The 64,088-nt window shown below is 37.4% G+C and overlaps 3 protein-coding genes across 4 annotated transcripts in view; 1 reads left to right on the top strand and 2 right to left on the bottom strand.

Annotated features, from left to right (window-relative positions):
- Positions 1 to 3,606: 3,606 nt before the first annotated feature.
- LOC117325110 (uridine-cytidine kinase-like 1) lies at positions 3,607 to 44,005 on the top strand. Of its 2 annotated transcripts, XM_033881058.1 has the most exons (15): positions 3,607 to 3,724; positions 7,007 to 7,260; positions 9,222 to 9,328; positions 10,011 to 10,181; positions 10,569 to 10,640; positions 12,267 to 12,456; positions 24,582 to 24,643; positions 24,893 to 25,011; positions 25,579 to 25,672; positions 25,929 to 25,991; positions 30,309 to 30,353; positions 39,960 to 40,082; positions 40,916 to 41,081; positions 41,554 to 41,652; positions 41,898 to 44,005. In XM_033881058.1, the coding sequence occupies exons 1-15, from the start codon at positions 3,675 to 3,677 to the stop codon at positions 41,945 to 41,947; spliced, it is 1,665 nt and encodes a 554-aa protein (XP_033736949.1). In that variant the 5' UTR covers positions 3,607 to 3,674; the 3' UTR covers positions 41,948 to 44,005. The 2 variants fall into 2 exon arrangements, with proteins under 2 accessions (XP_033736949.1, XP_033736950.1); XM_033881059.1 differs by lacking the exon at positions 30,309 to 30,353 and having other exon boundaries at positions 3,609 to 3,724.
- On the bottom strand, positions 12,833 to 23,106 carry LOC117325109. The gene is made up of 2 exons (XM_033881057.1): positions 21,988 to 23,106; positions 12,833 to 15,921 (listed from the first exon to the last, which is right to left on the bottom strand). Exons 1-2 carry the CDS (start codon positions 22,661 to 22,663, stop codon positions 14,882 to 14,884), a joined length of 1,716 nt encoding a protein of 571 aa, XP_033736948.1. The 5' UTR covers positions 22,664 to 23,106; the 3' UTR covers positions 12,833 to 14,881.
- Positions 44,006 to 54,116: 10,111 nt separating the features above from the next.
- Positions 54,117 to 64,088, bottom strand: part of LOC117325108 (xylose isomerase-like) — a 14,835-nt gene continuing 4,863 nt past the window's right edge. The window contains exons 6-15 of the mRNA XM_033881056.1: positions 63,485 to 63,594; positions 62,804 to 62,899; positions 59,603 to 59,686; positions 59,383 to 59,438; positions 58,953 to 59,023; positions 56,483 to 56,588; positions 55,744 to 55,846; positions 55,058 to 55,137; positions 54,777 to 54,851; positions 54,117 to 54,468 (exon numbers count right to left, since the gene is read on the bottom strand). Coding sequence (XP_033736947.1) covers positions 54,364 to 54,468; positions 54,777 to 54,851; positions 55,058 to 55,137; positions 55,744 to 55,846; positions 56,483 to 56,588; positions 58,953 to 59,023; positions 59,383 to 59,438; positions 59,603 to 59,686; positions 62,804 to 62,899; positions 63,485 to 63,594 — 886 coding nt within the window. The 3' untranslated portion in view covers positions 54,117 to 54,363. The remainder of the gene's footprint in view (positions 54,469 to 54,776; positions 54,852 to 55,057; positions 55,138 to 55,743; positions 55,847 to 56,482; positions 56,589 to 58,952; positions 59,024 to 59,382; positions 59,439 to 59,602; positions 59,687 to 62,803; positions 62,900 to 63,484; positions 63,595 to 64,088) is intronic.

Here is a 64,088-nt window from a genome sequence, read left to right as displayed (position 1 = left end):
TGTTCTTTTTTGGGTGTTTTGGTTTTGTGTCTTTTTGGTTTTTTGGGGGTGCGTTGGGCTTTTTTTGTGTGCTTTTTGTTTGTTTGTGCTGTTTTTTCTGTTGTTGGTTTGGTTTGGTTTTTTTGTGTGTGTTTGGTTTCGTTTTTTGTTTTGTTGTATTTTTTTGTTTAGTTCTGTGTGTCTTTTGTTTTGTTTGTTCGTTTTTGTGGGTTGTGTGTTTGTGTTTGTGTGTCGTTGTTTTGTTTTTTTGTGTGTGTTTTTTTTGTTTTTGTGGGGGTTTTTGTGTTGTTGTGTGTGTCGTGTTTGTCTGTCGTTTTTTTTTGTTCCGGTTTTTGTTGGTCCGGTGTGGTGGTTGGTTTTGTTTGTATGTTTTCCGTGGTGTGTTTTTTGTGTTTTGGTTTTTGTTTTTTTGAGTTTCTTTTTGGGTCTTCGTTTTTTTTTGGGTTTCGTTCTCCCCATTGTTTTTGGTTCTTGGGGGGCTTTAGATTTATGGGGGTGGGAGTTTTTGATAGTGTTTTTTGTTTTAATTGGTCCCCTTGTGAGTCGTTGGAAGAGGAATTGGGGGGTTAGAGGAAGTGGATTTTATTTGCTATATGGAAGGTAAATTTAAATTTTGGGAAAAAATTGCTTTAAAAAGCCCCCACTATATTTTAAAATTTAAAATTCTAATTTTCCTGTGAAATTTAAAGGGGGTTTAAAAATTTGGTTAACCCCCAAAATTTTTTAGGAATTTTTGGTTATGTAAATTTTTGTAAAGAGGAAAAATGTGTTTTTTGGAATTTTCAGGTTTGTTTTAATATTTTAAAAAAATTTTATTTTCCCCCATGTCTTTCAAAAAGACGTTGAAAATTAAAACCTAGTAATTTCCCTTTAATTCAATTTAAAATTGGTTTTCCCGCAATATGAAAAAGGTATATTTCGGAAATACATTTGTACCTTTATGGTATCCAAACATCATTTTTTTTTGGAATCGGGTAAAAGGAAAGGGTTTTAAACAATTTTTTGGAAAATATTCTCAAGAGTAAGTTATTGAATTTTAAAAACCGGTTTTTTTAAAAAAAATTTTTGGGCCCCAAAAAAAAAATGGCCCAAAACTTTTTGATTTTTTTGGGAAATTTGTAGTGTAGTATTTAGTGGGGTTAGTTGTGAGTTAGTGGGGTTAGTGGTAGTGGTGGTGGTGGTGGTGGTGGTGGTGGTGGTAGTGGTAGTAGTAGTAGTAGCAGTGGTAGTAGTAGTAGTTGTGGTAGTAGTAGTAGTTGTGGTAGTAGTTGTTGTTGTTTTGAGAAGATTATTCAAACTTCGGAGGATGACTGAAAATCGATTAAATGAGAGAGAGAAAAATGAATAAAATAGTTGATCGACGACATACGCCATTAAAATCTTGGTGTGACAATGAATGGGGGAAGAGAGAACAGTTAGCTTTACTGTGGTGTGGGAAAGCTTAATTGGCATTAAAAAAGTCTTGTCTACCCATGTTTTCAATTTTGTCCACATTGCTGAGTCTGTTTGACACATACGTAGGAAGTGTGGCGGGTTACAGTAGTGAAGTATGGAGTTTTCATACAGCCCCTGATATTGAGAAGGTCAAATTAGATTTTTGTAAAAATATTCTTGCAGTTAAACGATCGACACCGAATGCTATGATATACTTTAAATTAAAAAGGTCTCTAATGTTACTCCTGTGTAAATTAAGAATATTTAAATACTGGTGTAAATCAACCACCACAAAGAATTGTTTATTAAAGGCATATGTTACGAGTATATGTACAATCCTAATTGTAAAAACTGGATGGCTAAAGTCTAACAAGAGCTTGTCTCATTGGGTATGATGGACATTCGGACATTTCCGCTAATTATCAAAAACTATTATTAGACTACGTTTATCTCCCCATTGTCTTCTCATCAAATCAGACGTCATCGAGGATTAATATCACTTCATTTTTTAATGTCCCTGGCCTTGTACAGTGAGTTGAGAATCAAATATTTGGGCCTTTCTACGGCCAATCAGTGTGATAGGGCTAATATTTTGCAGGAAGATACTTAAGATCAACTGTAGGCCTATATGGTATGCTATTCAAAACATCAGTTTTTTTCTGGCTCATAAGAAATTCCATGGGTCAAAGGTCACAGGGTGTATAATGCAAGTTTCATTGTTCAGGCTGATACAAATTCAATATTGGAGTTTTTTTTCTGCTAAATAGGTGCCAAGTTTAGAACCAGAAGTTGCCAAATTAAAAAAAAATATGATCCCGTGCAGACCCCCAAAAAAAATCATCACTAAATTACTGGACCCCCACCCACCTCCACCCCCTTCCCCCTTTCGAAAATCCTGGATCCGCGCCTGGGAAAGATGGTTTTTTTTCATATTTCTTAAGGATATCTCTACGGCTGTCTAAACAAGAATACAAATTGAAAATGGATGCTGTTCATATCTTAATTTCACAGAAAGTAATGAAATTAATTTTCTCTAATGTCTTGCGATGATCCCATGTTGTGATTGTCATTTGTGGATAGATCTAAAAACATATATATATTTGGGAAATGGCTTCATATAAGTTTGAAAACCTTTGCCCAATCCTTTGGTATATATCGATGCAAATAAAACATGTTTTAAACAAATCGAAAAATAATATGGCCGAAAGTTTAAGCTTAATATATATAAACGGTCGAGCACGCGTAACATACTGCGATCTCCGATTTCTGATCCGTTAGCGAAAACAAATGTTTTAAAAGTCTTTTATTTTTGTTTTAGTCCATGTTGACTCTATAAATATGGTGTATTAACGAAAAGTCAACAACTTTCTCTACACGAACAAGTTACAAACTTTCGATATTATTCTCGCACATGAAAGTCACGTCAGATATAACTTTAAATGCATCGATTACAACTTACTCTCTAGAAAACGATCCCGAATGATTGCAAATTTGCTATATTCATTTTCCGCTGGGGGCGGCCCCAGACCCCTCGCAAAAAAAAAAAAAAAAAAATCGGCTCGCGCTTACGGCGCTCGCATTATCACTAAATTACTGGACCCCCTTTCGAAAATCCGGGATCCGCGCCTGTTTTGGCGATACTCGGTAGCAATAATCAACAATTGGTGGGATTATAATCTATACTCAGCAGAATGATCATTATGCGTACAAACAATGCAAGATTAATTATAAATCATTTAATAGTTTATTGGATTGTCATATAGTTCCGACACTGCATATATGCATCAGAGAATAACTGTTAACATTATATGAATTCTGCTAAACACTTCACCCGTCTTTTCTGATGCAAGAAGTACGTAGATCATGATATTTAAGTAATATTATGAAATGCAAGTTATCATTTGCCAGGCATATCAAATATATTTTGGCTCGGTACGTTTAATGGAAAATCTCGGCATGAAATATATTCAGTGTACAATATTATGGAACAGTTAAATTACATAGTTAATCTGAATTGATATTAATATACATATATGTAGTTAATATGATAATATCCAAGTTTACTAAGAAATCAGCACCAACTACCACAGACTGCAGCTTGATAAGTGTTTGTATTTTGAGATGGCCCCCAGGCACCATAATAGTACAACAAGCGTTTTTGTGATCAAGTCGCTTTAAATTAGTAACAGGAAGTATCCTCTGTTCATGTACCGTGTTTATTTTTAGGACTTTGATCAACAATGGCGTTTATTTTTGATAGACCAGGCTCGGCTAGCTCAGCCTCTGACAGGTAGGCCATGTAAAGCTATATTTTACTGCTGAAAACTAAAATTTCCAACGTGTTGTCTTAATCCTAAAGTGATAACCGGTGCAATGCGACGGGTAAAAACACACAGGCTGTTACACTTTCCGCGACATTTTTTTTTTGATGAACCGAGCCACATGTGCTTCTTACTTCGATATTATTAAACAGCGAACAGAAAAATAAGTACGTTATTTCATTATTATTGCATTTAAAACATTCGATTTATTAAAAGAGTGGCGGACCCCAAGTGGACGACTGACGGCGTAAATTCTGTCCACGTGCAACTGCATGCGTGTAATTAATCCCGGACGAGTTGTGCGCCGGATGCACGCGCACGTGTGCAAATGCTCACACTGCACTTTCTAGGCCTAATGTTTACAGATTCAATGTTAATAGTTATACGAAACAAAACAGATAAAACTTTCAGATATCTATGAAGTGCATTAAATATTGATGAATTATGATAACAATGATGACAATCCACATGTCTACAACAAAACAATTTGGAGCTGTTCCAATTTTTGTTTCTTATATTTGTGTATTAATTTCCTAACGTGGTAACCTTTCACAAAATCTGAAAATACTGAACGTGTTAATAATCTGAAGAATTGTGTGATAATCAGGTGCCTACTAAATCTTTAAGATCATATTATTCATTCTTATATATAATTATAATCGCTAATTCTCTCCCCTGCCTGGTCAACGATATTTACAACATAACAACTGTATGCCCGTAACAATTTATTGTATAACACATTAGAAGGCGTCAGCCAGTTAGGGTGCCATGCTCCACTTTACTTAAATGTCTCTGGTATGCAAATGGCATAAGCAAGGCAACCCCAAAAGGAAATACACCTCTAGCACTACATGCAAGCTTGTTATCGAACACACAGCTTTAAGCATCTACATGATCAAACTCAAATAAATGAAGATCAATTTAAACAAAGCTCAATTAAACAAAACTCAAATTAAACATAGCTCAAATTAAACATAGCTCAAATCAAACAAAGCTCAAATTAAGCAAATTAATAATACTTATGAATAAGCATGTTAATAAGCAAACATATTAAACACAAATACAAGCAGTTTGAGGGGCCGCCAAGCCTCCGGCCACCAAGCCCGAAAAAACTGCGGGAGGCTGATAACTTGGTTAATGATGCAATGCTAAAATTGCATCTCTCATGTTTCTGCAAACCTGAAGCCTATCCTCTAAGGAAAAACTGATATACGTTTTGTAGGCGTCGCTGGCCCAATCCCCCTGCACCTGAATTAACTCCCCTGGAATCCCCAAAGAAAAGGCCCAAGTGGCCCCTCCCCTGCGAAAACTATGCGAAGAGAACGAGGCAGCATCTAGGCCTACACTATGAATAAGTTCCCGTAGCCTCTGCTGAAATTGTGGGTAACAAAAGGGGACAATTTTCTTTCCTGTAGTCTTAAGGAAGGCTGGGGCCCTGGGACGTGCAGGGTTTAGATCAGTCATGCGAACAAAGGCATGTAAAGGACAAAGTGGGGACCCAGGAATGGCCACCAGAGGGGAACGCACGATCCGATGTCCGAATTGATTGGTCTTAGACCACTTTACGACAACCAAGAGGACCCCATCCTCTACTAAAATATCCTGTCGTAAAAGATGTTTACTAGGGTCAAATTTGTGACTACTATTAGGCATTAAATTAGACTTCCGCAGCATGAGATAGAAACTGAATAAAAACATACACCACAGAGTGGTGTCCTCTGGATCATCATGATCTAGTCGCTGATGTATCTTACCGAGAATCTGAGGGGTGATAGGTTTCGCTTGAGAGGGACAATGTGGGTTCAACCTCGACAAACCTTTCAAAACTAAGTTCAGTTCATATTGTCTAATGTCATACTTTAAGTTTAGCAACATGTGAAGAGTTTTGACTCCCGCTATATAGTTGACACGCAAGCCAAAGTATCTCGAATGAATAAAACTTCTGTGATTCAAACCTAAACCGGGACCTAGGGGACCCTGGGTAAATCGGGGATTGGACGGAGGCCGTGAGTACCAGCTTACTTCACTGACCAATCATTGACCCACAGGGACACACCCCTCACAGGCCCAGGCAAACGGGAAAACAATTAGCCATTTTACATTAAAATTTTACCATTTTTCATTATTAAGAGGAGACTCCCAATTGTTGATAAAACTTTTTGTATTACAAAATTAAAGAAAAATAATTTAATGTCTACAGTAACAGAGAGAGAAGTGAAAAAAGTATTGTTTTAGTTTTCATAGTACTTTCATGAGACTTTGATAGCTTAATAAAATAAGAATGCATGTCAGCGCATTTGTCAGAGAGGAGACTCCCAATTATTGATAAAACTTTTTGTATTACAAAATTAAAGAAAAAATCATTTAATGTCTAACAGAGGGAAGTGAAAAAGTATTGTTTTAATTTTCATTGTACTTTCATGAGACTTTGATAGCTTAATAAAATAATATGCATGTCCTGCGCCTTTCTCAGAGTCTGAAAAATTTTCATGTTTGTCAATTGTAAAAATGTAGGCTACACATCTGTCATGAATTAAGTAAGTTTGAATGTATTAAACATGATCTATAAGTACCAAACATGGAAGTTTTTCATTTCTTGCTTTTTGTGAAAATTTTTAAATGATTTATCTCCCTTTAGTTCTGTATTGTCTTTTCTGCTTATTAAATTTATAAGAAATTGGATACATTTCAAAGATTTCTGCCTGATAAGATCCTATAGTATTCCAGACTTGAAAGCATCAGGGGTGGATTGGTGGTAGATTAAGAATAATATGCTCTAGATAGATATCACCATATGTTCAGGCATAATTGTATAACACGCGTTCAGGCATAATTGTATTAAACAAATATATCCTAACATTTTTTTGAATTCAATATTTTATCCATTGTGCATTAATTCAAAATGAAAGTTTACATGTTACATAATTTTCATTTGAGGAGTGTTATTTTATTTGTATGGAGCTGATTCGATGGGATGTCCAACAACAAACAGATTAGTGCCATTGTTTAAAGATTTTTATCAGCTCGCGTAAACACTGCTCATGTAAACACCACTCACGTAAAGACCACTCACGTAAAACACCACTTATTTAAACACCGCTCGCGTAAAACACCACTCACGTAAACATCACTCGCGTAAACACCCCTCATGTAAACACTGCTCACATAAACACCACTCACGTGCATGTAAGCAATGTTTTTGTGTGTTTGAATGAATACAATAATCTTTTATCATTTCCTTTCAATTTCAGTGGTAGCGGATCTGGGGAAGACCATGATCCTGAGGTTCGAATAGGGGACATGGCCACATCTCCACCAAAATCTCCGGTCAAACCCCCTAAAAGTCCCTGTAAAACCTCTCTCATCAAACGTCAGAAGTCACTGATAGCAGCAAGCTCTAACAAATCTGTTCGTGTTTATCATGCTGGGATCAGAACTTTGTACACAGCAGGCCGACCACCCTGGTATGATTCTCATGGCTCTCATAAGGAGGCTTTTGTCATCGGTAAGTTGTCATATTGACAGACCCTACATATTCACTAAAAATGTGAGCAGAAGAAAAAATGATGTGTTTTACATGCTTTAACCTCTTAACCCTTGAGTGACACAGGTACATATAGTACATGTACAGACATGTACACATCATACACATATGTGGTCAGGGTGACACAGGTACACATAGTACAGACACAACATACAGACATGTGGTCAGGGTGACACAGGTATACATAGTACAGACACATCATACAGACATGTGGTCAGGGTGACACAGGTACACATAGTACAGACACAACATACAGACGTGTGGTCAGGGTGACACAGGTACACATAGTACAGACACATCATACAGACGTGTGGTCAGGGTGACACAGGTACACATAGTACAGACACAACATACAGGCCTGTGGTCAGGGTGACACAGGTATACATAGTACAGACGTGTGGTCAGGGTGACACAGGTATACATAGTACAGACACATCATACAGACGTCTCTGGTCAGGGTGACACAGGTACACATAGTACAGACTAGTGATGTACCGATAACCGGAAACATCGATTAAATCGAGTTGGACCCAAGATTGATTCGATAATCGATTTTGCACTTAAAAGATCGATTGTGAAATTTGGCTATGAATAGATCGTTTCATATGTTTCTTATTTGAATGGGTGAAGTTATTCAGATACGTACTGTTGTTATGAATGCTTTTATTTTCAATAAACCAAAATAAAACGTCCATTTCGCTTGTTCTTGTTATGTCTCGCTTGAACCACGCCGGCATTCAAGCGTTGTAGCTACCTTACATAATCGTGGTCGGTGCAGCGTTTTGTACAAGGCTATACTAATTTGCTAATATATGATGACGGAATTCGGACTTTCCAGAATTTATTTAACACGTGGTCGGACCTAATTAAAAACCATTTCCAGCCGATAATCGATTATCGATCGATCTTGACAGCCCGATAATCGATCTTCAATATCATGGCGATTCCCAGCACTAGTACAGACACAACATACAGACGTGTGGTCAGGGTGACACAGGTACACATAGTACAGACACAACATACAGACAAGTGGTCAGGGTGACACAGGTACATATAGTACAGACACAACATACAGACGTGTGGTCAGGGTGACACAGGTACACATAGTACAGACACAACATACAGACATGTGGTCAGGGTGACACAGGTATACATAGTACAGACATGTGGTCAGGGTGACACAGGTACACATAGTACAGACACAACATACAGACATGTGGTCAGGGTGACACAGGTATACATAGTACAGACATGTGGTCAGGGTGACACAGGTACACATAGTACAGACACAATATACAGGCCTGTGGTCAGGGTGACACAGGTATACATAGTACAGACATGTGGTCAGGGTGACACAGGTACATATAGTACAGACACAACATACAGGCCTGTGGTCAGGGTGACACAGGTATACATAGTACAGACACAACATACAGACATGTGGTCAGGGTGACACAGGTACACATAGTACAGACACAACATACAGACAAGTGGTCAGGGTGACACAGGTACACATAGTACAGACACAACATACAGACATGTGGTCAGGGTGACACAGGTACACATAGTACAGACACAACATACAGACAAGTGGTCAGGGTGACACAGGTAAATATAATACAGGCACAACATACAGACGTGTGGTCAGGGTGACACAGGTACACATAGTACAGACACAACATACAGACATGTGGTCAGGGTGACACAGGTATACATAGTACAGACACAACATACAGACATGTGGTCAGGATGACACAGATCAGATACACATTGAAAAAACAACATACAGACAGAATAAACCATGACTCTGTCAGTGTATATACATACAATAACATCCCTACTACAAATGATTATATAGCTTTTTATAGCAATGTGTACTGAAATAAATGATGTAAACATTATTGATTTGACTGTATTTATAGGCGTGTGTGGGGGTAGCGCCTCTGGGAAGACGACTGTGGCCAAGAGAATCATAGAAATGTTGGATGTGCCCTGGGTCAGTCTTCTGAGCATGGACTCATTCTACAAGGTAATTCATGTTGAAATACAAATATTATTCTATAGTTTATATACATGGTTAAAACTCACTAGCTTCACACTCAATTTGCTTGAGTAACAGAACTATATAACTATGCTTAGACATTTTAGAAATGTTGACTCAAATTATAGCAATATCTATTTAGAAATGTTGACTCACATTGCTTCCTCAATTTGAGCAATATTGACTCACAGCTCGTATTACTGCAGACTCCATTTAAGTAATGTTGACTCACAGCTCCCATTACTGCCGACTCAATTTTAGAAACTTTGACTCACAGCTCAGATTACTGCCAAATCCATTTTAAACGTTGACTCACATTACTACTTACTCAATTTTAGGAATATTGACTCATAACTCTCATTAATGCCAACTCCATTGTAGTAATATTGACTCACATCTCTCATTACTGATGACTCCATTTTAGAAATGTTGACTCACAGCTCTCATTACTGTAGGCTCTATTTAGTAATGTTGACTCGCAGCTCACATATACTGCCGAGTCCATTTCAGCAATATCTCCCCAGATATAGACACCTGGGCTCATGTGGCATTGAATGTTGTGAGGATGTTTAACCTGAAAAAAGCCCAGCTATATTATATATTTTGTGTGTGTGCAACTTCTTTATTGTGGTGCAGGCAAAATGATTTAAATTTTGTTGATTTAATTCAGGTGTTGAGTGAGAAGGAGCACAAGCTGGCTGGGGAGAACGAGTATAACTTTGATCATCCTGATGCCTTTGACTTTGATCTTCTGATCAAGACGCTACAGAGACTAAAGGAAGGCAAGAATGTAGAAGTACCTATGTACAACTTCATCACACATGGCCGGGACAAACAAACAGTTGAGTTAATTTATTAAACATCTAGTTATTCTGCTTCTGAATATCATATATACCATGCTAACACTGTAGGTTTGTGAGATCATCAAGGACTATATGATTTAAAAGACAGTTCTGTCATCATAGCATTTCCTTACAACATCTGTGTTCAGGGAACAAGTGTAGTCTTGTGTTGATGGCTGGTATATAAGGGTGTACAATAACGAGGTTGTTCTAGCAAAGTTTATCTGTAAAGATCATAAAATGATTAAACTGGAAGTGCAACACCAGTGGAGTGTGAATAGAAAAGATTAAATAACATGCATATGACTACATACTGTGCATTGTTTGCTAAGTGTCTATGGCTGAAGTACATTATGACAGTAAATAAATGTATCCTTATTTTTCAGAAAACTATTTATGGTGCCAATGTAGTGATATTTGAGGGGATCATGTCATTCGTCAACAAGGAACTGATCGAGGTATGTTACTCCCATGTATTCTGTATTTAAGGATTGAAAGTTGCTTTGGTCGATTTCATGGGGTGATGAATTGAGTTGCTCTTGAGACAAATTCAACATAAACTGTTTGCAGTTTATGTTGAATTTGTCTCAAGAGCAACTCAATTCATCACCCCATGAAATCGACCAAAGCAACTTTCAATCCTTATATTTCAATTAACATGCAATTTCCCTAATAAATTGAAGAGGTACAAGTCTTCAGTTACTAGAACTTGTGCAAGTCTAATGGGTTTGTGCTAAAAGAAATAGTCTGTCATCAGATGATGACTAAACTTATTAAGCCAAAAATACAATTACGCAACACATTAACCATAAAACAATATCAAAAATAGCATGATTTAATTGAAATATTAAGTTTGTCATAGAATTTTAAATCTATTATAAAAACGCTCCGCCAGCTGCATGGAAGAATAATGACTTGTCTGTGTTCTCCGGGTGTCTCCTGCTTGGATACGAACTGAACAGCCATCTTTACGATTTGAAATATGTTACAGAGTTGGTTGTGACCTTGATACAAGCACTGCAACTGATTAAAAGGTGATGCTTTTTTTATTTCATGTTTACTTGATAGTTCTTTTTGATCGATTGCACTTCTTTTTATACATTTATTTCTCTGGATGCGTTATTTCGACCACGCCACACAGGGACTTGACAGAAATGATTCCCATTCCACTGTCCATTCGGATGATTTACAGGATCATGCAAGGATAGAATCGGACCGTGATGATTACAAATTTATTTTGATTGGAAGTGGACAAATTTATAGTATTATGATCTAATCCTGAATATATACAAAATCAGGCATCATTCTGAGACGGGAATTAGACATTTTTACCCATGTTTTTGTTGACAATTTCATTGATATTTTCAGAATCTTAGTGTAGGCCCCCATTATGCCGGTTATGTAGATCTAACAGAGCAGTCCCATTCACTTCCTCCTAAGCCCTGATAATCTCATATGTATGTTATTTCTGACTCAGAACTATTCCTGCAAATTAAACCTATGATTTTTTTCCCTACATTGGCCAGATGGTGGTCGGCCTGATGTGTGAGCTGTACTGTAATGCCTACTCGGTACAGATCGGGCAGAAACATTGAGTCTAACTTGAGTAAAAATTAAAAGATATATATATATATCTGTAGGTACAGAATAATATTGATGCAATGATACAAAGCAGCTGAACACTGAAAACCATGCTAGGCTGTCAACAATTGCAAAATACATGTTCATTGTAAAAATTTAAACTTTTAGCTAAAAATAGGTTTTAGAGCTATGAAATTTCATTCTTTTGACAAGAGGAAAATGATATTCATGACATAAATCTGTTGCAGGTAAGGTTCCAAAGGACTAAGTAAAGCTTTTGTACTTTATCCTTAACAAAATCTATTCTTTATAAATAAATTTGATATTAAATGTAAATTATAGTCACAATTTATCAACTTCTTACACAGAAGATGGAACTGTAACAGTGAAAGTAGAATGTACCCATTATTAAACGTTTAATATGAGAGTATAAATAGTATTGAATCAATCATCTTGACTAAATAATCACTGTGTGACTGTACTGAGGAACTTTAACATTTCAGTTGATGGACATGAGGATATTTGTTGACACCGACTCTGATATTAGACTAGCCCGACGGTTAAAGAGGGACATTGCAGAACGAGGCAGAGAACTGGAGGGAGTTTTAAAACAGTACAATAAGTTTGTGAAGCCAGCCTTTGAGCATTATATAGAACCATCAATGACACACGCAGACATCATCGTACCACGAGGTCAGTGTTCACATATGTACAGAATATTTAGAAGGCCTGTTTATTTCACGTCTAGGGATATGTCTACAGGCAGATTTGAACATTTTTGTCAGCCTGTCAGATATATGGTTATTTTCATGTTGGTGAATATAGAATTAATTACATTTTTGTATATGAAATTTGCTACTTCTGGTATTGGGCTGGTGGAATTCTATGAGGTAGGTGGATTGAGGTAGTAGCCAAAATACTTTATTTAACGGCCAGGAAATAGTCCTACCAAAGGTAAATGATTCAATAAATTTTGATTGTTACCGTAGCCATCGCCTTTAAATCACTTGTATTTTGCACAGGATTTATGTACACGTTTATATTCAAACAAATAACTGTACGACAGATACTAATTCTACATTTATTAATGATAATAAGAACATATCACATATCAATCATATGCATGAATAAGTCAAGAGTACTGTATACTACATACAAATGACATAAGTGTTGCAACACATGTTAACACGTACAATATACACACACTCATTCCATCACTCGATCCAACGTAATATATGACCAATCATAAACAATTTAAACATAAATTGGCGAATGGGGCAGACTCAGCTTACTTACACTAACCTAAAAATATTATTTACCCCTTGACTCGGTGTAGCATAGTTTGTGTGTATATATGGTGGTATAATAGCTACAAGAGCCGGACGAGGGGCAGATAATATGAAACTTGTTCATAACCCTCAACTCGGTGTAGGCAAGCTGTATGTAAGCATTACTACAAGAGCCGGAAGAGGGTATGGAACAAGTCTTCAAATGATATGCTAGCCCTCAACTCGGTGTGTTGCCGAAACTACAAGAGCCGGAAGAGGGGTACCAGTATTTGGTGACGTGACCTCAACTCGGTGTAGCTGTATACGTACACAAGAGCCGGAAGAGGGCTTATGCCAAGACACAGCATCTTCAACTCGGTGTAGCTGTAAACTACAAGAGCCGGAAGAAGATCTGGAACGCCTATATTTGAGAATTCAATGTAATCAATTATGGGGTAAAGCGAATAGTCATCAAATTACCACATTTGAATGTTAATGAGCGAATAGCTAGCCTTATGAGCAAATACCTGCATAAATCATCAAATTACCACATTTGAGTGTCAATGAGCGAATTCCTCATTTATATTACATTAATCAGAGAATTGCCTCCTACCTAACCGCGGAGTCTGCCCAATAAAGGTGAGTGGCGGGGATGGTGGTGGTTTCAATTCACAATTCTACTGCCTACAAAATGGCTACTGCTGCTGAACTTGGACTGACTGACCACTGCTATCTTCAGCCAATCAGCGGTCAGCATTATGATCCCTAATTATGTATTTCGTCTTTGGCCCCGGTTCTGTATACATCAAACTGACCACAGTCACAACAAACGATCTGGGAAACTGGATAAATATACCAGTATACGTACCGCACATAATACTAAAATAATCATGTAACTGAGAGGGTATGGTTATTGTTGAATATAAACCTGGTTTATTTCCATAAACCTTAATTTATATTCAAACAAATAACTGTACGACAGATACTAATTCTACATTTATTAATGATAATAAGAACATATCACATATCAATCATATGCATGAATAAGTCAAGAGTACTGTATACTACATACAAATGACATAAGTGTTGCAACACATGTTAACACGTACAATATACACACACTCATTCCATCACTCGATCCAACGTAATATATGACCAATCATAAACAATTTAAACATAAATTGGCGAATGGGGCAGACTCAGCTTACTTACACTAACCTAAAAATATTATTTACCCCTTGACTCGGTGTAGCATAGTTTGTGTGTATATATGGTGGTATAATAGCTACAAGAGCCGGACGAGGGGCAGATAATATGAAACTTGTTCATAACCCTCAACTCGGTGTAGGCAAGCTGTATGTAAGCATTACTACAAGAGCCGGAAGAGGGTATGGAACAAGTCTTCAAATGATATGCTAGCCCTCAACTCGGTGTGTTGCCGAAACTACAAGAGCCGGAAGAGGGGTACCAGTATTTGGTGACGTGACCTCAACTCGGTGTAGCTGTATACGTACACAAGAGCCGGAAGAGGGCTTATGCCAAGACACAGCATCTTCAACTCGGTGTAGCTGTAAACTACAAGAGCCGGAAGAAGATCTGGAACGCCTATATTTGAGAATTCAATGTAATCAATTATGGGGTAAAGCGAATAGTCATCAAATTACCACATTTGAATGTTAATGAGCGAATAGCCATAACTCAGATTGATAAGAAATTATTAAGCTGAGTGCCCCATAATTGTATTAAATGTAGATATATATATGTACATATGAGCAATAAAGTAAGTATAAGTGCAACATATAGCAATCTTCTCTAATCATACATTCTCCACACATACATCTAAGCATGTACTATCCTATAATAAGTGATCTTTGAGCATTTTTAATAGAAGAAGTTGATGTTCTAATATAGCGACAATAAGCATCTGATGACCATCTACCTAGGGTTTTGATCATGTGGTCCTCAATATTAGCTTGAGCTGCCGTAGTGGCTGCTCCAATTCTGAAAGAGTGACCATTGTACTTGTTAGAGTTGATACCAACACATTCTAACGCGTGTCTAAATTTGCTGATGAACAACGTTCGGGTTAGTATTAGTCCTTGATCATTAACAAATAAAGGATCAGAAGCCGAAGGTCCCGACTCCATCCTTTGTTTCAAGAATTTACAACAAATATCATAAGGACAGATGGATTTGCCTGTACTGAAGAGTTTGATTGTGATCCCTTCTCTGAACGGGTCTGTCTTAGATTGCTTAAGGGTGAGTAAGGCACACTCTGTAGATAGGACCAAGTCATTGATACACAAATCTATTGATGGATCGAAATGACCCTTCACTGTGAATTCACCACAGCGCAAAAATCCGAAAAAAGCTATGGTACAAGCTGTTTCCAACATAAGGTCTGTGGGTTGTTTACGAAAATATTCACAGACTTGTTTTAACACACTGAATGTTACTGGATGTCGTGACGCTGTTCTCCGTACTTGTCTGCGTTTTACTCCGTTCAAAATAGCATGCACGCGTGGAAGTTCTGATGAACTTGGGTGATTAATGTTCTTCTCAAGGCATATAAAACGTATACCGCACATATATAGTTTGATAGTGGAGTATGAAAGTTCTAAGGCACTGAAACAATGGGCCACAAATGATAATAACAAGTCCTCCGATACCGGGACATCTGAAAAGGAGGCATTCATTAAAATACCTGCCATGATCAGAAATCTGATATACACATTGAATCCTGTAGTGTAGGCCTGTCTGGTACTAGGTGCTATGGCTGCTGTCCACAAGCTGTTGATGACTTGGTCGAGTCCCAAAGCACCATCCCCGGTGGGGGAACTTGACAAGGGTTGGGATTGGCCATAGGAGCTAGCTGTCGAAACTTCTGGATCTGTAACCGAGATAATGCATCAGCAATTACATTTATCCTACCAGGCACGTGTTTAGACAGAACTGTGAAATTGTTAATCGCGGCACACAAAGTTAACCTTCTCACGAGTGGCATGATATGCTGGGCTTTAGATCTGCCTTTCTGAATGATTGATACAGTGGCTGAATTGTCACACATAAACATAATACGTTTACCGACCCACAAGTGACCCCAAAGCATAGCTGACACCACTATAGGATACAGTTCTTTAAAGGCAATTGATGTATCCTTGCAACTGGTCGATTGTTGTAGAAGCAAACCATGTGTTCCCCACGACTCGGAGAACCATTGACCCTGAAAATCAAAGTACTGTAAGTACTGTAAACGAACATTATTGTTTAATGCAAAATCAGTAATCTTCTAAGTTTCAAGTTGATAAATTTAGTGATATTGGTTTAGGAATTGCAAATAATTTGAAATGTTTGCAGCTGTTCTGATTTGATTGTATACATGCATGTTTCTGTAAGGTCCTAATTGAAATTGGAAGTTTGTTGATCTCTCTTGATTGGATGAAAATAAAATATGTCTTCTTTCTTTCGGGAAGGCATCATCAGTTATAATACAGCCAGGACTCTGTGACCTTATTGATGCCAACTTCTAATATGCACTAAATTTAGGCTAGTTCCATCGTTAGTTTGGCATATTTGAACTTAATATGATGAAACACACATAAGGAATTACTGAAAACCAAAACCAGAGCTGCTAATCAAGGCCCTGATTAGGAATGTATCCTATTGAAACTGCACTAAAGCATGTATGGTACTTCAAAACAAAAAAACTTGACTCCTTTTGTTCTGGAATCATTTGATGTTAATAAATCTTTATATGAGAAGATATACTTCTGGTATCATTACAGTATTATAAACAATGTGATAAAGAATAACAACCAGATAAAGACTATCTTCATCGAATAATTCAGCAAACAGGAAAAGAAAATTTCAAGCTTCATTTTCAACTTCAAACCTGATCACAAAGATTACAGTCCATCCGATGGGACGACACATTCTCTATTAATTGTATTGTCCCTTTCCAATGTTGATCATCCAATCATACTGAACCACACAGTATCTATTTTCTATATATAATGTATATAAATAAGAATACTTCTTGAACTTTCGATACTTTTTAACTATAAATTATTCCATTAAACTATGGATGACTACTTAAATTGTTACAATGATGTGTGTATGAGTGTATGTGCAAGTGTTACAAATAACCCTAATTATATAGTTCTATTGTTCAGTTTGTCAAGAAAAATTCTAGCAATATCATATTATCAAAATGTCATTGATGTGGGAGAAGACTGATATAGGCAAAGCCTGTTGTCAAATCCCTTTGTACTGTAACATCTTTAATAATAATATTTGTTGAAATGAAACCACACAGTTCAGCAATGTAATTGGACAAATCACACCTTTATGTGGAGAGAGCATTTTTGGGGGTGATATAAGATTCCATAACTGTATGCAAATATATGTGTATATATTTACACATATCAAAATTGAAATGACACAGGAGATTTGCAAGTTTAAGTTCACCTTCAGTCATCGGAGGTTTATGTAAAATGTTATATTTACCGGGGTAATTAGTAATTTTGAGAATATATTTATGAAGCTCTTTTCTGTACTTTCTACCAGTGCTTAGAGAATGGACACAATTATATGTTCCCCAATGTCAAAATTTATCATACGTAAAATATTAGGGGTTTATTTGACCGAGAAGTATTTCAAATTTTTTTAATCATTCGCCATTCGAGGCCTGATTGCCGTCATACATGTAGTTGCATTACCAAAATGGACCTGAAATCAATATTTTTAAAAGAGAATGATCTATGACTTGAATATTTCATAAAAATAATTTAATACATCACTTCATTCAGATCTTAAGACACCGCATAATTTGTGAAGTCATATATAGAAATATATGAACCATTTTGTTATTGATTTATAGTTCACACAAGTAAGCACTAGATGTAAGCAGTAAGTATATGTACCGCTATCTACTGGCATGACTTTGAGTACAGTAGACTACACTCGCGTTGTGGATTTTGACAGGATAACATACATTTACATACTAATTCAATTTTAGAATTGTAACTGAAATCTTGTAACAGCATGGCACAGAGTCATCTGAACATTTGTTGTATATTGAAACATTATTTAGGTAACTATTAACTCATTTGCTTGACTTCAATTTTCAATTGATCAATTCATTGATTACTCCGTATTTGAAGCATGGTGTAGTGAAAATTTCAAGTCTTGATCATGACTTGATGAACATTCTAAATTAACAAATTATCAAAATGAATTTGTTTGAAAAATAACACAAGTTCCACAGCAATATTATTTAGAGAATCAATCACAATATATCAGAAGTTATAAAACTACAAATAACAATTACACGGCTGAATATCAAATTAAGTGAATATCACAAGTATTTTTGCATTAGTTTTTAGATAATCCGGATTTCCGTTTTCCGGCTTTTAAAAAAATACGTAGCCGTAGTGCATAGTTAACGTAGCCATGTAGCTGATTCTAATCAGATTAACTTAACATGAACTTAACACCGTCTCAGTAGTTCGTCACAATCAAAAATTTGGTCGTGAAGTCGGTATTTTGCAAATTATTTCAAAATACTTCCAGGTAAATAAAAAAAATATCATATGGTCTCTATACACACCAAAGATTACATTGGGTCCATTCTCTCGTAAAAAATATCGATTTGGGTCCACTATCGGCCATTTCGGTAATTCAACTCTAGCGACAATCGGGCCGCGATTCGCAAATGAAAAATTGATTTAAAATTCGGTCAAATAAACCTCTAATATTTTAAATATGATACAATTGGGCATTGAAGAACATATATTTGGGTCAATTCTCTGAAAATAATGCCAATTTATATTATAATTAAGCCCCATTTTTCTTCGTTTCGGTATTTCCAAGTCCGCTTCACCTGTGGTCCATTTCAGTAAATATTCTCGTCCTTGCCGAAATAAAAACAAGCTATATAATAGTTCATTTTAAACATGACAACAACTGCCAACCACACGTATCCAAAAATGTTATTGTTGATATCATCTGAATATTGTCGTAGTTATCTGTCACTTCGACTGTAAATCCCATGACAAAGTCATGGAAGAATCGACCAATCAAATTTGTTTAACTTTTGATTTCCGTAATCTTGCAGTTACCTCCCTTACAACAGTAAATACGTTCCAAGTATCCCCTACAACAAGCAACCCCGTGCACATAACAAGATAATATCATTTGCATTTGATTTATTGGTCATTTTCGTCAAAGGAAAATGGTATATGGAAATCGATGACAACGTTAACGCTATGACCAGTCACCCTGACCACAAATGCCACCTAATTGCAAGCCTATACATTTGTACAGTTCTTTCTCGCAAACACGTACAGTAACCTATAGTATGATACAATGTATCGTCTCGTATGCCGTTATTGATATATTTCTTTCTCTAAATTATAGAAATACACACCTAGTTGATAATGATGTGACATTCTAGAATATATATATATTACACATTTAAGTAAATCGCGAACATATTTGCAGACCTATGCTATAATGTCAGGCCTTTTTGGAATGAACACGGAAGAGCAAAACTTTCTAAACATCCGGAGACGAATGCGCCTGCGCAATAGTTGTTTACATAAATATATTGACCTGGAGTTATTCGCAAAGTTCAGGCTCATTTAGTCTTCACATTTCGCCAGCGTTATGCATTTCTCAAATCATATGCATCTTGAAAACATCTACTGAATACATTTCAACATTTTCGGTAAAACCACTACATAAAACGAAGATGTTTTTGCAAGTAAATTATTTGAAGCGTAAGGCAAGGGGGCAGCCATATTTCATTGAAACAGACAGTAGATGGCGTATTGGTGAATGTGGTTACCAAATATGGTCATATTTCTCAGTCCAGTTCTTGATTGCAATAACCGAACATTAATGTTCGTTTAAAAACCTCCGTAACCTAGACTGCCAGAGGCGTCAGTGTACAGTAACATGTCGTCTGCCGACATCACATCAGAACTGTAGAACACTGAAAGGCCATTCCAAGTTGATAGAAAGTGAAGCCACATCCGTATGTCTTCTCTGCATTCGTTGTTGAGCTTGATATGGTGATGTAAAGCTTGTACTGTAGTAGATAGCTGAATCAGATGAGATACAAAAGTTCTACCAGGTAAGACGACCCTGCTGGCAAAATTCAGATGTCCTAATAATTGTAACAGTTCCCTTTTAGTACATGTTGTTTTTGTTAAGAAAGATGTAAGAAACTGTCTTATTCTGTCCAGCTTATCTTGGGGGAGCCTGGATTCCATCTTATCCGAATCGAGTACAATACCTAAGTATTCCATGACTGTACTGGGGCCACATGTTTTGTGCCTAGCGAGGGGAATCCCTAGGTTGTCAAATAACTGTAATAGTCTATCCATGTTGTCATCCCTTATGTCAGGATCCTCGAAAGTTATGAAATCATCAAGCAGATGTAAAATATTATTTATGCCATAGTTGTGTGATGCAATCCAACAGACTGCCTGAGATAACGTGTCAAATATTTTAGGGCTGGATCGACAACCAACAGCGAGTTTGTTGTAATAGTAATATGAACCTTCCCAACGAATACAGAACAAATGCCACTGTGATGGCATGATAGGAATGATTTTGAATGCATCCGATATGTCCGTCTTACACATACTAGTTCCTTTCCCTAGCTGCTGTATAATATTGATAGCGTCGTCTATCCTTACATAACTCAGCGAGCACGACTCTTTGTCAATGAGTTCATTAACACTAGGATGTTCACTGTTGTTATGAGGTGCTGATAGATCCACAATAAGACGAGGTTTCCCGGAATACTTCCCAACGGCCACACCTATTGGACTGACCCTATAATATGGAAAAGGTAGGGATGAGAATGGGCCTTGTAAAAAACCTTTATTCACTTCCGAACGTATCAGTTTATCTGTGATATCTGCTTCATGAATGGCTGACTGAAGATTTTTGCATTCTTTAGTAGGTAGAATAATGGCCGACACGAGGGTATCAAATCCATTTTCTAAACCATTACAAAGGTATTCAACAAACTTCCGGTCTGGATGACTTTTAAGATTCTCTCTCAAAGTTTTGACTTTAACAGGTGTATATACCCTACTGTGTTGATTGTCAACTGTGTGTAGTCATTGATTAGTGGTGGCTGTTTGTTTCTGTTGAGTTTGACGACAGGAATCTGCTCCATGGTTCGTAGCTTTGCATTTAAAACACAAATGAGCATAAAAACAAGCATCTCCCCGTACACACCGTCCATGATTAAAGTTGTTGCATACTTCTGACCCGTTTATCTTAATTTTTTGTCTTCCATATCTGTCCACCTCTTTCTGATTTTGATTAGAGCCATTTTGCTGGCTGTTGAAGTTCTGGACTGACTGTCCTTTCCCATTGTTGTAATTTTGGGCTTTCCTGTATCGCTGTTGTGGACAGAATGGGGTTGTATGAGTCGTAACGTGACATAGTTGGCATGCGTTTACTTTAGTGTTGCCCATGATCATGGCTAACAGGCTGTTGTCTTTTATGGACCAGTCCACTTTGATTAAGTTATCCCTCAGTGAAGCCGCTGCTCTGGCCGAGAACTGGCAGTGGTAGTCATAGAAGCGTTGCCCGTAAACATTCGCGATTTCTATCATGTTAGCTTCATATCTGTCGAGTTCGTCCCTCCTGGCCGGGAATTTAACACACATTGTTCTTTTATATTTTCCGAATGCTGTTACGAATTCCCCTAATGTAAGTGACTTGCTCAACCTGGGGTCCTCGATCTCATTTAAAGTTATGTTGATATCACCCTCGCTATGTTTGTGGCTGGATTCAAGCCTCGGGATCAGGAGACTAGCCAGATTTATGTCCTTCCCTTCCCATATACGTCTACGAATGTTCTCGGGGATTATATCTACATGCGGGATGCATTCGGACGGTACCCCAAATTCGGAAATTGGGAGATGGTACCCACCTGCATGAGTTGTTGTTCGACTCGAGCTCCCTGTTGTTCTAGCTGTCATAGCGGCGTACGCGGCTTCCAGATTGTTGGGGGCTGGCGTTGGAGTGATGGAAGGGGTATTTCGTTGAGAAATTAAGGTGATCATGGCTTGTTGCATGGACTGCACGGTCTGTTGTAAAGTCTGTACCGTCGACAGCATGCCTTGCATTACAGACGTGGGGGCCGCCATGTTTGTTTGGGTCGGCGTAGTAATATTCCGCGCATTGGGAGTGCTGCGGTCCGCCTGGGCCGTCGCACTTTGTTGACTATGTAGCTCCTGCGTCTCCGCGGCTGAAAGTAGTCCTCGCGAATCTTCAGTGGAGTCATTCTGTACAACTGAATTTCCCGAATTACCAGCTAGATTCACATGCGATGTAGGCGATGTAATAAGTCTGGAACCGTTCTCTGTATTTCCGGCGTCCCTAACCGCTGTGGCACTGCGACGAGACGAAACAGGTGCTGCTTCCCGCCGTCTTCCTGCCGTTTCCAAATATAGCGCTCTAAGGGTAGATTTACTCATAGACGTTGGCACGTAAATTTCGAATTTGGATTCTAACTCGTCCCTTAGTTGTTGAATCGTCCAATTTGCTGGATTTGAACTGTCCCAAGGTACATTCCTTTGTGCAGCTCGGCCTCGTCGTGCAGCCATACCTTGTCGTGAAGTTAACCAAACTTGAACGACGATGTCTGGTGTAAACAGTAGAATCTAGACTTACACGAGCCCACCGAAAAGTGTAGCGGAAGGTTGATATTTCAATTGATAATGATTAAATGTTGTTTTAGTCCATTTTTAGTCCAATCAAGTATTTCAATTCACAATTCTACTGCCTACAAAATGGCTACTGCTGCTGAACTTGGACTGACTGACCACTGCTATCTTCAGCCAATCAGCGGTCAGCATTATGATCCCTAATTATGTATTTCGTCTTTGGCCCCGGTTCTGTATACATCAAACTGACCACAGTCACAACAAACGATCTGGGAAACTGGATAAATATACCAGTATACGTACCGCACATAATACTAAAATAATCATGTAACTGAGAGGGTATGGTTATTGTTGAATATAAACCTGGTTTATTTCCATAAACCTTAATTAATACGCGAAAGTTGTCAGTCGCGAATTCAAATCCCTCTCAGTTATTGTATAAAAATATCAACTCTGGACTTTATCTGTGTTGATGACGTCATTATCCCAACTAGATTTTAAAGAAGTCTCTGTTGGATATATATTAATCAATAATCTGCTAGATGCATATTACCTTTAAATTCATACATCTTTAGAACTCTATTTTAAACAACATCCTCATATTGTAGAACTTCACAAAATGGTGTTAAGTTATAGCTATTGGTTGTAGGCTGAGCATGTGTGCCACAAGAAATAGAGCTGGAATTACCTGATGCTATTTTTGTGCTGAAAAGGTGCTAAACAATAACAGAGTTTATAATATGGAAAATATTTATTGAATGACAAAAATTGGCATTAGAAAAAATGTCCGAGATGTTACAACTGGGAATAGGAGTCTTGCAGATTCCATGTCTCTAATAACTCATAATTCTCTAATTTAAAGTCTTTTCGACATAAGCGTTCATGAAATCATGCCTTTGCAAATATGCCTGAAGAGGCAAGTTTCTAAAAAAAAGTATTTGCAAAATCAAAGTGATTTATAATAATATCTTCCAGTCAAAAACAAGGCAAACAGAAGTAACGACAGAGCTTGCTATGTTTGATTGATCTCAGATAATATCTTCATTTCAACTAGTCATCCATCTTGATGTGTAACAGCAAAGAAAATAATTATGACTAAATAAGATAATACTGCAATAAGCTATTTGTCTCATCTACATGTATTTTGTCTCTTCAGTGTTGTCTCTCCTAACAGTTTTTTGTGTCCCCTACCGGTTTATCGTCTAATCTACCAGTTTATTGTCTCACCTAACAGTTTATTGTCTCACCTAACAGTTTATTGTCTCACCTAACAGTTTATTGTCTAATCTACCAGTAGATTGCCTCCCATACCTGTAGATTACCTCCTCTACCAGTAGGTTATCTCTTCTACCTGTATATTGCTTCCCCTACCAGTAGATTGCCTCCCCTACCTGTAGGTTATCTCCCCTGCCAGTAGATTGTCTCCCATACCTGTAGGTAATCTCTCTCCTGCCAGTAGATTGCCTCCCTTCCCTGTTGGTTATCTCCCCTATCAGTCGATAGTCTCCCCTACCTGTTGGTTATCTCCCCTGCCAGTAGATTGCCTCCCCTACCTGTTGGTTATCTCCCCTATCAGTCAATTGCCTCCCCTACCTGTTGGTTATCTCCCCTGCCAGTAGATTGCCTCATGTACCTGTTGGTTATCTCCCCTGCCAGTAGATTGCCTCCAATACCTGTAGGTAATCTCTCTCCTGCCAGTAGATTGCCTCCCTTACCTGTTGGTTATCTCCCCTATCAGTCGATTACCTCCTCTACCTGTTTGTTCCTTCCCCTATAGATTGTTTGCTACTACTATGGAGAGAAGAATTGAATATACAATATAATTGTATATGGTAATCAAAGTTGTTTGTATTTTCAGGGGGAGAGAATAAAGTTGCTGTTAGTCTGATTGTCATGCATGTTCATACGCAACTCCAAAAGGTGAATTTAATCAAATACATTATTAAAAGAGAAAGCTATAAAATATTGTTATGGTCTTCTCAGTACACCATATTGATATCCTAATGCAATATAAATGAAATTCTCATGAAACCAATGTGAGCAATTCAGAGAGGTTTAAAAAGATGTACATTGTATATCATATGTTCAATATTCTGTAATGAAGGCTTAAATACTTTGAAAATGTTTGATAATTGGAATTGATTGCATTATCTTTACTTTTTTACACAGAGAGGATTCAAACTTAGGTCCAAGTTAGCTCTCTCAGCCAACAATGGAACCAAGATGCCAGATTCTCTGTTTGTGTTAGAGAAAACTCCACAAGTGCAGGGGCTCCATACATTTATAAGGTGAGAATACGACAGGGGCTCCATACATTTATAAGGTGAGAATACGACAGGGGCTCCATACATTTATAAGGTGAGAATACGACAGGGGCTCCATACATTTATAAGGTGAGAATAGCACAGGGGCTCCATACATTTATAAGGTGAGAATACGACAGGGGCTCCATACATTTAAAAGGTGAGAATACGACGAGGGCTCCATACATTTATAAGATGAGAATACGACAGGGGCTCCATACATTTATAAGGTGAGAATACGACGGGGGCTGCAGACATTAATAAGGTGAGAATACGACAGGGGCTCCATACATTTATAAGGTGAGAATGTCACAGGGGCTCCATACATTTATAAGGTGAGAATACGATAGGGGCTCCATACATTTATAAGGTGAGAATACGATAGGGGCTCCATACATTTATAAGGTGAGAATACGACAGGGGCTCCATTCATTTATAAGGTGAGAATGTCGCAGGGGCCCCATATATATCAACCCGGATAGTAACTTGTTGACATTAGTATTTACAAAGAAATGTTTGCTTCATGAGTCATGATTTCATCTGTTTTGGCAGAAACCGAGAAACTCCAAGAGATGAGTTCATATTCTACTCTAAGAGGCTGATGCGGTTGCTGTTTGAGTATGCTATGTCCATGCTTCCATTCAAGGTAAGAATGTCAAGATTGTGACATCTGAACTTTGGCATAACAAATTATCATTTTATATACTATTTTTATCAGGAGCAAGATAGATCAAATATCATAAGTTGTAAGTATTGGAAGACATGGAGAATGACATAAGAATAGATTTTCCTTCTTTTAATAGTTGTTCTAAACTTCTCAGAATAGAATGTATGTAGGTGATTTTAGACTGTGAAGGTTGAGACACCTCGGAATGTACTCCATGATGTTTATGTTTTTGTAGTCGGTGAAGGTTGAGACACCTCAGAATGTACTCTATGATGGGAAAAGACTCAATGCCACCAAGGTAACTTAAAAAAAATAACCCATAATTCTTTTAACTTGATGGTTTATTTCTTTGTTTTCGTCAGAACTTTGAACTGATATAAGATATGATGACGTTAACTGATATAAGATATGATGACATTAACTGATATAAGATATGATGACATTAACTGATATAAGATATGATGACTTTAACTGATATAAGATATGATGACTTTAACTGATATAAGATATGATGACATTAACTGATATAAGATATAATTACATTAACTGATATGAGTTTTGATGACATTAACTGATATAAGATATGATGACATTAACTGATGTGAGATATGATGACATTAACTGATATAAGATATGATGACATTAACTGATATAAGATATGATGACATTAACTGATATAAGATATGATGACATTAACTGATATAAGATATAATGACATTAACTGATATAAGATATGATGACATTAACTGATATAAGATATGATGACATTAACTGATATAAGATATGATGACATTAACTGATATAAGATATGATGACATTAACTGATATAAGATATGATGACATTGACTGATATAAGATATGATGACATTAACTGATATAAGATATGATGACATTGACTGATATAAGATATGATGACATTAACTGATATAAGATATGATGACATTAACTGATGTGAGATATGATGACATTAACTGATATAAGATATGATGACATTAACTTATATACGATATGATGACATTGACTGATATAAGATATGATGACATTGACTGATATAAGATATGATGACATTAACTGATATAAGATATGATGACATTAACTGATATAAGGTATGATGACATTAACTGATATAAGATATGATGACGTTAACTGATATAAGATATGATGACATTAACTGATATAAGATATGATGACATTAACTGATATAAGATATGATGACATTAACTGATATAAGATATGATGACATTAACTGATATCAGATATGATGACATTAACTGATATAAGATATGATGACATTAACTGATATAAGATATGATGACATTAACTGATATAAGATATGATGACATTAACTGATATAAGATATGATGACATTAACTGATGTGAGATATGATGACATTAACTGATATAAGATATGATGACATTAACTGATATAAGATATGATGACATTAACTGATATAAGATATGATGACATTGACTGATATAAGATATGATGACATTGACTGATATAAGATATGATGACATTAACTGATATAAGATATGATGACATTAACTGATATAAGATATGATGACATTAACTGATATAAGATATGATGACATTAACTGATATAAGATATGATGACATTAACTGATGTGAGATATGATGACATTAACTGATATAAGATATGATGACATTAACTGATATAAGATATGATGACATTAACTGATATAAGATATGATGACATTAACTGATATGTTGACTTTAAAGCCGCATCCTCCCAAATAGCCTAAAACTTTAGTTATACACATATATTAATGGCAATCCCAGGTGCTCATTCACGCTTTCCTAACATTAAAATGTTGGACTGTTACCAGGGGAATACTTGCAACATCAATGTATGAAAATAACTTGCCACATTTATTTTTATCACGAGATTTGTCACAGAGCTGAGAACGAGGCTACAACAACGTACACTACACATGTTAACAACACACATGGCCTTTGTTTACATATAGAGTATTCGTGAACTTGCTTATTGATGCTTTCACTTGAACATATAAGCAAAATATTCTGGTAATAACTGATCAATATAAACAAACGTAAACTAAATACTTATTCTTAAATATAGCAATATCAGTACAACAGAACATCAATAAAAATCAGATCGGTAAAGTTGACAATGTACGAGGAATACAGATAAAACAAACCAGCAATCCAATAGACAACCGGCGAAATCGGAATTTGAGTCCATTCCCTTTTCTTCTCTTGCTAAGTTCCAACAAATCATTCTTCTCCTTAGGAAATCCTGAGGTTTTGCCGATTCCAGTCCCTTTTACGTTTCTTTTTGGCAGAATCTGTCTGTGTTTTGGCAGGCACATGCTCTCAGCTTTCTGCCATTGTTGTTGTTGACTGATAAGCCTCTCTTTGCATTGTGGTACTAATTTGGATAGAAACTTGGTCCGTCTGACCCAGATATTATTTTTGGGAATTTCCTGTATACAGTCAAACCTGCTCTAACGACCCCCTGTCTATAACGACTGCCTGTCTATAACGACCGGTTTTAAGATTCCCCGTGAGATTTTACTATATAACGACCCTCTGTATAGCGACTACCTGTCTAATGTGGCTAACGACCGGTGATTTCGGAACGGCGGTCGCTAATTTGTTTTCTATAGCGACCGATTTCTGTCAGCCATCTTCTGCTCTTGGCAGTCATCCCTCATAAAATCCCCGGAAAATTCAGACACATCGACCCTGGCTTGATTATACAAACAAAGGACCACCACAACCCAGGCCTGAGTATATAAACAAAAGACCCCTACCACCTGTTAGCCTATAATTACTGTAGCTGCCCTGGCCTGGGGCTCCGTAAGAGAGGAGTCGGGTCACCATGCGTGTCGGTATTACATTACAACTGTGCACAGGTGGCTTCATTTGACACGGTCAGTTAATTTTGTGATTACAACTAGGATACATCACTTCAATAACAAACACTGGTCATATCTGTCAACAAGATTTACTCACATGAAAGCTGTCGGTACTAGCGTTTGTACTGCCGCCATCTTTAATTAGTCAATACTAATAAAAAGTCGTAAACTGACACAAATATCCGGATTTCAATTTGGGTCAGAAAAAAAAATATTTTGGTTTTAAGAAGTAAGACTATAACACAAAATAATTAGTAGTAACACAAATATAATTAATTTATTAATTATTGTGTATTCTTTTTCTTTATTTATGAAAGAAAGGGAGATAATTTGATAGATACATATAGTATTATTTCAGAACAAAATATTTACAAAAAATTATCCATAAGACCATTTTGAGTTATATTTTGTGTTTGGGTCCACAAAATCATTAAATATTAAACCCTTCAGATTTATAAAGTTTATGCATTTATTAACTTCTGGCTGGTCTTCTGAATGCCCTGTTCAATGACAATTTATTTATGGCAGGTTTAAGTAAATTGGTTGGTGCAATAATTTTGACCTGTCTATAAAGGCAACCTGTCTATAGTGACCTTTTTTCTGCCTCCCCTTGGGCAGTCGCTATAGACAGGTTTGACTGTACTTTCATAAATACACATTTTTCTCCAGTTTTTGATTGACGATAATTTATTATGTATATATTAACTCTGAAATCTGTAAAGAGGTCAAAATGTAAACATTTATGTATATTTCTTTGGGAGTATGTGGCTTTAACTGATATAAGATATAATGACAGTGTAAATATAAAATACATTTAGGTGTGTATAAGCTGCTCATTTTTGTGTCATTTTGATCCGTTTTAGTTTTTTTTTTTTTTTTTTTTTTTGCGATTTCACTTTGCATATATGAAATCAGAACCAATGCCGATATATTTTATTTGAAATTCCATGTATTTTTCATGACAATGATTGAACACTGCTTATGTTCACTCGTTAGGAATAGAAATCAACCAGTCATGCATATGTTGCATGACCTTTTCGAGGAAAATGACTCGCATATTGTTGAATTTAATTGACATTTAAAAATCATAAAACCTACAAAGCACTCCTGTTCCAACATCTTTAACAAAATGATTATTCCCCTCTTATTTTAGAAAATTGAATTAGGAAGTTGACTTTTAAATGTGCCATTTCATATTTCAAATTGACCCCGTTAGGTATTGTAATGATGCCAGGGCTACCCTGGGCAATGTGTTGATCAATGTCTCATTTTCATGTAGAAAAGCATTGACAAAATGGTAAGCATCGTCCAAGTGTTCTGGACCTGTACCAGTTTGTTCTGGCGATTGTCTCCCTTGATCCATCCCTTGACTTGTACTTGATACATGGGTTTCATTATAAATCATGGTCAAAATTTATTTTTCATTGCTTAAATGACAAATCTTGGTCACTCATGCTCACCAATACTGCTATAGTCAGTTTATGAACAGCAATGTTTTTTTCAGGTTTCAGGATTTTGGTCCCATGATTTTTTTTTCAAATCCATTTAAGTTACTCGACAAGCCATTACTACACAGATATAAGGTAGTGGACTAGTGTACCATATGGCCTGTATCTAATAAAACACTACCTGGGAATACTTTGTGACATGACGATACTTGTTGTGAGAGGGCTAGTCCCTGACCAGGCTGTTTTATTTGTGTTTTGTATTGTAGATGTGTAATGGTTCTCCAATAGGACAGACTGAGGTTACTTTAAAAGTATTTGTTTCTTTTATCACCCTTTAAATGTATATACCTAACTAACTCTGCTCTTAGTACATCTGGCTATGTTGTTGCAGCACTCTGACCCCAAGGCCAGCATATGTACATACATGTAGCTATGCTTGTCATCTGTTAGTCTTACTCTATCTATTTGATGTCTGTATAAAACCTCCGCTGAACATCAAGTAGTAGCAATAGACCGATTATAAAGAACACATTTTTATTTAAACTATTTTATTGTCATATCCATGTATCACATTAAAGAATACATTCTGTATTGTTGATTTTTTTTTAAAATTTTGTTTTTGATACCCAGTGGACTCTGTCTAAAGCAGACATTATTGGGACTATATCTTTTCTATGTTTTGTAGAGAGTCTGCGTTTATACCATTACATGTACAAGATAATTATAATGTAGTTGTGTTCTATATGTAATTAATTTATACACACAAATCATGACACTGCATTTATGTGTATCTGTGAAACAATGTTTATTTTACAATGCACAATAGGTACAAATAATGTCCAAGTCTCAAAATTAAATTGGGACAACATCAACAATTGACAACTATTATTTACGGTATTTGTTTGTAAAGGTCTTTAACTTTCCTTTTAATAGAGCTTGGTTCATTTTAATGATCGAGTCTTCTGTTGTCAAATTTTCAATTCATCCAACAGAAATAGATATTTTTGTTCGATTTTATTGATGAGTTCCGTATACGTAATGTCGCACATAGGTCTGTAGCCTAGCTCATCTCATTTTGATTTTCTGTTTCAACATCTGACTCCTTATCTGTATCTTTACCAGGATAAACGGGTTATACACGATCAAGACGTGTAATTTCCCAGTCAGATGATCTCTCTGTTTAAGTTTATCTTCTATATCGGTAGTGGTGTATTGATATCGTGCACAAGATACCATCCTCCATTTCCTCATCCGGGTATTTAGCAATCGTTGGACCCTTGAGAGGAAGTCTTGCGTGCATATTTAAGCTTTTTGTTATTATAAATGACACAATTACATTTAATATGGTGTTTTTCATTATTACATATGAAAGGAGTTCAGATGTAAGGCTGACTGTGTGTACCGTGACAGTGACAGGATCAGTTGATAGGTTAGCTGTATCGGCACTGTGTAAACACCCAGCAGGAACACACAAAGCCACTGCTGCACTCTGAACCAGAACAAAGCTGACATGGTTTACACAGGGTAGATTTACTAGACAACAGGACTCTCACATGTGGATGAGTTACAGTAGAATTATCCCAAAGTTTTACAGAGGTGTACACTGGGAAACTGAAGTATTACACACCTGGCTAACTGAGGTGTACACTGTGATACTGAAGTATTACACACCTGGCTAACTGAGGTGTACTCTGTGATACTGAAGTATTACACACCTGGCTAACTGAGGTGTACACTGTGATACTGAAGTATTACACACCTGGCTAACTGAGGTGTACACTGTGATACTGAAGTATTACACACCTGGCTAACTGAGGTGTACACTGTGATACTGAAGTATTACACACCTGGCTAACTGGGGTGTACACTGTGATACTGAAGTATTACACACCTGGCTAACTGAGGTGTACACTGTGATACTGAAGTATTACACACCTGGCTAACTGGGGTGTACACTGTGATACTGAAGTATTACACACCTGGCTAACTGAGGTGTACACTGTGATACTGAAGTATTACACACCTGGCTAACTGGGGTGTACACTGTGATACTGAAGTATTACACACCTGGCTAACTGAGGTGTACACTGTGGTACTGAAGTATTACACACCTGGCTAACTGAGGTGTACACTGTGGTACTGAAGTATTACACACCTGGCTAACTGAGGTGTACACTGTGATACTGAAGTATTACACACCTGGCTAACTGAGGTGTACACTGTGATACTGAAGTATTACACACCTGGCTAACTGGGGTGTACACTGTGATACTGAAGTATTACACACCTGGCTAACTGAGGTGTACACTGTGATACTGAAGTATTACACACCTGGCTAGCTGAGGTGTACACTGTGATACTGAAGTATTACACACCTGGCTAACTGGGGTGTACACTGTGATACTGAAGTATTACACACCTGGCTAACTGAGGTGTACACTGTGATACTGAAGTATTACACACCTGGCTAACTGGGGTGTACACTGTGATACTGAAGTATTACACACCTAGCTAACTGGGGTGTACACTGTGATACTGAAGTATTACACACCTGGCTAACTGAGGTGTACACTGTGATACTGAAGTATTACACACCTGGCTAACTGAGGTGTACTCTGTGATACTGAAGTATTACACACCTGGCTAGCTGAGGTGTACACTGTGATACTGAAGTATTACACACCTGGCTAACTGAGGTGTACTCTGTGATACTGAAGTATTACACACCTGGCTAGCTGAGGTGTACACTGTGATACTGAAGTATTACACACCTGGCTAACTGAGGTGTACACTGTGATACTGAAGTATTACACACCTGGCTAGCTGAGGTGTACACTGTGATACTGAAGTATTACACACCTGGCTAACTGAGGTGTACTCTGTGATACTGAAGTATTACACACCTGGCTAACTGAGGTGTACACTGTGATACTGAAGTATTACACACCTGGCTAACTGGGGTGTACACTGTGATACTGAAGTATTACACACCTGGCTAACTGAGGTGTACACTGTGATACTGAAGTATTACACACCTGGCTAACTGAGGTGTACACTGTGATACTGAAGTATTACACACCTGGCTAACTGAGGTGTACTCTGTGATACTGAAGTATTACACACCTGGCTAACTGAGGTGTACTCTGTGATACTGAAGTATTACACACCTGGCTAACTGAGGTGTACACTGTGATACTGAAGTATTACACACCTGGCTACCTGAGGTGTACACTGTGATACTGAAGTATTACACACCTGGCTAACTGGGGTGTACACTGTGATACTGAAGTACATGTATTACACACCTGGCTAACTGAGGTGTACTCTGTGATACTGAAGTATTACACACCTGGCTAACTGAGGTGTACACTGTTATACTGAAGTATTACACACCTGGCTAACTGAGGTGTACACTGTGATACTGAAGTATTACACACCTGGCTACCTGAGGTGTACACTGTTATACTGAAGTATTACACACCTGGCTAACTGAGGTGTACACTGTTATACTGAAGTATTACACACCTGGCTAACTGAGGTGTACACTGTTATACTGAAGTATTACACACCTGGCTAACTGAGGTGTACACTGTTATACTGAAGTATTACACACCTGGCTAACTGAGGTGTACACTGTTATACTGAAGTATTACACACCTGGCTAACTGAGGTGTACACTGTTATACTGAAGTATTACACACCTGGCTAACTGAGGTGTACACTGTGATACTGAAGTATTACACACCTGACTACCTGAGGTGTACACTGTTATACTGAAGTATTACACACCTGGCTAACTGAGGTGTACACTGTTATACTGAAGTATTACACACCTGACTACCTGAGGTGTACACTGTGATACTGAAGTATTACACACCTGGCTAACTGAGGTGTACACTGTGATACTGAAGTATTACACACCTGGCTAACTGAGGTGTACTCTGTGATACTGAAGTATTACACACCTGGCTAACTGAGGTGTACACTGTGATACTGAAGTATTACACACCTGGCTAACTGAGGTGTACTCTGTGATACTGAAGTATTACACACCTGGCTAACTGAGGTGTACACTGTGATACTGAAGTATTACACACCTGGCTAACTGAGGTGTACACTGTGATACTGAAGTATTACACACCTGGCTAACTGAGGTGTACACTGTTATACTGAAGTATTACACACCTGGCTTACTGAAGTGTACTCTGTGATACTGAAGTATTACTCACCTGGCTAACTGTGGTGTACTCTGTGATACTGAAGTATTACACACCTGGCTAACTGAGGTGTACACTGTGATACTGAAGTATTACACACCTGGCTAACTGGGGTGTACACTGATACTGAAGTATTACACACCTGGCTAACTGAGGTGTACACTGTGATACTGAAGTATTACACACCTGGCTACCTGAGGTGTACACTGATACTGAAGTATTACACACCTGGCTACCTGAGGTGTACACTGATACTGAAGTATTACACACCTGGCTACCTGAGGTGTACACTGTGATACTGAAGTATTACACACCTGGCTACCTGAGGTGTACACTGTGATACTGAAGTATTACACACCTGGCTACCTGAGGTGTACACTGATACTGAAGTATTACACACCTGGCTACCTGAATGCATCTGCAGGTATACCCAACATCAGGTGGTATGTAGGTCACTGTGTTGTGTATTTTCTGCTTCATTGATTGCTGTAAAATTTGAACACATTAAGGGTAATTAATGTTAAAATAAGGAACCATAGCATCTGTACCATTATTTTAAAACTATTCATAGTTCATTTTCTTCTGCCTTAAGTTGAATGTGATACATGGATATGATCCCACCGTCATCCCGATTTCTAGAAGGAAAACAAAGATAGCTGTGACTTTTAACTACCTCCTTCTAGTCTTTTTATGTCTTAGTTGGCAAACATTTTCTTTTTCAGAAAATCTTAATAATGTTTTGTTAAAAAGTTTTTCATTGTTTAAAGATAAAGAGTTCAAGAAGTGTCAGAGAGAAAGTGGTAAAAAAGCATGGTATAAAACACGTACCTACATATATTTACCATTGTATTATTTTGTTTGTCCCCTCGCAGCTGATTACGAGAGAAAACAACCGTCTGTTCACTTGTTTGTCTACATAAGTTTCAACTCAGTAGGAATGACAGTGCAAAAGACATTTCTCAAAAATCTTTAAAATAAGATTGGTATACAATGTTGAAAAATGATATTGAAATTCAAGATCAAAGGTCATTGATCAAGGTCATTGTTGAAAGATAAAATGTTTGTAGACATTTTGTCATGTGTTTTGATTATCTTTGACCATGTTTGTATTTCATTTTAAATTAAGGTCACGGTCAATCACCTTTATTTGTAATATAAAACCGTTTTCATCACAGCAGATTTTAATCAGACAATATAAAATGGTCAATATGTCAATGCTTTCAGATGAGTTTTTCACAGGGTGCTAGGATCAAGGTCACTCTTACTATCTATACAAAGTCATTGTGATCACTAGCATTGTTGTTTTTGTACAAGATGAAAAGTCGAAGGTCACCATAGAAAACCTGGATCAGCCTTGACACTTTGTTAGCACTGTTTACATTTCTTTTTTTTTAATATAAAAGTAAAATATATACATTCTCTAAAAGTATTGTATATGCGAGGGGATTTATATATATTACAATGCCTTATTTGTTTTATTTGAAAACTTATTTAATGGTTTTAATTTTTCAAAATTATATCTGTCCTAGAGTCCATCACTTGTCTGCCACTTTACACAATGGCAACACTCCATCCCATTTCCTGTAATATTTACATATAATTTGCACTGTCCATTGGTTTTGTCATACATTTTACACATGTACAGCTTTATGTTTGATGGACGAATTAGTTTAAACTTAATATATTTCTAATGATCAACACGGACATTTAGAACATATAACCATGTTTTTGAGGTCATCTGAGACATGTTTCAAGAGACCCATTGCGATCATCTTTTGTCTGTCGTCTGTTCAAAAAAAAAAAAACTGCCATACTCCTCAGAACCTACTGAAGCATATATGGTAAAAAGTCTTGCTTGGCCAAATGCACCAATTGTGAATTATATGCCCCATCTCCAAGGCTCTGAGGAGTGAGGCCCACATGTGTCAAGTAGGCTGAACTTTCAGCAATCTCAAACCAAGATGTGCTACATTTGTAGAATGGATTGCTGCTCTTTGACCTTGAATCATTACTAGATTTTAGTTAAAGCAGTCTTATTGTTTTGACAGTTTGCTGCTCTGGATTATATGTGTTTGCTATGTTGCCAACAAGTTGATGTATATGATTAACATGTGTTGGAGATCTTGCTATATTTGTTTAATGATTTCCGTGTCTAATCATGACAACACAAATAACTTCAACTCAGGGGATCATTCAGGCTCATGGCATCTTTTTTCATTTTTATCACTGTTGAAAACATTGATTTTACACGCATATACCAAGCACAACCTTGCTACATCACCAACATTAACAGTGATGAAAATGTATTCTCTATTTGTACTTGTCACTCAGCAAATCCAAATGCAATGTATCATTAAAACATGTGTTAACACTACAGTGTATCCAGATGGTTTAACCTTTCACCCATTACGATTGGGATAATTCCCAAGCCAATGATGGAAAGAGCAGTCTGCAAGCAGGAGGTCAAATTGCAGTTTTAGAGATATTTTGAAGATTTGTACATGAAGAACTAGTTATTTATCTTTTGTCAACCCACCATCATGAGATGGTGGGCTATTCAAATCGCCATGCATCTGTGGTCTGTCGTCCGTTCATCCATTCATCCGTCTGTTATTGTTTGTTATCACTTTTACTCAGAAGGTATTGAAGGGATCTTTCTCACATTCCATATGTATAGTTCCCCTAGGCCCCTAGTTCTGAATATTGCATTTTTTGACCAATCGACAACCAAGACAGCCATCTTTGATTTTGACAATTGAAGTTTTTTATCTCAGAAAGTCCTAAAGGGATCTTTATCATATTTCATATTTAAGTTTCCTTTGGTCCCTAGTTATGCATATTGCATTTTGGGACCGACCAGAAAACAACATGGCTGACAGGCAGCCATCTTGGATTTTGACAATTGCAGGTTGCTCCTGCTATGTCGTGTTATATAAAGTTATTAAATAATTTGAAAGAAGACTGAAAGAAGGAAAAAAAAGAGAAAAGATCAGTCTTTCATTTGACTGATATGGATCATTCAATGGTGGGCGTCAAGATCCCTCTGAGATCTCTTGTTTCGTTATTAAAAGCAGTTTGATTTGAAGATCGATACTAAATATTACAAAAGGTTTGGCTATTTTGTGATGCTCATTACTGTACATGTGTCCATTATTGTTTAGGTAAAAGCTAGCAATGTCATCACATATTTCAGTTTGCATTGCATATAGAACATCTGCCTTCATTGTAATGTACATATTAAAGGTAAAGGGTACCATCTAGTTCAGACGTACTGATCAGGGAAAGGGAGGCTACTCAAAGTTAAACACCTTAAAACTCGAACTCTTTATTGTGATTAAAGCTGATGTAGTTGTACCCTTTACTTTATCCCTGAGTTTTCATGCTATGATGACAAGTTTGACTTGTGTTTGATTGAGTTATCTCCCTTGCATCATGAATGCTCGGTCTTTCTGAGTTTCCTCTTTGATGGTTTAGTGGAGATGCTGCATGGTGTGATATTGATGTTTACAGAAAACCACATATCATACTGGTTTAAGATAACAATAATGACTTATAACTTTAGTCAGATGATCAGGGGCTTGAGCTGTATATCTGTTGTTCCTGTTTAAGTAGTTCATTCCTGTGTGTGTGTATACGTAGGCTGTAGTTTCTAAACCAGATTTTATTGATATAGTAGATATTGCTTCTCAAAGAGATTTATTCATTATATCTGTTTTATTTAGTTTGGTACCTCCAGGTGTTAAAATTAACTTGTTGAAAAGGATATCAGACTTGATTTTATCACTACAACCTATTACAAGTACTACTAAAAGTTCACAATTATATTTAGTACATTTTTTTTGTATCTACAAATGTATTTAGTTTATCAAAGGACCACTAGCAGCTTTTCGAAGATTATGATATTTGATATGTTGCTTGTCCAGGTAAAAAATAGCTTAGTTTGTTGAAATAATTGAAATGTCACAGGTGTCATTTGTTTTTTTTTAATCTTTGCAGAGACTTTATGTCTGGATAATATTTAACTTGCCAACCAGAGAGTGAAAGAGTATTAAATAAACCATTAACTTGCCAGCCAGAGACTGAAAGATTATCAAATAAACCATTAACTTGCCAACCATGGCCTGAAAGATTATCAAATAAACCATTAACTTGCCAGCCATGGCCTGAAAGAGTATCAAATAAACCGTTAACTTGCCAACCAGAGTGTGAAAGAGTATCAAATAAACTGTTAACTTGCCAACCAGAGAGTGAAAGAGTATCAAATAAACCGTTACCTTGCCAACCAGAGAGTGAAAGAGTATCAAATAAACCATTAACTTGCCAACCAGAGAGTGAAAGAGTATCAAATAAACCGTTACCTTGCCAACCAGAGAGTGAAAGAGTATCAAATAAACCATTAACTTGCCAACCAGAGAGTGAAAGAGTATCAAATAAACCGTTAACTTGCCAACTAGAGAGTGAAAGAGTATCAAATAAACCGTTAACTTGCCATCCATGGACTGAAAGAGTATCAAATAAACCATTAACTTGCCATCCATGGACTGAAAGAGTATCAAATATACCATTAACTTGCCATCCATGGACTGAAAGAGTATCAAATAAACTGTTAACTTGCCATCCATGGACTGAAAGAGTATCAAATAAACCGTTAACTTGCCATCCATGGACTGAAAGAGTATCAAATACATGTATACCATTAACTTGCCAACCAGAGAGTGAAAGAGTATCAAATAAACCGTAACTTGCCAACCAGAGAGTGAAAGAGTATCAAATAAACTGTTAACTTGCCAACCAGAGAGTGAAAGAGTATCAAATAAACCGTTAACTTGCCATCCATGGACTGAAAGAGTATCAAATATACCATTAACTTGCCAACCAGAGAGTGAAAGAGTATCAAATAAACCGTTAACTTGCCAGACAGAGACTGAAAGAGTATCAAATAAACCGTTAACTTGCCAACCAGAGAGTGAAAGAGTATCAAATAAACCGTTAACTTGCCAACCAGAGAGTGAAAGAGTATCAAATAAACCATTAACTTGCCAACTAGAGAGTGAAAGAGTATCAAATAAACCATTAACTTGCCATCCATGGACTGAAAGAGTATCAAATATACCATACTGCTCAGTTTTCATGGTCACTGAAAATGTGGGTGAAAACATAAAGCACTTCTTTGAGCATGACCTCTTAGATGATTATATTGTGTTACAAAGTTCAAAAGCATGCAAGTCATACATGATAATTTGGTCTCTTATTGTATATCTGGCATACAAGTGTTCAATCCAAACAGTTTTTTTCAGCCAAAAGATTTTCAGCTTTGTGTTTTTGCTTCAAGTTAAAGCAAATGATTAGTTAAGGTAGCAGTTGATATGAAACTAATTTATGTGTAGCTGGTGAAAAAAACAACTACAAAAGATATTTGTAATCATGGACAATTACATTAAATACGATCGTTAACATTATTATATTGATATATGTAAAAGGGTCACGATTTTTACTAAGCTTTCTGTAGAAGGTCGAAAATGATTTATTTTAAAAAACTTTTTCTAAGATGTATACAGTTTAGTTTGTCTAAGTTTACAAGTAGTTGACCTCGACTTACATCCTTCTGATTATGTAATATACATAGTTCCTGGATTATTGATCCAGAGATGACATTGTGTGTATTCCTATATACAACATGTGCTTGGTTTCCTTCCGTAGATATGTGGGGTTTCTATACTGCGTGCTGGGGAGACCATGGAACAGGCGCTGTGTGAAGTATGTAAGGACATCAGGCTTGGCAAGATTCTCATACAGACCAACTTTGATACTGGTGAACCAGAGGTGAGATCCTTACACACATACCTGTATACCTATCAGTATCCAATGGTAACAAAACAACAAAGGGCCATAACTGTTATGTTACCATTGAATTGGCCTGAATATCGAGCTCGTCCAAGATATTATTGTTACATTTTATAAGGCTGCATACCAACATTCATCAAAATCTGTTCATATTTGCTCAATATACTTAATAAGATCTCATGAATTTGACAATTAGGCTGAGTTGATTGTGATTTACAGAGTTGTGACCCTTCTTAATTTCATTTGCCATTGGACCTCGTAAAATGATAACTAACAATTGCAATCAATGATTGCGAAAGCTCACCAGGGGCAGCAATCGCACTATGCATTCATTTTTTATGTATGTATAAGCATGTCATTTTGAAGTCGTATATAAACCAAATAAGAAGGGTGTGGACTTGCATGCTTTCCAAAACTTACTCCCGAAATCTTTAAAAAGGGTTTTTGTGCCAAAAATGAAAAATAAAATCACAATTTCTTTCTGCATAATTTTGTCATAACGTCACTCCTGGACCTCTAATGAATGCATACACCAAATTAGAAGGGTGTGAGGTGCATACTTTTGACTTGCCCTCAAAACTTTAAAGTGAGTTTTTGTGCCAAAAAAGTTAAGTCCAGAAAATGGTAAAATGCGAAAAAATCACAATTTTTTTCTGCATGATATGACCGTTATATGAAATCACCATTGAATTACCTGTTGATTGTTAAAGACCTGACCATACTATGGGCCCCTGTTAAACACCTGACCATACTATGGGCCCCTTTTATGTATTTTGTATGACTTGTATCAGTAATATTTGTTGTTGCCACAGCTGCATTATCTCCGACTCCCTAAGGATATCAAAGAAAGTCATGTGATGTTGATGGATGCTACAGTTGCCACTGGAGCAGCAGCCATGATGGCAATAAGGGTTCTGTTGGATCATGATGTTCCCGAGGAAAACATTCTATTACTGTCTCTACTAATGGCCCAGTCAGGTCGGTAAATTAGTGTGAACCTAAAGTTGAATACTAATAGTTGGTTGTACGTGGAGTTGAACACTAAACGGTTGGTTGTACGTGGAGTTGAACACTAAACGGTTGGTTGTACGTGGAGTTGAACACTAAACGGTTTGTTGTACGTGGAGTTGAACACTAAACGGTTGGTTGTACGTGGAGTTGAACACTAAACGGTTGGTTGTACGTGGAGTTGAACACTAAACGGTTTGTTGTACGTGGAGTTGAACACTAAACGGTTGGTTGTACGTGGAGTTGAACACTAAACGGTTGGTTGTACGTGGAGTTGAACACTAAACGGTTGGTTGTACGTGGAGTTGAACACTAAACGGTTGGTTGTACGTGGAGTTGAACACTTAATGATTGTGTTAATAACATATGAAAATTAAAACTGAGCATGTTTAATTGTTTTGTGTAGACAAACATGATTAATGGTGTTCTGTATGTTATTCAGGTGTACACTCAGTAGCCTACGCCTTCCCTAAGGTGAAGATTGTCACTACAGCCGTGGATAAAAACGTCAATGATAAATTCCACATACTTCCTGGTATTGGTAAGTATACAGAATCAGGCTGCTGTATAATGACCAGTACATGTAATGTTTAGATTAAATATTGTATGCAGAGAATTCAACTTGTTCTGGACATACTTTAAATTGATCATTTTCTGTTTTTTTGAAGACTGTAACAGTGTCATGTCTTCCTCTGGTGGCACATTAGTACTGGAAACAAACACCCTATCAACTGTTGAGAAATGGTTTAATTTTAAGAAAACTTCATGAAGTTGCTTTCATTTCAGGAAATTTTGGAGACAGATACTTTGGTACAGATTTTCCTTGTGAAAGCTGAGACACAAGTGGAAGGAAAGTCTAACATACCACCATGGCAATATGGCCATGTCAACCTTCAGAGGTCAGAGGTCATGGATCATATTTCTAGAAAGATGTACCCTGAATATGTACTGCTATCCAAGCTGATAATGGTGTCGTCTTAGCCACAGAAATACCTATGTCTGAAAAATGTTCCTGCCTTGAATATGTACAATTACTGTAGTGGATAACAAGGTTGTTATCATGGCAACAGTATTGCCAAGCCTGAAGAAATGTTCCTATCCTCAAAGTGTACTGTTACCTGGTCTGGAAATATTTGTCATGACAACAGTACTATCAATAGTAAATAATGTATCTATAATGACTTACAAGTACATATGGGGATATGATACATTGTTGAATTACACTCCACCAGTAGCTGTAGTTAACTGCACTGTGAAACACGCCGCCAGTAGCAGATTTGGTGTATTTACCCCACTATATAAACAAAATAATAGTTGTTTCAGTTTTCTATCACCATTACTAACAGAAATCACTATACATAGGGTAAATTGCCGAAGAGGGCATTTAAGCTGATTATTTTAATTTATATATGGAAATTAATGGACAGAATAAGACTGCTACCTTGATAATCCCCTCAAACATTTGCTATCTGTTCTATGTTATTCCCGGTAGTTACATAATATTGTCTTTCGAGAATACTGAAATCTATTTCCACCCACAATTGGTGTTTTCTCCAGCAAAGTGACCTTCTTAGCTTACCTGCCCCGTGAGCTTATGACATAGCACAGAGTCTGTCTGTACATCAAGATGTCTCTTTAAATTGCTACTAGTCCTGAATGCCTGAATTGATTTTGATGAAATTTGTTCTGGAGCATGATAAGCTAGTTGTATAAATGAGCAGTGTGGCTTTCCGAAGCGGGAGAGAGGGGGCCCAATGTAGGGGAAATGTTAATAAATAAACTTAAAAAAAAAAAATTCTTAAAGAGAACAATAGGATTTGGTCCATATTTTATTGGAACCATTTTTGGGAGAGGAAGCTCCAAACGTAGGAAAATGTTTGTTACATGATTTAAATGAGAGTGTTTTGCCATGATTGCTAAAATATCCAGGTAAACAATGTAAGCCCTCTGGGCCTCTTGTGTGTATGACATACTTCAGAGCTTTTGTATCAAAATAGGGTTATGCCATTATTGCCATTTTTAACTGCTGGATTTTTAAGATACCAGCATTTATTGCTTGAAGGATTCAATTGATTGTGTTATAAAAATACCAAGTGATAGGGTGCTATCTTTATTGTTTCATGAATGATTTAGGATATATATCATTACGGAAGTCTGATACATGTTTTGTGATATGCTATATGCTGTAAAACTGCTCCAAACCAGCAATTAACAGTACACTGTCATGAACTGTTTCTGCTTTTCTGAGCATCATTTAGCATCAGCATAAGACATGTCTTACAAATCACTTCACACACGGCACCAAGTATTACACTTCAGGGTCTTTACATACAGCATTTTGAAGTTTGTATATTAACGTTGTATACAATTGTATTTTTAGTTTGGTAACATTTGCCATTAAGCATTCATAAAATGTTCATGTTCCACTGTACCTTAAAAGCTCTGAAGTCTACTTTGATGATAAAGTGAGAAATGCTAATCATTTTATATAATTCTGTCACTCTATATATTATGAACAGCATAACATGTCATCTGCATTTTCCTACAATTCATCTACTCATTTTTAGGTCTTTGATATTTTCACCCATCATAACTGAATTTTAAATGATAGAAATATCTGAATCTGCTGATCATTCAACTGTTATCTCAGAAAAAATATTCATTCCAATGAAATTTTTTACACGGCTAGATTTGATGTGATATTTTTAAGCTTAAAGATGAAAAAATTATACTGAATGTTCTATTGACCTTTTATAATTACTATTCTAGTCGACTGCTCTGTGTGTCCCAGTGTTGTGAGAGTGTAACAATGTCTAATGTACCTTAGTACTGAATAATAGTTGATCTTATACAATTTTTGTCTCGTGTAAGACCAAAACTATCTAAAAAAAAAAGACAACAAGTCTGAAATTCCACACTAAAACCAGTGTGATTTTAATGTAATTTAAATGTCCTCATTTATTAGCAAGTCCGCTATCTGTCATAAACTTTTTCACTCAAACAACTTCTCGATAACCAACTGGCCCAAACACCTGATAATGGGGCTGTAGAATGCTTGGGTGAAGGGCTACAGATCTTGTCCAAACAGATGAGCCTGATTTACATCCAGGGTCACAGGGGTCATATTTGTTCTGTTAAAACCATTAAGCAAGTTCTTCTGAAATCTGAAAAAAAAGCTTAAAATGATGGTCAGTGATATGCTGGGAGGAATGATGGTCAGTGGTATGCTGGGAGGAACAGCTACCAGTGTTGATATCCATATGAATTAAATAAATATTTTGTTAATATTATTGATTTAAAGTCGGACAATGACTCCTTTGAGGTATAGAGTTGGAACAAGGGGATATTATGTAAATCTTACTCAATCATTAGCAATGTTTAATACATCACCTTTCCTCTCATCAACATAGAAAAGCTCAGTTGTTTGTATATAATGGCAGAGTGTTTTATTCAATCATGCAGTCTTTCATGTGTTTTTCGTATCAAGTCAAAATCAGTGTGTTGGAAGAACTACTGTAAGAGCCAATTTGTCATGTCAAAGTTTATTTTCTTTGATTGTGGAATTTACAAAATGTATGTCATTAAAAACTATTAATATTCAGCATAAAGCTGTTCTAACTCTTAAGACAGTGGATTTGTCAGAAATATTGCAATAATAGAATTAATCATAAATACATCAGCTGTACACTGTTTGATGACGATGTGGAATGTTTGTGTATAACAGGTACCATGTCAGACCAAAGATTATAAACAACCTGGGGAAATTTTGGTGATTGCAGAACCTTGAAAAATTTAAAGAATGATTATCAATAAAAGACATCCAAATGTACATTTTAATGATGTATTGTACATTGTAATTCTGTACATTTTAATGATGTGTTATACATTATAATTCTGTACATTGTAATAATGTGTTATACATTATAATTCTGTACATTTTAATGATCTGTTATACATTATAATTCTGTACATTTTAATGATGTGTTATACATTGTAATTCTGTACATTGTAATAATGTGTTATACATTGTAATTCTGTACATTGTAATAATGTGTTATACATTATAATTCTGTACATTGTAATAATGTGTTAAACATTGTAATTCTGTATATTATGATAATGTGTTAAACATTATAATTCTGTATATTATAATAACGTTCCATACTGTACATTAGTAATCTGTACATTGTAATAATGTGTTAAACATTATAATTTTAAACATTGTAATAATGCATTGTGCATTGTTATAATTTCATATAATATTGCTCTGTACATTGTAAAATGTGTTATAACTTTACATCATTCTGTACATTGTAAAGTGTGTTATAACTTTACATTATTCTGTACATTGTAATAATGTGTAATAATTGTTTTGATCATCCAAAGTATTTTAGACAGCTGTCATTTTTTGTTTTCACCACCCTTACTAATTATGCCAGCTGTCATTCTTTTGTCTGATAAATCAGTATATTTGGTTGTGTCAATTAATCTTAACACTTTAGACACTTCGTCTGAAACAAAGTGAAAATGATGAAGTTTTGTAGATTAAATAGTGTTATATACAAAATGTAATTTGCTTGTAATATAGAATTGCTAGTGTTGTAAATGTTCACTTACTGTAGCTTTTAGCTTTACTAGAAGAGGTTAAGTATTAACAACCTTACATCTGTGTTGCTAGTTAGTTCCTGGCATGACCTTTATCCCATATTGTTTATTATTAGCGTTGGACATGACCTTTAACCTATTAGTGTTGGACATTACAAGACGTGACTTTTTAACCAATTAGTGTTGGACATGACCTTTAACCTATGTAGACACCTGGTGTTACCTATATTGCTAGTAGGTGTATGAATATTAATAGTTAGAGTTGGACTTTAATGTCTATTTGGTGTCCATTATGGCCTGTAGATCTTGGTAGCTTTGTATACATGTATCCTGTTTTAGATGTAGGTTGGTAGATTTTGTGTTGCTGAATTTTGCACTAATATATACATATATATATATAACCTGGGTCACACTGCCCCTATAGACCATAGTTAATATAATATATAGAAGAGAGTACTAACAAAGAAAGAGATCAAAGTGAGGACAAGTGAGGATGGAGCAGGAAGGGGCTGGAATATACATGTATAAATGTAGAGAAAAAATAAGTGTGGAAAGGCAAGTAGTGATTGAGTGATTGGGATATAGATTTTACTGTAATACTGGTGACATTACAGAATGATTGGGATATAGATTTTACTGTAATACTGGTGACATTACAGAATGATTGGGATATCGATTTTACTGTAATACTTACCATGTTCAAACCCCTTATACATTTTAGACTGTTGATGACAAAATTGATCTCATTGTTGACTTTTATACTTAATATTTGATGTGAAATTTTTCAGTCTCTATGTTGTAATTATAATATTTTAAAATGATTACATGATTTAATCTTAACTGCCAATTAGCTACATGTGAAGGTCTTCTGATGTATACATTACCTTACTGTATAAAACTAGCAGATTCCTAGCTATTTATCTAACTCTAGGACTGAGAACCGAACTATATAGAGCTAGCTAACTCCGATTTCCTGGTGCCTATTTCTCATATTTTATTAAAACGTTGCACATCAGTTTTGTGATATATTGCTTTAAGCTCTAACTTAACTATTGTATTTAATATGTTTAAGGGGGCATTGTCTTGATGAAACAGCATTCTTTTGTTTTGAAACTGCTATGAGATATGTATGAAAGGCTATCAAGGTTGCTCAAATGAACTTGACCCACTTCTCTGGTCACTTGTACATTTAAACGGCTTCTTTCAAATAGCCAAGTCGCAAAGATGCCAAGACCTCAACACTCATGACATTTGTACAGTATTACGAATATATGTGGTGATTAAATCGTAGACTTGCGTATTGATCTATCATTATTTGTTTGGAGATGACACACCTTTTATATCCTAGTTGTCATTGAGTTATTTGATCACCACAGCTTAGTGTTGGTAGATGGTGGGTCATTTTTATGCTTCAATACACTTCAGATATGTTACCTTTTTCTCTATATTTTATAAATCATAGCTAAACTGCTTTTCTGCTGTATGACTTGAAACTGAATATTTGTATCAAATATTGTATAAGTTTTAAGGCGTCATTTGTAGATAAATCGGGTTTATACTAAGGTAATACAAACAGATGTACAAGTGACACTGGAGTATAGTGTGATATGAACGTTAAGTGAAGTGGGCGGGTCTTAAGGGTAGTATTGTACATATGGGATGAGTATAATTGACATACCCTTGAGGATTATGAATGTGTATGGGAGAGGTAGTATATGTAGCGGGAGGCTATGTGGAAGAGTAGCATTGACTCCCGAGAGATTTTACATGGATGCATTTTATTTACAATAAATGTTCACCTCAACTATCATTGTGTTAAGTTGTTATTGTTCAACATAAAGGACTGAAAGAGAGTATGTCATAGCACGTCATCCATCTGTCACTACATCTCCTGAGTATAGAGAACTCGGTCGTCTGTCGCTATATCTCCTGAGTATAGAGAACTCGGTCATCTGTCGGTCTGTCGCTACATCTCCTGAGTATAGAGAACTCGGTCATCTGTCGGTCTGTCGCTACATCTCCTGAGTATAGAGAACTCGGTCATCTGTCGGTCTGTCGCTACATCTCCTGAGTATAGAGAACTCGGTCGTCTGTCGGTCTGTCGCTACATCTCCTGAGTATAGAGAACTCAGTCGTCTGTCACTACATCTCCTGAGTATAGAGAACTCGGTCATCTGTCCGTCTGTCACTACATCTCCTGAGTATAGAGAACTCGGTCATCTGTCACTAAATCTCCTGAGTATAGAGAACTCGGTCGTCTGTCACTACATCTCCTGAGTATAGAGAACTCGGTCGTCTGTCGGTCTGTCATTACATCTCCTGAGTATAGAGAACTCGGTCATCTGTCGCTACATCTCCTGAGTATAGAGAACTCGGTCGTCTGTCGCTACATCTCCTGAGTATAGAGAACTCGGTCGTCTGTCGCTACATCTCCTGAGTATAGAGAACTCGGTCATCTGTCCGTCTGTCACTACATCTCCTGAGTATAGAGAACTCGGTCGTCTGTCGGTCTGTCATTACATCTCCTGAGTATAGAGAACTCGGTCGTCTGTCGGTCTGTCGCTACATCTCCTGAGTATAGAGAACTCGGTCATCTGTCGGTCTGTCGCTACATCTCCTGAGTATAGAGAACTCGGTCATCTGTCGGTCTGTCGCTACATCTCCTGAGTATAGAGAACTCTGTCATCTGTCGGTCTGTCGCTTCATCTCCTGAGTATAGAGAACTCGGTCGTCTGTCGGTCTGTCATTACATCTCCTGAGTATAGAGAACTCGGTCGTCTGTCGGTCTGTCGCTACATCTCCTGAGTATAGAGAACTCTGTCGTCTGTCCATCTGTCATTACATCTCCTGAGTATAGAGAACTCTGTCGTCTGTCCATCTGTCATTACATCTCCTGAGTATAGAGAACTCGGTCGTCTGTCCGTCTGTCACTACATCTCCTGGGTATAGAGAACTCGGTCATCTGTCGGTCTGTCACTACATCTCCTGAGTATAGAGAACTCGGTCGTCTGTCACTACTCTTGAGTATAGAGAACTCGGTCGTCTGTCACTACATCTCCTGAGTATAGAGAACTCGGTCGTCTGTCACTACTCTTGAGTATAGAGAACTCGGTCGTCTGTCGGTCTGTCACTAAATCTCCTGAGTATAGAGAACTCTGTCGTCTGTCCATCTGTCATTACATCTCCTGAGTATAGAGAACTCGGTCATCTGTCGCTACATCTCCTGAGTATAGAGAACTCGGTCGTCTGTCGCTACATCTCCTGAGTATAGAGAACTCGGTCGTCTGTCGGTCTGTCGCTACATCTCCTGAGTATAGAGAACTCGGTCGTCTGTCGGTCTGTCGCTAAATCTCCTGAGTATAGAGAACTCTGTCGTCTGTCCATCTGTCATTACATCTCCTGAGTATAGAGAACTCGGTCATCTGTCGCTACATCTCCTGAGTATAGAGAACTCGGTCATCTGTCGCTACATCTCCTGAGTATAGAGAACTCGGTCGTCTGTGGCTACATCTCCTGATTATAGAGAACTCGGTCGTCTGTCGCTACATCTCCTGAGTATAGAGAACTCGGTCGTCTGTCGCTACATCTCCTGAGTATAGAGAACTCGGTCGTCTGTCGCTACATCTCCTGAGTATAGAGAACTCGGTCGTCTGTCGCTACATCTCCTGAGTATAGAGAACTCGGTCATCTGTCGGTCTGTCGCTACATCTCCTGAGTATAGAGAACTCGGTCGTCTGTCGGTCTGTCACTACATCTCCTGAGTATAGAGAACTCGGTCGTCTGTCGGTCTGTCGCTACATCTCCTGAGTATAGAGAACTCGGTCGTCTGTCGGTCTGTCGCTACATCTCCTGAGTATAGAGAACTCGGTCATCTGTCCGTCTGTCACTACATCTCCTGAGTATAGAGAACTCGGTCGTCTGTCGCTACATCTCCTGAGTATAGAGAACTCGGTCGTCTGTCGCTACATCTCCTGAGTATAGAGAACTCGGTCGTCTGTCGGTCTGTCACTACATCTCCTGAGTATAGAGAACTCGGTCGTCTGTCGGTCTGTCACTAAATCTCCTGAGTATAGAGAACACAGTCGTCCGTCTGTCTGTCGGTACACCTGAGAACGGAGAACACAGTCGTCTGTCCGTCTGTCGCTACACCTAATGAATAGAGAGAACACTCGCTACACCGTTAAAACCTAGCCATTTTGTCGTCTAAATGGAAGCTTGCTTTCCATCCTGGGTAATGAAAAGGCCTTGTCACTGGAAAACTACATCTCATCAGCCACCTGATATACTCAACGGCCAACATCACATGTGACAGGTCTTGGGGGGCCACTTAGATTTTATTAAAACATAAAGTTGGATGCCCATACAACAAGAGGCCCAATGCGCCTGTATCGCTCACCTGGATATTTCAGTGATCATCTAAAACACTTGCACCGATTTAAAAGTCCCATATTAGGCCCGACCCTCCTAGGGGGACCTGAATCACGATTTATAAAAAGATTGGTACCCTTCACAAAGTTTGCTTTTGACCAAATTTGGGTCAAAACCAGGTATCCATGACTAGTAACAGTTATTTGGAAAAGTTGACGCATGCCGCACGCCGCACCATAGCATAGTCTCACCGGTTCTTCGGACCAGGTGAGCTAAAATCATAACTAATATGCTAATTCCACCCTAGCCTTCCTCAGGTGCAATCTCAAAGGGTCATCTCCAAACGTTAGAAAAAGACGTAAAAGTCACTAGTATGCCCTAAGGTTGAATACGTTAGTCCAGTATGGGACCTGAATTACATATAACAAGACATCGCACGCGATACAAATCCCTTCTCGCTCTATGTATACCAACCGAAATATCTTGTTTGATATATTCTTATAATTGACCAATACAATTATGAAGCTTGATTGAAAAAGGTTTGAATTATGTTTCTTGAGAGGTGACAAAATATTTTCTTTAGTAACACTGACCTTGTCCTTGACCTTGGCACTGTGAAAAAAAAAAAAAAAAAAAACCCGACTCGTTCCAGGTTTTCTCATACATGACAACTTGATTATAATTCATTAAACAATTATGTTACAAGAGCACCGACAAAGATATTGTATAAATAGTAACAGTGACTTTGTCGTTGACATTGCCATCATGAAACAGGAACTCGTTCGAGGTAGTCTCATACTTTATGTGAATTTTGATCGAATCCGTTAAAAATGAAGTCGCTTGATCGCTGGCGAAATTTGAACATCAACGGGCCTCTCGTATATTGTTCAGTGAAGTAGCCACCAACTACTACAATGAGATCCCGCCTCAAAATGACCCTGGCTGTTCACGGGGCTATAAACCCAGCAAACCGAACCCTCCCAGACCTCGCCGCCATGGGGATACAAAGGGCATAGATAACTGAGGAGATCAGCGCTGGGCTGGCTGTGTTATGTCGGCAACATTTGAAATGGCACAGCTTTGAAGATCCCAGAAAGGACATGAGGCTTACCATCCTGTATAAAATCCACCAAAGAAAAGTTTCTATTACAACCTCTATAAACATACAAACCAGTCATCAACTTTTCTTTCAATTTGTTTCATGTAGGACGTCTGTCAGAACAGAATCATTCTTTCCACAGACAACCAAATGATTGAAATAACCTCTATTCTGGAAATATTAAATCGGCTAGTTCTGCCCTGCAATATACAATGCATATGTAAAAGGAAAATCGTATTGAGAAAGAACAACTACGTCAGCCAGTAAGAATTCCAGTTAGGCCACGACTATACAGCCAGTTTGATGATAATCCTGGCACAGTTTCTACTGATCACATCTATGACATTACAGATAAAAAGTAAGAGACACCTCTGCAGAATATTTTCTATCCGGAGTTGGTTAAACAGGTAGTCAATGGTCAAGGGAAAACCTGCATTGACCACGCTTTCAAATTAACAAGAGGCCCAATGGGCCTGTATCGCTCACCTGGCTCTACAGCAACTTTGAAGTTGATTGAGATCATTTCTACAGATACTATGCTGATTACCTCTTTATTCAAATATCATAGTAAGCTAGGTTTATTCATATTAATAAATGTTCTAGTCCTTTATTCCAGCATTCTATTGGCCTAATATCAGGTCTCGGAGGCTCTTGGCTATCGCAAAATTATTGTTTACAGATTTAAGCCGATTTCACCCCTGTGACCTTGAATGTAGGTCAAGGTCATTTATTTGAACAAAATTGGTAGCCCTTCACCCCAGCATGCTAAAAGCCTAATATCAAGTCTCTGGGCCTCTTGGTTATTAAGGAGAAGTCAATTGAAGATTATAGCCTATTTGAACAATGTGACCTTTATAGTGACCTTGAATGAAGGTCATTTATTTGAACAAACTTTGTAGCCCTTCACCCCAGTATGCTACAGGCCCAATATCAAGTCCCTGGGCCTCTTGGTTATTGAGAAGAAGTCGTTTGAAGATTATAGCCTATTTGACCCATGTGACCTTGAATGAAGGTCAAGGTCATTTATTTGAACAAACTTTGTAGCCCTTCACACCAGCATACTACAGGCCCAATATCAAGTCCCTGGGCCTCTTGGTTGTTGAGAAGAAGTCGTTTGTAGATTATAGCCTATTTGACCCATGTGACCTTGAATGAAGGTCACGGTCATTTATTTGAACAAACTTTGTAGCCCTTCACCCCAGCATGCTACAGGCCCAATATCAAGTCCCTGGAACTCTTGGATATTCTACAGATACTATGCTGATTACCTCTTTATTCAAATATCATAGTAAGCTAGGTTTATTCATATTAATAAATGTTCTAGTCCTTTATTCCAGCATTCTATTGGCCTAATATCAGGTCTCGGAGGCTCTTGGCTATCGCAAAATTATTGTTTACAGATTTAAGCCGATTTCACCCCTGTGACCTTGAATGTAGGTCAAGGTCATTTATTTGAACAAAATTGGTAGCCCTTCACCCCAGCATGCTAAAAGCCTAATATCAAGTCTCTGGGCCTCTTGGTTATTAAGGAGAAGTCAATTGAAGATTATAGCCTATTTGAACAATGTGACCTTTAGTGACCTTGAATGAAGGTCATTTATTTGAACAAACTTTGTAGCCCTTCACCTCAGTATGCTACAGGCCCAATATCAAGTCCCTGGGCCTCTTGGTTATTGAGAAGAAGTCGTTTGAAGATTATAGCCTATTTGACCCATGTGACCTTGAATGAAGGTCAAGGTCATTTATTTGAACAAACTTTGTAGCCCTTCACCCCAGCATGCTACAGGCCCAATATCAAGTCCCTGGAACTCTTGGTTATTGAGAAGAAGTTGTTTGAATGAAAAAGTTGACGCCGGACGGACGCCGCACCACGGCATAAGCTCACTTGCCCTTCGGGCAGGTGAGCTAAAAATGAACCGCTGGATATGTTTTTGATTGATGTTAGCTCCCGCTCACTTTACCGAGTAGGGCATAGTTTGGCCCGTCACAGTTGTTTTCAGAACCTAACTCGTATTCTTAATATTCCCGCTATTTTTGGGTCTTTTTTGGTTTCCTCTCCGTCCGTCCGTCTGTCCGTCCGTCTGTTAGTCCTCCACTCAGTTTTCCGCACTTTTCCTAGCCATGTTAGTGAAAGGCGGTATTAAACTTCAGTATGAGTAGCTACAGATCGTGTTCGAGTCTCAGGGCCTTAGGGTCAAGGTCACTATTTAGCAGGGGCCGGTAGGAGACAAGTATTGTTTTTGCAAGACTAAACATGCTTCTTTTACATGAGGAATCTTTTTATCTTATCGCCGTACTTTACTGGGTAAAGATCAGTAGAAGATCATTTTCATTCATAAAACATTGTTTGTTTCTCTGTAGGTTCCTGTGTCTGCATATAATTTTGATTTAATCCTGGCTGGTACGAGACAAAACTACGGACTAGGACGAGATGGTGTCTCACATAAATTACTTAACAATGAAGACATTCTGCCTTAAGAAGCATATACGTACTTTTCTACGTTACAACGGTATGTAAAGGATTGTGTTGACAATGAGATTGGGCTCTTGAACAATTTTGTTTATCAGGAAGGATAAAGAAAACAAACAATGAACAACGTTTAGTCGGAAAACAATGTATACCCTTATAATTTAATATAACAGGATGGTCCACACTGTTTTCTTATCGTGGCCTTGAGTTGTGTGACAGGCTTAGACTCGAGACGGACAAGGGATTACGAACCTAATCTACAGGACAAGAGGCCCATATGTACTGATAGCCAGTATCTCGGATAAACAAAGCCAGCCACTTAGGACAATTATCACTCCATGTGCCATTCGTGTCATTGGAAACATTTTTCAAGTTTAAATAGAATTGTAGCTTGTGAAAGTATCTCAATACGTTATTGTCTGCCAGACGCATGCTTTGCGTAAATAAAAAGAAAAATCATCAACAACATGAAATTACATTTAATTGTTAACGTTTTACTAGTAAACTTGAGTTGAGTGTAAGGTAGTGAACAACATATGGCCATTGCACAAGTCATAATGAGAACGACGGTGTTGTCCACTCACTTCCATATACGTAACAGCATCAACATATTTGGTACCAAGTCTTTGTTTTTTATTCCGTGTATTCTGTAGTCCTGGTCCGTGTATTCCGTGGTCCGTTATCAGATTGATCCGTTATATAAACCGTTGTCAGTCCTGGTGTCCTGTGTTCAGACATAAGTGGTTCATCATGGACTCGTAGTGCTCCTGTCGACCGGACGGATTACTTGGGGCTCCGTTCTTTGTGATGAAGTCCTGGAAATAAATGAGGACACCTAAGTATAATTTATCTAAGGGAGGAACACAGGCAATAATAACCAAATCACCGCCAATGTCCCAATGTATCATGGGACACTATCGAAACATCGTTTTCATCTTATCTATCAAAAAGGATATGCAATCTTTAAACGGAACTTTTACAATTTTTTTTTATTAAATAATGTAGAAGCATAATAGTAATACAATTATTAAAGACCATTATCCACAGCCCTCTCATCATTAAGGAAAGAATTTGTCGCAAAGCAACCATAACTATATGCAATGCCAATAACTGTTGAGTTTACCTCTAGTTCCTCGAAGGAAGTCTGTCCTTTATTGATCTTCTCGCCTATTCCAGACTGGAAACTGCTGTATCGCTCCTACATAAAGAAACATTACATTACTTCTCTGAGAAGATTCAAAACAAAGCGTTCAATCACCATTTTTCTCTCTTTTGTAATACATATTACCAAGCATGAAAGTCTTTGCTTCCGTAATCGGAAAAAAAAGGAAAAGAAAAAAACCTGGCTGGTCCGATTTAAATAATTTCAACTGAATCATATGGTGTAAATCGCCGGCGACTGACCTTGACCTGTCCTGGGATAACTCCTTCCTCTAGAATCGCGGCAGCGCACTTCAGGCCTCGTGCAAACGTATCCATGGCGCCTGTGAAATAATCATAACGAAGAGTTCAAATCGGTCACTTATCTCCGCGGCGATTTACTGATCTTTGGTGTACATACATGGATCCAATATCGAACAGGGAAGTCATGTAATATCGAACAAGGAAGCCATGCAATATCTAACAAAGAATTCAAACAATATCGAACAGGGAAGTCGGGAAATATCGAACAAGGAAGCCACGCAATATCGAACAAGAAAGCCATGCAATATCGAACAAGAAAGCCATGCAATATCGAACAATGAAGCCATGCAATATCGAACAAGGAAGCCACACAATATCGAACAAGAAAGCCATGCAATATCAACAAGCCATGCAATATCGAACAAGGAAGCCACACAATATCGAACAAGAAAGCCATGCAATATCGAACAATGAAGCCATGCAATATCGAACAAGGAAGCCACACAATAGCGAGAAAAAGGAAGCCATGCAATATCGAACAAGGAAGCCATGAAATAACGAACAAGGAATTAGAGTATGTCCCAATGATTCAGCCTGCATCTCTGGATTGTTAATAATGCATCCCCACAGAATCATGTAATGTATCTCTGAATTGAATGCGTGTTTCAAACTTTGAGACAACTTACCAATATGGGAAATGAACATGTCTCTGAGATCAGTAGATTCCCTGCGTACTTTACAGTCAAAGTTGAGGCCACCAGGAGCTAAACCACCTTGTTCCAGAATCGCCTGAAAATATATACGTATGTGATTATGTTGAGAAACAGTATTTTGTTTATTATCAAATTTAGAAAATGTATACGTCAACATATAATGAAATAAAAACAACAGAGAATATCAACATCACAAAGCCATAGTTCTAATTTAGAATTGATAAAACGAGGGCGAAATATGAACAAAATCTAGAATTGCTAGGAAATCCTGAGAATAACACCAGGTTTTCCCACAGGGAATCGGCACCAATTTCCAGCCCAGAGTCCATATATTGGATATTTTAATACATATATAATACGACCCGTGGGTTTGGAATTCGCGCCAAGTCCCTGTGTCTCCCAATCCAAAATAAAGTCAAATCCGGATGTTCACATTCTCAAAATAACAGAATTAAGGTGGTAACAACGAAACCACTATTAACAAGTATCGTAACTTTACAGGGTAATGCAGACACTATTCTATGGGTTTTCAAAATCTTTACGTCAGAGACGAGTTGTGAGGGGAGGAAATGTACGAATTTAAAACCCGTACCAATAATAATCTGTAAATCCGCCATTGCAGAAAGAAATACAATTGAAAGATACTGTTAACTTCGCAACACTAGAAGGACATGTGATCCCTGTAGGCATACAGTGTTAACTGAAGTATTACCTTGAGGACCAGCGTGGCGTTTTTGATGTCCATAGGGAATTGGTCGGTATCCCATCCGAGGTCTGGTGTTCCAGTGTTGGAATCCACGGACCCTAACATTCCAAACCTGTTGACCAACATATATTTAAGAAGTTAACGGGTAACTATTGATGGAGTCTAAACCATGATGGTGTTAAAGAAGAGTTCATGTTCGATGTGGCCAAGTCAACTTTCTCAGTATGACAGCGACGTCTCTCTCTCTCTCTCAAAATAGTATGTTCATTACCACACCAAGATCATCAAAATAGTACTTGTTGTACCACACCAAGGTCATTAAAATAGTACTTGTTGTACCACACCATGGTCATTAAAATAGTACTTGTTGTACCACACCAAGGTCATTAAAATAGTACTTGTTGTACCACACCAAGATCATCAAAATAGTACTTGTTGTACCACACCAAGGTAATTAAAATAGTACTTGTTGTACCACACCAAGGTCATTAAAATAGTACTTGTTGTACCACACCAAGGTCATTAAAATAGTACTTGTTGTACCACACCAAGGTCATTAAAATAGTACTTGTACCACACCAAGGTCATTAAAATAGTACTTGTTGTACTACACCAAGGTCATTAAAATAGTACTTGTTGTACCACACCAAGGTCATTAAAATAGTACTTGTTGAACCACACCAAGGTCATTAAAATAGTACTTGTACCACACCAAGGTCATTAAAATAGTACTTGTTGTACTACAACAAGGTCATTAAAATAGTACTTGTTGTACCACACCAAGGTCATTAAAATAGTACTTGTTGTACCACACCATGGTCATTAAAATAGTACTTGTTGTACCACACCAAGGTCATTAAAATAGTACTTGTTGTACCACACCAAGGTCATTAAAATAGTACTTGTTGTACCACACCAAGGTCATTAAAATAGTACTTGTTGTACCACACCAAGGTCATTAAAATAGTACGTCTTTACCACACCAAGGTCATTAAAATAGTACTTGTTGTACCACACCAAGGTCATTAAAATAGTACTTGTACCACACCAAGGTCATTAAAATAGTACTTGTTGTACCACACCAAGGTCATTAAAATAGTACTTGTTGTACCACACCAAGGTCATTAAAATAGTACTTGTTGTACCACACCAAGGTCATTAAAATAGTACGTCTTTACCACACCAAGGTCATTAAAATAGTACTTGTTGTACCACACCAAGGTCATTAAAATAGTACTTGTTGTACCACACCAAGGTCATTAAAATAGTACGTCTTTACCACACCAAGGTCATTAAAATAGTACTTGTTGTACCACACCAAGGTCATTAAAATAGTACTTGTACCACACCAAGGTCATTAAAATAGTACTTGTTGTACCACACCAAGGTCATTAAAATAGTACTTGTACTACACCAAGGTCATTAAAATAGTACTTGTTGTACCACACCAAGGTCATTAAAATAGTACTTGTTGAACCACACCAAGGTCATTAAAATAGTACTTGTTGTACCACACCAAGGTCATTAAAATAGTACCTGTTGTACCACACCAAGGTCATTAAAATAGTACCTGTACCACACCAAGGTCATTAAAATAGTACTTGTACCACACCAAGGTCATTAAAATAGTACCTGTACCACACCAAGGTCATTAAAATAGTACTTGTACCACACCAAGGTCATTAAAATAGTACTTGTTGTACCACACCAAGGTCATTAAAATAGTACTTGTACTACACCAAGGTCATTAAAATAGTACTTGTTGTACCACACCAAGGTCATTAAAATAGTACTTGTTGAACCACACCAAGGTCATTAAAATAGTACTTGTACCACACCAAGGTCATTAAAATAGTACCTGTACCACACCAAGGTCATTAAAATAGTACTTGTTGTACCACACCTAGGTCATTAAAATAGTACTTGTTGTACCACACCAAGGTCATTAAAATAGTACTTGTACCACACCAAGGTCATTAAAATAGTACTTGTTGTACCACACCAAGGTCATTAAAATAGTACTTGTTGTACCACACCAAGGTCATTAAAATAGTACTTGTTGTACCACACCAAGGTCATTAAAATAGTACTTGTTGTACCACACCAAGGTCATTAAAATAGTACTTGTTGTACCACACCAAGGTCATTAAAATAGTACTTGTTGTACCACACCAAGGTCATTAAAATAGTACCTGTTGTTCTCTTTGACGCTCGGTACTCCATGTTATATATAAGGAACATTATCTTGCCCAGATTCAGTATAATGGTCCCGATGAGATTCAGACATACCATTTCCGTGAATTAGCACTCTAAAATGGCCCTTTAATTTCAACGTGCTTTCATGTGTTGATAAGACGTTCAACAGTATAACATTTGAAAAACCTATTACTCCCAAACAGGTTTGACCAGGTATTCCAGGAAAAGTAAGTGTCATCAACAAAAAAAAAGGACTGGGAACGATTTTTCACAGACTTACGCTGACGCCATTATGATATCGTGTTCGTATCCATGACCGGCAAGAGTTGTATGGTTTGGCTCAATATTCAGCTGAAATAAGTGAAAAAAGATAAAAAAAAAAAAAAAAAAAAAAATGAATAATACCAAAATAAAATGAAAAAAAAAAAAAAAAAAAAAAGCAATTACTTAACAATGGATTTCTGTATCAATGAATGAAATCTAACAAATTTTAAAGGGCACTGGGACAGTGTCAATGGTAAGCCAACTTGTCATTTATTCATGTTGATCTAGTATTAAACAAATTATATGAAATAGCTTAACTATTATATAAGATATATTATTTAAAGTTTATGAGATATCGTATATCTATATCCATAATGTGACACTGTATTTGGGGAGGGGGTACATGAACATAGAAGTTAATGTTACATCCGATACGGATGACTGACCTTGTAGTCTTTGTCTAGTCCGAAATGCTTCAGGAATCCAATCACCGTCATAGCGTCTGCCATAAAAAAAAAACAAATAAATATCAGGATGTTTTAAAGATAATTTAAGACTCAATATCAAAAACCTGATCAAACTTAACTTGTAATAGAATATACCGATCTTTAAGCCGTCACTTACCGTAATCATACCGTCACTTACCGTAATCATATCGCCACTTACCGTAATCATACTGGTGTTTTGATGGTTCCTTTGGTTTAGGTTCGATCAGAAGTGTTCCTGCGAATCCTAATTTCTTTTTGTAGGCTACAAGGTATTAAATAAATATAATGATAATGAATACCGCCATCGTGGTCCACGTGTCACATTGTAACAGTATAGAACACATACCCGGACAATAATACCGGCATCATGGTCTACGTGTCACAGTATAGAACACATATCCGGACAATAATACCGCCATCGTGGTCCACGTGTCACAGTATAGAACACATATCCGGACAATAATACCGCCATCGTGGTCTACGTGTCACATTGTAACAGTATAGAACACATATCCGGACAATAATACCGCCATCATGGTCCACGTGTCACAGTATAGAACACATATCCGGACAATAATACCGCCATCATGGTCTACGTGTCACAGTATAGAACACATATCCGGACAATAATACCGCCATCGTGGTCCACGTGTCACAGTATAGAACACATATCCGGACAATAATACCGCCATCATGGTCTACGTGTCACATTGTAACAGTATAGAACACATATCCGGACAATAATACCGCCATCATGGTCTACGTGTCACATTGTAACAGTATAGAACACATATCCGGACAATAATACCGCCATCATGGTCTACGTGTCACAGTATAGAACACATATATCCAGACAATAATACCGCCATCATGGTCTACGTGTAACAGTATAGAACACATATCCGGACAATAATACCGCCATCATGGTCTACGTGTAACAGTATAGAACACATATCCGGACAATAAGACCGCCATCATGGTCCACGTGCAACAGTATAGAGCACATATCCGGACAATAATACCGCCATCATGGTCTACGTGTCACAGTATAGAACACATATCCGGACAATAATACCGTCATCATGGTCTACGTGTAACAGTATAGAACACATATCCGGACAATAATACCGCCATCGTGGTCTACGTGTAACAGTATAGAACACATATCCGGACAATAATACCGCCATCATGGTCTACGTGTCACAGTATAGAACACATATCCGGACAATAATACCGCCATCATGGTCTACGTGTCACAGTATAGAACACATATCCGGACAATAATACCGCCATCATGGTCTACGTGTCACAGTATAGAACACATATCCGGACAATAATACCGCCATCGTGGTCTACGTGTTACAGTATAGAACACATACCCGGACAATAATACCGCCATCATGGTCTACGTGTTACAGTATAGAACACATACCCGGACAATAATACCGCCATCATGGTCTACGTGTCACAGTATAGAACACATATCCGGACACTAATACCGCCATCGTGGTCTACGTGTTACAGTATAGAACACATACCCGGACAATAATACCGCCATCATGGTCTACGTGTTACAGTATAGAACACATATCCGGACAATAATACCGCCATCATGGTCTACGTGTCACAGTATAGAACACATATATCCGGACAATAATACCGACATCATGGTCCACGTGTAACAGTATAGAACACATATCCGGACAATAATACCGACATCATGGTCTACGTGTCACAGTATAGAACACATATATCCGGACAATTATACCGCCATCATGGTCTACGTGTCACAGCATAGAACACATATATCCGGACAATAATACCGCCATCATGGTCTACGTGTCACAGTATAGAACACATACCCGGACAATAATAACGCCATCATGGTCCACGTGTCACAGTATAGAACACATATCCGGACAATAATACCGCCATCATGGTCCACGTGTTACAGTATAGAACACATATCCGGACAATAATACCGTCATCATGGTCTACGTGTCACAGTATAGAACACATATCCGGACAATAATACTGCCATCGTGGTCTACGTGTCACAGTATAGAACACATATCCGGACAATAATACCGCCATCATGGTCTACGTGTCACATTATAGAACACATATCCGGACAATAATACCGCCATCATGGTCTACGTGTCACATTATAGAACACATATCCGGACAATAATACCGCCATCGTGGTCTACGTGTCACAGTATAGAACACATATCCGGACAATAATACCGCCATCATGGTCTACGTGTCACAGTATAGAACACATATCCGGACAATAATACCGTCATCATGGTCCACGTGTAACAGTATAGAACACATATCCGGACAATAATACCGCCATCATGGACCACGTGTCACAGTATAGAACACATATCCGGACAATAATACCGCCATCATGGTCCACGTGTCACATTGTAACAGTATAGAACACATATCCGGACAATAACACCGCCATCATGGTCCACGTGTCACAGTATAGAACACATATCCGGACAATAATACCGCCGTCATGGTCCACGTGTAACAGTATAGAACACATATCCGGACAATAATACCGCCACCATGGACCACGTGTCACAGTATAGAACACATATCCGGACAATAATACCGCCATCGTGGTCTACGTGTAACAGTATAGAACACATATATCCGGACAATAACACCGCCATCATGGTCCACGTGTCACAGTATAGAACACATATCCGGACAATAATACCGCCGTCATGGTCCACGTGTAACAGTATAGAACACATATCCGGACAATAATACCGCCATCATGGACCACGTGTCACAGTATAGAACACATATCCGGACAATAATACCGCCATCATGGTCTACGTGTCACAGTATAGAACACATATCCGGACAATAATACCGCCATCATGGTCTACGTGTAACAGTATAGAACACATATCCGGACAATAATACCGTCATGGTCTACGTGTCACAGTATAGAACACATATCCGGACAATAATACCGCCATCATGGACCACGTGTCACAGTATAGAACACATATCCGGACAATAATACCGCCATCATGGTCTACGTGTCACAGTATAGAACACATATCAGGACAATAATACCGCCATCATGGTCTACGTGTAACAGTATAGAACACATATCCGGACAATAATACCGTCATGGTCTACGTGTCACAGTATAGAACACATATCCGGACAATAATACCGCCATCGTGGTCCACGTGTCACATTGTAACAGTATAGAACACAGGAGATACTTTTATTTTGCCGTAACCGATGTAACTTCCGGTTTTACAAAGTTTATTTTTATCTTTGATAAAGAAGTAGATTAAAATATAATCAGAAATGATGTAAAAAGATGAAATGATAAAATCGTTACCTGCTGCCATCTTGAAGAAGTTCGCCATGTTTGTGAGTTCTGTGAGGATATTGGTGTTAAGGATGGTGTGGTATCCCTCTCGGCCGCCCCAAAATACTGAAATCAGTGAAAACTGGTATACATCTACCCTGTCACATACCAAATTAGTATTAAACACGACGACGACATTTTGCCAGCTTGTTCTTATAAGGTATAATTTTCAAAGTTTGTATTGGAAATATTATGTTAGACCTAATCAATTGATGACAGCTTGGTATTCAAATAGCTTGCAACAGTAATGTTTGTAGAATTTAAGTAATATGTGTATTGTACATTCACATCAGAAGTTATCGCATCAGTTGAATATTAATTTCGTCTTTCTTCAGATGAACAAGTTGGCGTGATGTTTTCCCCTCTCTAACACGTATAGTTTCTGGTGAGCAGGTGGAACCTTTTGATAGATTTTAAACATTCTGCACGTCTATCCATGTGATAGTTCTTGTCGACAAAATGAACACAAAAAAGAAGGAAAATTCAGACACGTAATGTACAAATCGATTGAAGTCAAATTAATGTGAGTTATAAAGTGAAGGTTCGCCTAGCCCAAGGTGGCGGTGGTCTGACACTAAGATCCACCATCCCTCACATCCTAAACTGACGAGATACATATCTGTGGTACTTCGCCACATTTTTATTACTTACCAAAGTTTTCTGCTCCCAATTTAACTGCGATTTCCATGCCTTTCTTTACCTGGGCCGCGGCGTACGCTACTACGTGTGAGTCGGGGTTACTTGCTGCGCCGTTCATATACCTGTACAGTTCGAGAAGATAGACTTAGAAGGCGTGTTTCTCTGCAACTTTGAAACTTTATTTTATTTCTCCTCACAAATTAGATGTACAGAGAAAAACATATTTACAACAATGTACAAACAAAGCAAACTTGATGCGTATGGAGGACAAATTATGAGACTTTTCAAAATATAATTTTGATAAATCTACATTTATTTCTTAACTTTTTGATTTTCTAGTTCATTATTTCTCAAAATTTAATAACATTTGGCAATTCATATACATTCTTATCTAAATAAAGTTTTCTTTCTGAATTCAAGGAAGAAATATATTCAAAAAAAGATAAACGGCATATTTTTAATGCGGTGGTGGTTATGAAATGTAAAACTGCTGGTGAAATAAATCAACGAACTAATGCGTTTCAGCACGGATAACAAAATTATATCAGTTTGAAGCATTTTTTGTGTTAATAAGACTGCATTTGGATCAGGAATGTAATCTTATCAATTTGTCATT

Source organism: Pecten maximus, chromosome 4 (genome assembly GCF_902652985.1).
Source record: "Pecten maximus chromosome 4, xPecMax1.1, whole genome shotgun sequence".
Taxonomy (NCBI): domain Eukaryota; kingdom Metazoa; phylum Mollusca; class Bivalvia; order Pectinida; family Pectinidae; genus Pecten; species Pecten maximus.
This window is presented reverse-complemented; position numbering and strand designations above follow the sequence as displayed.

What these genes read in the sequence shown, in the direction of transcription:
- LOC117325109 (XM_033881057.1), bottom strand. Translation starts at nt 22,663, where the DNA reads ATGGCTGCACGACGAGGCCGAGCTGCACAAAGGAATGTACCTTGGGAC. An exon ending in TCGAACAACAACTCATGCAG is followed by an intron (nt 15,922 to 21,987) that starts GTGGGTACCATC and finishes TCTCGGTTACAG; the next exon opens with ATCCAGAAGTTTCGACAGCT.
- LOC117325110 (XM_033881058.1), top strand. Translation starts at nt 3,675, where the DNA reads ATGGCGTTTATTTTTGATAGACCAGGCTCGGCTAGCTCAGCCTCTGAC. An exon ending in TGTCCATGCTTCCATTCAAG is followed by an intron (nt 25,673 to 25,928) that starts GTAAGAATGTCA and finishes ATGTTTTTGTAG; the next exon opens with TCGGTGAAGGTTGAGACACC. An exon ending in TTGATACTGGTGAACCAGAG is followed by an intron (nt 40,083 to 40,915) that starts GTGAGATCCTTA and finishes TTGTTGCCACAG; the next exon opens with CTGCATTATCTCCGACTCCC.